Source organism: Epinephelus moara, chromosome 3 (assembly GCF_006386435.1).
Source record: "Epinephelus moara isolate mb chromosome 3, YSFRI_EMoa_1.0, whole genome shotgun sequence".
In the NCBI taxonomy this organism is placed as follows: domain Eukaryota; kingdom Metazoa; phylum Chordata; class Actinopteri; order Perciformes; family Serranidae; genus Epinephelus; species Epinephelus moara.
In genome coordinates, this window is record NC_065508.1 from 13,113,659 (window position 1) to 13,185,747 (window position 72,089).

The 72,089-nt window shown below is 41.1% G+C and overlaps 2 protein-coding genes across 2 annotated transcripts in view; one reads left to right on the plus strand and one right to left on the minus strand.

Moving 5' to 3' along the window:
• Positions 1-5,039: 5,039 nt before the first annotated feature.
• On the minus strand, positions 5,040-47,875 carry ubl3a (ubiquitin-like 3a). Its single transcript, XM_050040388.1, has 5 exons — positions 47,216-47,875; positions 13,638-13,746; positions 11,231-11,317; positions 8,535-8,612; positions 5,040-6,899 (listed from the first exon to the last, which is right to left on the minus strand). Exons 1-5 carry the CDS (start codon positions 47,240-47,242, stop codon positions 6,847-6,849), a joined length of 354 nt encoding a protein of 117 aa, XP_049896345.1. The 5' UTR covers positions 47,243-47,875; the 3' UTR covers positions 5,040-6,846.
• Positions 47,876-52,437: 4,562 nt separating this feature from the next.
• LOC126388110 (serine/threonine-protein kinase pim-1-like) overlaps positions 52,438-72,089 on the plus strand; it is a 24,345-nt gene continuing 4,693 nt past the window's right edge. The window contains exons 1-2 of the mRNA XM_050040999.1: positions 52,438-52,482; positions 68,349-68,577. Of these exons, the coding sequence (XP_049896956.1) occupies positions 52,438-52,482; positions 68,349-68,577 (274 nt within the window). The remainder of the gene's footprint in view (positions 52,483-68,348; positions 68,578-72,089) is intronic.

Consider the following 72,089-nt stretch of genomic DNA (forward strand, 5'->3'; position numbering starts at 1 on the left):
CACACATGCCCGGCCTGCCACTCTTATCCATTTCACACCCTGTAGTTGCAGCCAGACGCATAAATTCATGGCTGTTTTATTAATGTTTACAGTGGAGCTGTATACTTAAATATTACCGCTGTAAATGTCACATGTATTTAAATGATGCTGCAAAATGTTTACTCATGCAGAGTCACACTGCCTTTGAAACAATAATTTGTTTGTATAAAGAGACTGGTGTATTGTTCAGAGGCCGGGCAGCAGCAGCAGCAATACTGAGTGGTTTAATGTCACACAAACAGAATGTGCCGCTCTGAGTGGTACTACTGTAAGTGTGTGTGTGTGTGTGTGTGTGTGTGTGTGTGTGTGTGTGTGTGTGTGCGTACAACAGAAGAATAGTTGTATTCATGTCACTGTGTGGTCACAGCATGACTGCGAGGAGGAGAGGAGGGAGGGATGAAAACAGGGAGCAGGAGAGGGAAAAAACTACACAGGAGGCAACAGAGGTCCAGTCATCATCTTTTCACAGAACAATCTTTTTAAATAAACCAAAACACCCCTCATTCTATGCCTGCCCTGTTACACACACTCTAATCTTTTGTTTATTTAAACTGCCCCACATTATTGTAGCATCTCTTGTTTGTCATTAATAAAGTACGTGAGGTGAAACACATCTGACAAAGTGCTCTTGCGATGGCAGGCTGGTCTGTACAATATGTTCCACTCTGCTCTTCCTGCTGTACTTTGCCCTACTGACTGTTGTGCAAACCGGACAAGTGACTTAACGGCATCACATGGTTGCCACAGAAAAGCGATGCAGTTTTATTTTATTCTCTCTTGCTGTAAGACTTTATCAGTCTGTCATCTTTACTGATTGCTGGCTGAGCAGAAAGTCGACTCTGTCTCTGACGGATCACTGCTGATTCTCCTTCATGTGAGTCGACTGTCAACAAGCTTAAGAGACAAGTAACAATTTCAGCAACTAGCTGATGTTACAGTTGCGTCGCAAGTACTAATGAACAAGTCTTTATCAAGTGAAAATCTGTTGACTGTCAACTCGTAAGATTTACATTCCTACACAGAGTGCTGGAATCTGACTAAGTACATTTACTCAAGTGCTACTTAGGTACAGTTTGCTCTTTCTTCAGTGTTTTTATCTTATGCTACTTTATACTTCTATTCCACTACATTTCAAGTTTACTTTTGCTGTACTTTTTTACTTCACTACGTTTATTTAACGCTGGATTTACTTTGCAGATGAATATTTTACACACAACACATATTATAATCTTATACAGTGGTGGAGGCTGAGGGTTAGAGGGGAAATCTGTCTTCAGTGGGACTGCTAACAAGAAATGTGACAACCAGGCACTGCTTTTTAGCAATGGATCACAAGCCAAAAGGTTGGGAACCGCTAATCTGTCAGTAAGAAGCACTGTACTTCCCTCTGACATGTAGTGGAGTCAAGTTATAAAGTAGCCTAAAATGAAACATGTAAGAAAGGTACAAGCACCTCTAATGATATGCTCAAAAAGTATGTAGGGCCTACTTTGTTACATTAAAAGCATTTAAAGTGGGTAACGCTTTTAGCAAGTATGACAAAAAGTTATTTTCTTTAATACTTGTCACCATATCCTGACATCGGTACATGAGGCAAACAATCTGTGACTGTGCCTCCTCACAGTAGTGAGTAATGGCAAGGGATGCTACAATATTTAGTGTACTGTTAAGCTGTAAAAAGAGAAGGTTTGTGACCTGACTGCCATGTTAAAAAGAGTGGAGCCAAAATGAAGCACCGCCCACTGGCCAGAGCAAATGTTCTTATTTCACAGCTAAACAGTACACTGAAATACATCTCTACAAACATTTCAGGTGAGAAAAAGGTAACACAGTGAATCTTGATTCATATTTGATCAGCACTGCCTACTTTGACAGTTCGACCACACACAAAAAGTGATTAAAATGAGCTTGTGATTGGCCAAAATCCCCCCTTAAGGCTTAGATTCTCTAAAGCCTGAAAAGCCAAGGGAAGTGCAGAAGTCTAGTGTACTCAAAAACACTTAAATTAACATTGGGTCAAAGTTTATTTTGTAATTTTTGCCCAGTGATGCCAAGATTAAACTGCCTACCCCAGCTTTAACCACTGCCCAGCATCTATTATTCCCCTTGATCTGACAAAAGGAGGAACCAAAGTCATTGAGTAATCCAAGTTATCACATATAGTTTGGTTTGTAGCTACCCAATACTACATAATGCACTGATACGCTGCTTACATGATGTTGCATCATTGATAATACACACAATTGATTTTATTTTTTTGTGGTTAAAAGTCTGTAGGACATGTTGTTTATGCACTAAACTGGCCGCCCACAAACTATTACCCACAGGTGACTTAACTTTCCTGTAATGTTGCACAACATGGCAATCTATTGCTGTCAGTGTCGCACTATTCCAGTTTTACAGCATTTTGCCGTGTCAGCAAACAGATGTCCGCATGTTTTTTTGGAATGTGTCTAAGTAGGTATTTTCTGCAACATGACCAGGCTCTGAGTTTGGTTCAAAGTGTCTAAAAATATTATTTTTTCAGACTACATCATGTATGTATAATAATGTACCACTCTTAAATGGGACAGTCTGCTGAGTGCTCAACTTTTGACACTTTTAGTCCGTTTTACTCACTTTACTTTTACTTTGGTAAAATATTAAATGCAGTACTTTTACCTCTGATAGAATATTTTTATATTGCGGTACCACTTTGCAGTATGTTAAAGGAAATGGCCACTTTAGAATGAAAATACAGACAGTACTTACTGACCCTCATGCCGACAAGAAGTCCAAAGTAGTTTTTTAATCCACAAAACTCGTTCGGGGTATCGGAGGATAACAGACAGTTGGATTTTTCCATACACTTGAAGTGCATGGAACCCAACGCGAGACTAGCTGAGGACTAGTGGTGGTGCTAGTTCTCGAGTCTCACGCGAGTTGCCATGTAAACACAGCACGCCTACAGGGCAGGCTAACTGACCAAGGTGAGAAATGATGCTATAAAAGTGGAATAAATTTGGTCTTTTCAAGTCAATTTTGCATGCTGCGACTTCAAGACACTTGGATAACGACGGACGAGCCGTTCTGACGTTTTTCTGAAATGCATTAGCAGAGTTTTGTTACATTTTCAAAATTATTTTGGACTTGGGTTCCATGCACTTCAAGTGTATGGAAAAATCCGGCTGTCTGTTATCCTTCGATACCCCGAATGAGTTTTGTGGATTAAAAAACTACACCGGACTTCTTGTCAGCATGAGGGTCAGTAAGTACTGTCTGTATTTTTATTCTAAAGTGGCCATTGCCTTTAAGAAAGGAAATCACATACTTCATACATACCTTCAAATGAAATATGTAAACTGCATCACTGTTCAATAACTCGAACAGTAGCTAAGTGTCCTATGTGTGTTTAAAGTTAAACACAGCATCACCCTAAGTTTAAAGGAATATTTCACCCACAAAATGACTATATGACAGTAGGTCATCCTGTTTTACCTTGAATTTGTGAAGAAAACTTTGTTTTTCCCGTATGCCTCCATGGAAAACAGTAAACTTACTGATTTTTTTGATTGATTGGGGGACCATGTGGGGACCACAGCAGCAAAACTATATAAAAAAAAAATTGTTTTCAATAGGTTTTACACAACTCATGCAGTATAATCCAAGTCTAATGAGAGCATAGACAAGATTCACTTTCAGTTCGGTCGTAAATAGTAAGGTTTTAGCAAAATTGCATGTGTTTGGGAAGTACTAAGGTACGACTGGATAAATGAGACTTGGACTATACTGCATGAGGTGCGTGAGTTTGTTCACGGATGGTTTGATACAGTTTTGCTATTGTTAAACACGGTCCCCAGTCAATCAATACATTAATATGTCAGCTGTCTTTCCTGAAGGCATGCAAGAAAAAGTTTACTTCATGAACTCAAGGTGACACAGCATAACTACTGTAAAACGTCAATTAAAATCCTAGTCCCAAGTAAATGCCTGGTCTGGCTGCCAAGTGGTTCATTTTACAGAAATTCTTGGATGTGTAAATAAGGTTGTTGGCTACCTACTCAAGCTATTGTTAGTTAGCTGCTTCGGTCACGCATACAGATGTAATCATGGGCACCAAAGAAGACCGTAATTCCTTCAGATTTACCGGCACAGTAAACAAGAGAGACAAAAAAAAGGTGGTGACTCCCTGCCTCTGACGCTGTCATAAAATCAGAATATGTTTGTCCCTCGATTATTGTATGTTATTCACATTCCTTTAGTCGGTAAGGGTCCACTGAGCAAAACAATCAAGTGTTTTTCATAAAAATGAATCCGGGTGAATATTGTTTTAACAGGATAAATTGGTGTTGTGTTGGTATGCCGGGTGCCTAAACCCTCGAATGCTCAGTCTGTCGGAGCGAGATCAAATGACGGACTCATAATCAGTATGTTATCTGAAGCCTAATTTTCATACAAGTAATATTCATACTGGTTTAAATAAACAGTTTGATTGTAGTTCCCATCTTTGCTGAGCAACAGTTTTGTATGAAAGGAATTAAAGGCCTGTCCTAAATATAGGCCTGTTGAGTTCAGTGATAATAGCTCTGGCTATTAATTGAAGTTTTACAGTAACTGATGTATAAATGGTCATTTGGTGGGTGAAGTATTCCTGCTACATGTCTCTTTCCTGTCATACTGCATAACATGGCCCTTCATCGCTGTCACTGTCGTACTATTCCAGTTTTACAGCATTTTTTGCTGTTTCAGCGAACAGATGTCGGCATGTTTTCTTGCTGATGAGTGTTTAAATCTATCCTTTTATTTGTGTAAAGTCAAACACAGGCTCACTCCTAACTTTAAACTACTTCTTTCCCTGACTCATTCTGCTGACAGTGTCCCAGCATCAAGAATAAGTCAGCTAAAAATACTTTATACTGTCTGTTAAAATTCTTGTTGACAGTCAGGTGATGGTCATCAACAGGCCGTCAGACTCAGGTGATGCTGGAGAGTTTTATGATTCAAGTCATGACAACAGGCAGTGCACTTCAATAACCTTTATTTAGTTTACAGATGTATTCCATTTTGAAGTTTGGAGGGGGGGAGAGGGAGCATTAGTGCTATTTACAATTGGTTTGAAAACGTTTATCTCTGTACAGATTTGAACCCTGATCAATATAAACAATATTTTTTTTAAGACCTAGTGCTGTTACAAAGCGATTCTTTTAAAGCAAAAAACCACAAAGAAAAAAATAAAGGATTACATTAAATTATAAACAAATGAAAAAAATAATAAAAGAGCACAGAAGAAAGAAAATAAAAATACAGTCTGTCGATGATTAGGGAGGTTTTGCTGCTGTTAAGCACAAGACATTGTCAGCGAGTGACTGTGAACTGGCTAGAAGCTAACCGTATACACAATCATAGACTAAACACCAATATACTGTATATCAACAAGATCTAGAGTCATCATGTTCTATATAAGATTCATATTAAATATATTCTACACGTTACCTTAGTTGGAACATTACTTCCATTGGAAAAATATAAAATAAAACAATAGAACTTTTTATACATTTTTATTAATAATCTGATGAAGGAGCACATGCTTCAGTTGTGCAAAATGGACTTATTAATGCAGAGAGAGAATTAAGGAGAGTAAGAAGCGAATTAAGACAAATAAGGAACATTTTCATTCTGAGTTAATTTCCCTGCTTGGACAGCCATTTGTCAGAGATCCTTCACAACACTGTTAAAAAAAGGAGCACGACGAGCCTTTCCTCGGAGAGAGGGAGGGATGGTGCATCAGGGAGGGAGGAAAACTGACATGACGTTTTTCTTTTTTTTAATCACAACACTGGTCGGTCAGTAATATGCATGGACTGTCAAAACACAGTCACAAATGTCATGGACAAACAAATAACCAAAACAAAACCACCAACTCTGGTTGTTTGTCTATTTGTTTGTTTGTTAGGCTTTGTTTGGCTAAGAATGTGACGACTGAAAGAGTAGGATGTGTTCGGTCTCTACAGCGCTCCGCAGACAAAACGGGAATCATTTCTCTCCTGTGACCTTTAAGGGCACATGCAGAGAAGGGCAGTAGAAAGGACACAGGTGTGTGTGTATGTGTGTGTGTGTCCTGGTTTGAGTTCTCTGATCAGGCACGTCTAAGCTTCGTCTGCTGCACCGAGGGAGATCACACAAGCACATATGGTTGGATGTGTAGACAGGATGTCATAGCGTGTGTGTGTGTGTGTGTGTGTGTGTGTTGGTATGTTGGCGTGTTGTTAGTGGTTAAAATTCTCAGCGGTCTGTATGAGAAAACAAGGCCACACACACAAACTTGGGCACTGCATTACTATGACCACCAGCTAGAATGAGGAGCCAGTTAGAAATGAACTTTAAACAGACCAGCTGAGGATGGCTGGACAAGGTGTGTACGTGTCTTGTATTTGTATTTGTATGTGTGTGTGTGTGTGTGTGTGCGTGTGTCAGAAGGCTTAAAAAAGTGTGCATTAAGAAAAAAAGAAAAAAACATGCAAATCCAGTTCTTTCCACTAATTTTCAGTTATGACAACAAATCAAGTACAACAAAGGAATCAACTCTATCGTTAATCAATTTCCTGCTCCCAGCTCTGTGTCCTGGATCAGCCTGAGCCTGCTGTCTTTCTGTATGTGTGAGAGAGGGAACAAAAAAGAAAAAGAAGAAGTGTGTGTTTGTGTGTGTTCGTCTGTATGCATATCCGCATTGTGGACAGGCTCCAGGACAGGGGACAAGCTCATTAGGTCCAGGATGTTGAGGGCGAGAATGGATGAGAAGGATGGAGGGCCGGCGGCGGTGGTGTGTATTTACAGAATGACACAGCAGTTACTCTCCCCGGTCTTCTCTCTATTCCTCTGACCTGAAATCACACACACACAAACATCATCATCAAGACAAACACAGTCTGACAAGGACATCTTCCGACAAGGTGTAACGTTGGCCAGTTAATACGAGCACACGTTCCTGGTAGATTACTTTGAAACGTGAACTCTGTATTTCTACTGTTTACTTGGCGATTGTTGTGAGGGAAGATAAAATAGTGGTAAAATCCTGTCTGATAGTTTTATAAACCACTTGAAGCATTTTTGTGCCTGATAATCCTTCAAAGTCTTTGAACTTTCTGGATTGTATATGAATGATGTCTCACAGATACTTGAAGTAACACAGCCAGTTTTTTTTGTTGTGGACTAGTCTAACTTATACCAACCTTACACCAAACAACTTTTCAAGAGATTTGACTTGGCAGACAAGCTTCTGATGTCAGAATAAAATCATGAGAGAGCTCTCTCTGTTGGTCGTTGCTCCTATTATCTCACTTGTTAGGTGTACAGTGGTCATAAAACTCAGTCCAAGCCGTCTTAAGTCAGTCTTTTTTCTCCTCAACGTTACGACAAATCAAACATGTTTAATATTATCTCAAGTTTTTAATCATGGCTTGTGCGAATACCTAAGTTCAATGACAAAAGCGTTGTCAACGACCAATAGGAGCGCTCTCCAGCATAAAACAAGAAGCAGCAAACTGGGTAGCAAGTAAATATGGACGGGGCTCCAAGGAGGCGCAAGATCCACTTATTTGTCACCATCCCGCACTTATTTTAGTAGGAAATCTTAATTCATAAAACGATTCACGTCTCATTCCCACAGTCTCCTCACACTAAAATAGTGCAGCTAATCAATGGAGGCTAGTAGCAAGTTAAGGGGACGAAATCCAAATTGTAAAGCTGCACGCAAATATAGTTTATCTTTATAAATTATATTTGCGTGCAGCTTTAATTGACAAGAACGCTGGTGACATATAACGCCTTTTACCTTGTGTATATTTCATATTTTTTAAAGGGAGTTTGGAGTAATATTTTCCATTGGGAGCAGGATGGGAAACAATCTCAAAAGGTATCAAGTTGTTGTCTTGCAAAAATAACCAGTCTTTGTAAAATCCTAGTCTGTGACTAAATAAACTCACAATCTCTTTAGATGTGAGAAGGTGTCAGACTTTAGTCTTTAAAAGGTCTTTTCAGAGTCTCCTCGTGTATGGTAGGCATTAGATGCTTTGATTAAAGCAAAGACTGAACACAGGCAATCCAAGCATTAACAGCTTTGTAAACTGACGCCATTATTTATTTTACCTTACCTGGGTGTATTTTACCCAGAGTGCACGGCAAATTGAGGTTAGTCAATAGAGTGCTTTGTGCAACCTTCGATGTCCCTCTGAACTCTATTTGCGAGGTTAAAATCACCCACTGTCTCCTCATACAATCATTCTCTGCAACACATTTGAAAAGAGGAGACCTGTCCTCTGATATGATTTATATTAAGCTGTATGTTCTTCACATTGTTCTGTATCTTGGGGATACACTTAAGGGAGCCAATTATTTGCACCAGTGGCTGTTCCTAAAACAGGAGCCATGTGTAGAGATAAATAATGGCTGGGAGCAGAACGTTTAAAAGTTGTTCAGCGTGTGAAAAGGCCGACTGAAAGGAAAGAGGGGCTGGTTACCTTGGGAATTTGGCTCAGGCAAAGTCTCTCTGGCAACTAAATGCATCACTGTGGTCTTCCCCAAGGGCAGTTTGAGAGCTAGCGGAGAGAAGTGAGAGAGAGGGACAGACAGAGAGGGAGAGAGGATGCAAAGGTTATTCAGAGAGCTACAGCATGTGTGTCATTGCAAAGTCCTTCACCATCAGTATCATCTTAAACAGCTTTCTGAAATTGTAGAGTAAAGATTATGCTTCACTGGAAAGATGTGAGCTGCTCAGTAAAATAATAATCTCCAGCTGAAGGTGTCATGTTTGACTGTGAGGTAATTTTGCTGCAGAATTGTCATTACCATACTGTAAATACAGTATGTGTAGCCTTACAATGATCGGCCATAACATTCAAACCACTGACAGATGAGGTAAATAACATCGATCATCTTGTTACAATTCAGCTGGAAAACCTTTGGTCCTGGTATTTATGTGGATGCTACTCGACACTCTCCATCCACCTACACACTGTTGCAGACCAAGTACCCTCCCTCATGGCAATGGCATTCCACAATGGTAGTGTTAGTGGTAATGGTAGTGCCAAGCTGAAGTACCAACCTTGCCTCAAAATTCCCTAGATCAGTGGTTCTCAGTTGGTGGGTGGTGGTCCAAAAGTGGGTAGTCGTGATTTGTTAAAGTGTCAAGTTTGTAAAAAACACACTTTATTTTCAAGTACAGTGAATTTCCAGCCCAGAGTTTTTATTTTGAAGGGCTATTTCCTGCTGCTGAGCAAGTGACTAACAGACAGCTACTTCACAGAGACAGCAAACTAGCTTGACAACATGGCCAACCGCAAGTGTGACACTGACCTTGAACTAATGACTAAGCAGAATTCTGGACCCTGTGGCTGCACCAGTTGGGAACCACTACCCTAGATCCTAATTTGACCGAGTATTCGTTGGACGTGGCGGCACCCCAGAGGTACCCCTGTTCCATGGAGGGGCCTCCTTGGATCGCACTTGGCTCTGACCTGTGAGGCCTGAACACAGGACCTCTCAGGGTGTCCTGTGGTGTCTGGGACCAGGGCGTTGGCGGCAGATCCTTTGACTCCTGTGAGTTGTGAGGTGAGGTACCAGCATGTCCCACAGATGCTTGATCAGATTGGGATCTGAGGAATTTGGAGGCCAGGTTGACACCTTGAGCTCATTGTCTAATTTCTAGGGCCATTCCTGAGCTGTTTTTGCAGAGTGGCATGGCACATTTTCCTTCTTCTTTCCTTCTTCTTTCCTTCTTCTTTCCTTCTTTTCCTTCATTTTCCACTGCCATCAGGGAGTGCCGTTGCCATGATGTTGTGAGTTCTGAGTCCTCTTTGTCTTTGTCATTCATACACTGGTGGCCGAGGCTAACATACAGGGTGCAACCTGCTACTCAGTTTTTAACACACTCACACACCGACTGAACAGCCATCAGGAGCAATTTGGGGTTCAGTATCTTGCTCAAGGATACTTCGACATGCAGACTGGAGGAGCCGGGGATCGAACCACTGATCTTTCAATTGGTGGACGACCCACACTACCTCTCTAAAAAGATGTCTTGAATCCGCTCTTGAGACCAAGACCTATCTCGAGTATTACAACACTGCTTGAAAGTCAAATGTCTCTTTTTCTCCAAAGTAACTGATTTGTAAACTGCTCAATTCACTGATAAAATTACTCATAAACTCATTTGCTCGGAACATTGGTGATTTTATGTATTTGCCATAATGTGATTTACTGTCAATCATCAATATCAGAAAACACCTAGTTCTAACCATATCACCATGCTTTACTTTCAACACCATTACCACACAAAAATAATGTAATGTCCATGATGTTAACTGTGATTGGTTACCTGTTTAAAGCTATTAAGAAGTCAATTTTCAGACCGCAAATAATGGAAATCAATGGATGCCAGGAAGAAAGGCAGAATTCTTCCTGTTCATATTGATATGCTTTGTGATAAAACAAGTAACACTCGTCCTATGATATCTGGAAAAAGACCTATTTAATTAAAATCACACACTTAAGAGTAGTTAATATCTTAGTTACAGTATGTGTAACTCTGTAGCTCCCCAAAAACTGCCTCAATCACGTCATGTGTTCTTTCACACGTGCACAGTGTCTATGTTTGCATTTCAAAACCACTGAGAGTTTTGGCTCGATTTTAAGAGGATTCTGTGTCAGCATGCAAACACGTTAAACCAGCGATAAGGGAATTATCAGATAGATGACAGTAATGGGATGAGTGTAAAAGGGTTAGGGACGGCCATAACCCCATTAACCACACAAAACACCAGTCAAATCAAAATTGGGTTTAGTAGAGTAAAAAGCCTTAAAGCCAGGGGGAAGTGAAGTGGGCTGCCATCTTCTTTTACTCTCCACTTTTCATTTTCACGCCCCCCCTCCTCCCTTCCTGTCTCTTCTTTGTGCTGCTTGAGGTCTACTCTAACGCCAGTCTTGCCCCTTTCCTGACCAGTCTCTTTCCCCTCTTTTTCTGTATTTCCTCTCTCCTCCCTCTCTCCGTCAAAGCAGGCTTGTCCGGAGCACTGAGGTACCTCTGTTCTGCGGCTCAGGAAAGAGATGAGAACAGCAAAGAACTTTCCAGCAACACACTGCTGTGATTTTGTGTGCATGTCTATGAGTACATGAGGGGTTTTTTCTTTAGGGAGGTGTACACTCTGTGTTTTCTCACCTCCTAGTGTTACGTTGCCGTGTAGAAACCGGCCCTGGTAGATCAGCCTCAGGATGTTAGGACTGCTGACCTGCTCTTCCTCCCAGTCTGAAAGAAAAAAGGAGCAGAGGCAGATGGAAAGAGAGAGTTAAAGAGAGAGGCATGTGTTTTCCCTTCCCTGCTTTTCTCCTTTTTGTTTTGTTCCTGATTGTCATTAAAAGTTGTATTCTTTTGTAAATAACATTATTTTACCTTTCTTCAATAAAAGTCATGTTCAGCATCATTATATAATCTTCAAACTGAAAACATGCAGGTTCAATAATGACGTTTCACGACCACTTTACTGCTACCTGAAGTTGATTATACTTTAAAAACAATAAACAGCCAGTCTCTTATCGGACACTGCTAGTAAAGGTTCCCAAACTCCAGCAATTTAGAGAAGTACACAAAGAATTCAATTGTTAAGGGGCTCTGAATAAATTCAGTAAAGCAGATTAAATGAAAAAAGTTTGAATCTTAAAGGGACAGTTCACTCCAAAATCAAAAATACATATATCTCCTCTTATCTGTACGAACTAGATTGTTCTGGTGTGAGTTGCTGAATGTTAGAGATATCGGTCGTAGAGTTGGAGCTATTTTCTTCCTACCAAGCTACACTCGTCAACTGACTGTGCAATAAGCTAGCTAACGTTACAGCTTAGCCATGAAGGACGCCATTAGTGTTTACATTACACACTATAACAAGCACAAGCCTCTCGTTCATGAGTTGATGCACACTGCATCCTGCACTGCCAAATAGTTGGTGGGTGTAGTAGGGTAGAGTGAAAATAGTTCCTACATGAAACTGCTGTGGATCATCTTGAGCAACCAGGTCATGATTTCTGGAAAGAGACATTGCTGTTGAGTCTTTCAAATGTATTTTTATGGCGCTTTGAGCACTATAAGCCGAGTGCCATCCAGTCCCATTATATTTGAGAGAAGGCAGACATTTCTACAGCCGATATCTCCAACACTCGGCAACTCACACCAAAACAATCTTTGATAAATAGCACTCAAGGTAAAGGAATAATATGTATTTGTGATTTTGGGTTGCACTGTCCCTTTAAACTACAATGTTAGCCATGTCTTACAGTATGAAATACTGTAAACAGTGAAGCAAAAAGAAATGAGTCATTGCATGGTGAAAGACAAAGACCACCAACAACCGCACTGTGGATATTTTAAGACGTTTAGGGCCTTTATTTCAGATCATTATATGCAGAATGTATAATATGTGGGCTCTGCGGGATGCACTACAGAATGTGAGAAAGCAGGAAAGCAAGAGAAGAACACGAGGTGTGGCTTGGGAAGAACTGCAGACAAAAGTGAAGGCATTAAATGAGAGAGAAAACAGCGGGGGGAGTTGCACGGCAGCGGCGTCTGGCCACCAGATGTTTGTCTCCAGCTTAGCGGAGGGTGTTGGTGCTGACTGAGTGCCTGCTCTGGGTCTCACAGGGTTCAGATCTGTTGTCCGGGAGGAACACTGGGCGCTTCCAAAACTTGACAGGACTGAAAGGGAAACTGTTTTTGTCAAGGCGAATCTGAATCTGTCAGTAAAATTTATAGTTTCTCATGCACTGAGGGCTTCTCCAGAGCTGGACTGCACTGTGGGAAAGGTGTTCACATCTCAAGGTGTTGCAAGTTCGGCAGTGAATTCTGACACGGGTGTTGCAGCACTGAGGGAGTGGGTGTATTACAAAAAGGAGGTGGCTGCACTGCGATCCCACATTCCTGTACGCAATGATAATCAGGCTGAAAGGAGGGGTGCACTCTAATTACCCTACACCAAAGATTGGCACGTTCCCGCACTGCTATATAGACCTACATGTAAGTAATTAGCAGTGGGTTTAAATGTGATCTCAGCTCTCTGGGTACACACTGTGACTCCTCAGCTGCTTTTTATCTTTGTTATAGAAAATACAGCCAAGATAAGTCTGATCATATGGGTTTAAAGTGCATTAGCAGCTAAATTGTTAGCAATTACATCTTAAGCAAACACCCTGCAGCTGTGCTTATGCAATAACGTGATTTATCACAAAATATCACAATATGGCTCTGTAGCATATGTGCAGGAATGTGGGAAAATAGCAAATGCCCCAGTATGTTAACCTAAACCCCACATCCCAAAATCTGATCAGCAGTCAGTTGAAACAGCTTTGGAAAATCCAAATAGTGTGACAGTGAATTTGTAGATGGTGGTGCCAAAAAGTAGGCCTATGGGATTTGAGTAAAAATCAAGGAATAGTGAAAAAGTCACAAATGTCTGAGTGAAGAAAAAGAAATGTTTGGGTCACCTTGAGACTACAAATACTTATGTAGCCACTAGACGTAACTACATCTTCATCAACCACTGGTGCCAGGTCACTCAGGGATCAATGTAGCTACTCACCCATCGGCCAGTTGTCATAAACATGTTTGGCGATGTCCGCTGCCGAGTCGTTTGGAGAGAAGAGGAACTCTTTCGTCTTCCCGCTGACCAAAATAAGCCGCAGGTTTATCTGCAACACAGATTAAAAGAAAGACAGGGACATTAGGACTGTATGTAAGAAACATCACTGGACACATCAACACAAGCTTCAGTCCCATATGTCACATAAAACACAGTCAAATCAGGAAGCACACACGTTCGACTGAAGTACTTTAATAGGAAACAGGAGAAGGATGTGAGGACCCTGAGGAGCGTCCTTCCGCAGGATTAACTCCCATCTGTCTCTCCAACTTCCTTTTTCTCTCATCCCTTTTAACTCCCTGTGTCTTTGTCTTTGGTTCACGATTCTGTCACTTCTGGCAGTTTGTCACCTTCTCACCTTTTACCAAGCCAGATGTTTTGCTTTGACTTGTTCCTTTAGAGATGAAACCCATATATGATTGTTTGAACATATTTATTATTATATTGCATTCCTCAAGAGGGACCACTGCCTTTTTCCAAATACATTTCCACTGCAATTGCTATGTTACTGCTTTTTAAGTTTAATTTTCCTGGGTAAGGACTACACTATTAAAACCCACTGTCTTGCAGACACAAGATACATTTTTTTGTTATTATTTATGAATGAGACTGTGGGTATCTTTGTAATATCAATAAAACCAAACTTGTCTCTCTCTGTGTGAAACTGCCCACAAAAAACAAACAATTAGCTGGAATACAAAAGGCTGTTAAAACGTGCAACCTGCCCCGGATAGCTTATCCCACTAGTCGGTGGTGACAGCCAAGTATAGTAATAATCATAAATGACTAATAGTGTCAGACTCTTCTTAACAGTGTGCAAGTTCCCTTTCCTGTCAACTACTGAGCAACACCTCTACAGCAGGTAGAGAACTGTCATTAAAAGGTCTACTGTGTGATATCTAAGGTGGGGACAGACCTTAAAATTATTCACATAACTGAAACCTTATAATAATTATAGCCATAATATTTTCACCATTATACACACATTTCTTTTGCACAGAAAGTCAGAAAGAATCACGCACTAAACAGTAGGGAAAATACAGATGACAACAACCATATAGGCTATGAAATCCAGATAAAACAAATTGTCATACATTACTGTACCAAAACAGAAATTGAGATGCATCAAAAACTGTCTGCATTTCTACTTTATGCTACATTTTTGCACAGAAAACTTGCTCAAAAATGCTCATTTAAAATGACATACTGCATGCCGAGACAAGGCCAGTAAGGGCTATAAACTATTCAATAAGAGTTGGAGGTGAGTGAACTTCAGCTGAGCAGTGGCTGCATACTGAGAACTGTTTCTCTCTGTTTTCTGGCAGGTATTTTATTATTTCTAAAATACTGTGAATGAATGATGAGCAGAAACTTGATCAATAAAAAACAAACACTGCATGAGAATCAACACCATCTGACTATTTCAAAATTCACAATCACTTTTGACGTCCAAAATGTGCCCCCGCCTTTACTCACTGTGATTCCCTGCAAGTCTAAAATGTCATTTTAAACTTGCCAACCAGGGATATCAACTGTTAGCTGTTAATTGTTAGGGGCGCTGTCCCAACCCATGATGGCAGGATGGTGTTGCTGTGGATATGTTGTGCCCACTAGAGTGTGGATACCTGACCCGAGCCTGACGGGATAACAAATCAGAAACTTTGCTTAGGTTTAGTTCAGTATCGGCCAACTTGACATGCTGCTGTGTTGTGCTATGGCCTATTCAAGTACTGGAATTTGTTATTTACGTGACAACACCTGATCGCAACATAACGCAATAACTATGTCAGGGAACAAACTGCTTCTGGCTCGGGTCAGGTTCGGACTTAAAAATCAGAAAGTCTGTCAGGGTCGTGCCAGGCTTTTTTATATCTGACTCAGACTAGGGTTAGGGTTCGGTCAGGAAAATGCGGCACGAGCCAGCACGCAGCGTCAGCACAGCTAGTGGAGTTAACATAGTTGACAATGCTAACGGGGTTTTGAAGCTCAAAATGAGGCTTCTTAGTCACTGGGGCTACCTGCGGGGAGACCGGATAGGCACAATGTTTCGGCTGCAACACCATCCTGCCATCATGGGTCGTGATGGCACCGCTAACAATCAATGGTTAACCATCAATATCCCCAGTGGTAATTGCAGAATGAGCAGCGCTGCAAGCTAGCTCCTACTGTCCCGACAGGTGCGTAATGCAGAATGGTCGAGGCTAGTTAACCAGTGGAGACCGGAGAGTGGGCAGTGGGCACTATGTTTCTACTGCTAACCGGCTGTCTTGTCAGCAAAGCCAACAGAAGATTAAAAAAAGGCAAGACTTTTAAAATACAAAACATTAAAATTTAGTTAGTTGTCAGTTAATGGGTGTCGGGCTATCAAAGCAACATTAACTAAAATTGACATCCCTAATATTAACAAATAATAAGTGCAACTTCGCTGGAAATAATCACACTAAAAAAGAGAGGCCCAGATGTGTGTTGCTAAGCGTCACATCTCTTTGTGCATTTCTCACCTTAAATCACCCAAATATAGAAGTGAGCGCAGTGTGTAGTTTTGTATTTAAAACCATTAATTTGCACACCAATTGCCTGTCATTAGGGTGCAAATTAGAGGTTATCTCTTAAGTGGCATGGTGTGTGTTTAGCAGTGGTGCAGTGTGCCTTTAAGAGCCAGTGCAAAGGTCTGTGGTGTGTGTTTGACTTTGCTTTCTATATTTGTGTGTCTGGCCTGCAGTGCATGTATGGCACAAGCACGTGCGTGTCATTGTTAGTGTGTTTCCATGTGCCGAGCGTCTCTTAGCCCGCTATTTCCTCCCCACTGCCCACCAAACCCACTCCGCTGAGCCACACACACACACATAAGCATACACACATGCTCACACACAGAGCCGGCTGCAGTGATGTAACAGAGCTAACACCAACGGACTGAAACAGAGATCTCTGTAAGCACGTTATCAAATCAGCTCATAGGTTTAAGAATGAAAGAGCCATACAGAGACATACATCCTCACACACACACACACACACACACACACACACACACACACACACACACACACACACAAACAACAGCACATACAGCGATAATCAGAAAAAAAGTCACATTTGACCTCAATATTGACCCCACAAACATTCATATACACGAGTAAAGCTGTGTCTTGGAGACTGCATGAGCTTGATAGTTTTGCGCTTTGGGTCCACAGGGGAAAGTTGCAACTCTACAAATGGGACACAGATCATAAAGCAGGAACTGGCAGAATGCTGGTGAGTGATTGGCTGAATGGGAAATGTAACTTATGACAGTCTTTTACGAATAAACAACCCCGCACGACAAACAATACCTGAGAGTGACTCTGAATGCGACAGAGGAAGACAGAAATAATGAAGAGGAAACGCACAGAGGACGTCCCTTTATGTGAGCAAGGTCTCGCTCCATCCTGGTTTAACACCTGGTCGTTACCATGGTGTCACCATGGTGACAGCCAGTGGTGGGTGGCTTAACCTGATAACACCTACAAGATAGCTTCTCCCCCTCCTCCTGCCTGTTTCCTACAGTGTCACATCATATTGTCTTCCTCTCCATGCAGCAATCACTGCATCCCCCTCTCTCCATCTCCCTCCTTCGCTCTGTCTGTTTCCCTCTTGTCTTTCTCCCCCACTCTGTCAATCTCCCGCTCTGCACAGCGTACAGTGGAGGAATGTACAAGGCCCGAATAACAAGAGACAATGAGCTAGCTTCAATTAAACAACATAGAACCAGCCTTTCTCCTCTTATCATCAACCTGCACAACTTTCAGTCTCTTTATTTGCTGCTCTCTGCCGTCTTTTGCTTCCTCTATTCTTGCAGCTGATTTTTTTCCTAGAGACAGATGACAAATCGAAAGAATAACCTAAGTAGAAAAATATATAATAGATGCAGATGCTTCCATACAAAGGTCACTGTATGGCTTGACGAGGATTCAAGTGAAATGCTACGGCCTTTACAGTCACCAGATTGGACACCTCCGGGAGATAACCAGCATTCTCCCCCATCATCAAAACCTCTAGTGGAGCTAAGGGACATGAAGGATCAATGCCAAGTAACACTGAATCTGTTCTGGTAGCTCATAGTGGGGAAGTTTCCTTCCATTTATCACCTGTCTGTATCTCCACAGGTGAGCTTATGCCATCCTTTTTTCTTTTTCCACCTTTTATTTTGATCCAGATTTTAACTGAATCAAGGTCTCACCTCCTCCATCCTCTTTTCCCTCTCCCTACCCCCTCTCCCTGAGGGTCCCTGTGCCTTCTCTGTGGACTCTCCTCTACACAGGGGCTGATAATGAGGTTTCACAGCCAGCTCAGGGAAGTATATTCAATTACCATCTATTCTCTGGAACAAATACAACAGCTCCAGGTATGGGGGAGAGCTGTGTTTCATGTATTTATGCATAAACATAAATATACAGTACGTACACATATCTGCAGGCAGTCAGTTACTCATGCGTACAAACAGCTTGCAACCAGCCTCACTGTAAGCTCGTGATGCCAGAAATCAGCTGTATGAAGGCTTCACCAGCTCGCACAGCTCGTGGAGAACTGAAAGACAGCGAGTATTTCACTCCCCCAATGTGAGTATGTGAGAGTATTTGTAATGCTGAGGCATCCTGGTGCAGTCGCTTCTATTCCTGTCCACTTCTGGAAAGAAATAAAATAAAAAAACAGGCTACTTGTGCATGAAAGTGGTGACACAGCTCCCTGCTTGTCAAGTCTCCACTGCAGACATTTCAGACACAGTACAATAATGTGACTCTGCTGCCAAGTAGTGCCATGGTGTAAACATGTGAAGTAAGCAAAGCCTCTTGGCTAAACACTGTTTGCACACGGTGGAGAGCAGGAAATTCAATGCCATCTATAATTATTCCTCCCTGAGTACCGCTCTCAACTCTTTCTCAAGGCAATGGTCTATGCATGTGTGTATGTGTGTGCTTGTGTTTATAAGTGCATTAAAGAGTATTGCTGCTCTTTAGACCCTCTGCAGCAGTAAACAAATTACAGAGTGGGAAGCCTTCCTGTGGGAATATATTAGAGCAGCTTTATATGAGCAGTAAGGTTAGCCGCCGCTGTCAGTGTGGATTCCTAACTGTATGAATGAGTTTAAGAGAGGAGGTGGGTGATTAGCCCGACCGGGGTCCGTTTAAAACGAGCCAGCTGGATCCAGAAGCCAGCCTGCTTTAACTTGCCCATTAAATCTGGAGAAAATTTGACTGTAAGCTCAAGAATGTAGCTACGCAGCACTTTGAGAACACAAATCCCACATGAATTATCAGTCGCTGATTTTATTGCTAATTACTTATAGGCGCTTTTCTTTCTGGCACGGCTGTCAGAAAATTTAAATAAATATTAGCAGCTACAAGAAAGGAGACATAAACGGTTATGTTGCGGCTTGTTGGACAAATTGTGAACAAACCTAGAGAAAAAAGCAGCCTGAAAGACGTTTGGCCCATTTTTTTTTTAATGAGACAAAACTGAGTAAATAAAACAGCTTTGCAAGCTCTGAGTGATTTTACAAACACATAAAGAGCTACAGCAATTATTAGCCGCCATTAGCACACAAATTCTATCATGAAGCCATTGTTTTCTTTAATTAAAAACACACTGGAAAGGGTGTTTTTTAGAGAATCACTGTGTGTGATGGAACGGCAGGCTGAATGCAGCTTCACTTCCTCAGATGTTACCGTAGCGAGAGAGCTAGCGAGCTCACAGGAAAATAAACTCTTTTGATTTGTCGAAAAGCCTCATTCTGACTTTGACATATTTAATACAATATTATAAATAGTTTTTTTTCTTTGTGAGCTTCTTCCTTTGTGCACACATACACACAGACAGAGCGGTTATGTAACAGCGGCTGACTGATAATAGTGTGATACGAGAAACAAAGCCTAAGGCGAGGATTTGTAATCTCAGTGTGTCTGTGACTATGTGCGTCTGACAGTGCTCTGGGTAGTGCATTACTGCAATCACTTTATAAGGTACTTTTTCAAATTCATTTTCTTTCTTCCCCTTCCTTAAAATATGGACTTTTAAATATTTATTTCAAGACCTAACACATAACTAACTGGAGATAAACGTACCAGCTGGCAGAAATATGTCACATTATATGCAGAGGAAAGCATTTTCAAAGTTACAAAGCAACCTCAGAAAGACAAAGAAACATAATTGTCTTGTTTAAGAGGATACCAAGAAATTTATGACACTTTAAATACTCACTTTGGAAACATTTGGGTGAGGCTGCTCATCCGTTTGGGCAGTAATGTGTGAGTTCATCCTGTTCTGTCTACTCATTTATGCTACTGCCCTTAACAAGCTTCAGTAAGAATTACATGTAGAAGTAAGTTCTTTATGAGCTGTCAAGTCACACTACGGCCCTTTCATGCATTTCATTTATTTTCCAGTCCAATTGTTTTCACCTTGTCAGTCTGTGTAAGTGTGTCATCATGGCAAAACGTGGTCCTGGTGACACCTGTTGTAGCAGGAACTACCATAGAAGTCGTTTTGAGTGCTTGGTTAGTTGGGTCTGTCTGTCTGTGAACATTTTTGTCAAGGTAACATTGTAAGTCTGCAAAATTCAGTCAAAAATTTTTACAGGGGTGTAACTGTAATCACAATGAATGCTGGGTTCGTAGATGGATGTGGTCCGAGCCAAGCCCCACCCGCCCACATACACATACTTTACGCCCCTGGCTGACATTCAATTTAAGTCGTGGATTGCTGTAACGTGGCTGGAGTGACCCTCTGGAGTTTCCTCTTTCATGTGCCAAGCGTGTAGGATAAATACAGTGGCTGAGGTGAAAACGTGAATGCCCCTATCTAGAGCCAATGTTTGATTTGTCCGTTCTGGGCTACTGTAGAAACAACATGGCAGACTCCTTAGAGGAGGACCTACTCCGTGTGTACATAAAAAACACTCATTTTAAACTAACAAAATCATAGTTATGAACATTATATACCATTTCTGCCAAAACATCCCCTTAAAACCAACACATTGGACCTTTAATGTAAAGTCAGGATGAGCTTGTAGCTTTTATGTCAAGGCACACGACCAAATGTGCATAGCACAAACATCTGCGTCACTGTAGTCAGCTGAAGGATGCAACAGATCTTTTCACTGCAGTAAAGATCTACAAATAAACAGCAGGACAGTGACCCAGCTTAACTTCGTTTATTATTAACTTTACCATCTTTATAAGGCACTTATCTATCATGGCTAGTGTGTCATAGTTTGTTTAACCTGCTTAACCAGCAGCTTGCATTACACAACGCGCACTGTATGCAAAATATTCGGTATTTGTATTTTCCATGACGTAGAGAGAAAACAAAAGGTTAAAGAAAGACGATTTAACAAATGCATAAACTGTAAAACAGAGCCAGGCAACAAGTGAGGTATTCCTATGTGTATACTGTGCATCCACCACATGACGAGTCAAACAAACTGACAGAAAGCAGCACGGTGAGAATCTGTCCAACAGGTGCCTGACTGAGAGGAGGAAAAGCTCGCTTCTTAAGACAAAAAGAAAGCTCCAGTGAGGCAACCTGACTGGTCAAGATTTATTGCAACAATCACTACCGATTATGCCTACAGTCATGCTCTGCTGGTTGCCATGCCAACACTTGAAATAACCAGGGAGCTAGTTAGTCATCGGTGCTGTTTTGTCCTGGTTTTCTGTCTTTTGCATCTACACTATGTGGACAGTGCTCATGTCTTTAAAATAATAACGCACTGTAATATTAAACAACTCAAGCTGGTCTTTAGCGTGATTACAGGTGCGTTGGTACTTTTGTAAAGGCTGAACGAGCGTAATTTCAGCAGTATGTCTACTATCATATGCACAATTGTAGTGGAACAGATTTTTCTGTGATGCTTCAGTGTGGTTAAGATTTAACAGTTTTAAGCTGATTAGTAACTTATAACTTTTTTCCATTACCACTTTTCAAACCATGCCACTCCTATTTGTCTTTCCATTACCAGTTAAGACGTGCCAAACCACGCCGAGCTGCACCAGAGATAGACCTTCTCGGGAGCAAGGCCAAAAGTGCGCCCTCCTGCCTCCAAGCCAGAAGCAGTGATGTCTTGCCTCCCATAGCCAACCCCCATTGACCCCTCTTCTCCTCATGAAACAAGTGTGTATGTTGAGAGACTCAACTCGCCTCTGACTGTGCAGGAGACCAGAGAGAAAGGTGTTTCTAAAGTCTCAGTGTGTTCAGCTCACAGTGCTTTTGTAACTTCTTACTGAATCTCTGTGGTCTGGAGTTTAGTTTCGCTCCTGCTTCCTGTTTTTACTTTAAATATCTGCTTTATTAACTGGTTCATGTTCGCTATCAGTTGTATGGAGTCATGTTAAGTTACAGCTGATGAAATCTCAACATTTTCTTGTTTTGCTGCTTCACAATAAAAACTTTCACATAACAAAACAATATGGGACTTTTATTATAAAGAATTGCAATTAGCAGAACTTTGTTAGCGGCTTTTATTGAACGAAAGCAAGTCTACTAATACCACAGGGAGGAAGAGTGAAAGCAGAAGCAGCCACAGTGAGATGTTGATGAAGATCTGCAGACAATAGGCTCTTGCTGAACATCTGCAAAGAGGTCACTTCCAACCTGCTGTGCTATATGACGGATAAACGTTTGCAGCAAAACAGCAAAAGACTTTTTAACTGTGGATCTGCCCACTGCTTTAAAAATTCATCAGTCGAGACAAGCCATCATCAGTTAAAGACACCTTCAAGCAGGAAGCCCTGCTGTAATGGAGATGCAAATCTTTGCCGCGCTTGCCTGACATGCCAAGTCAAACCAATCCAAGCCAAGCCAGCACGAGTGAGGGGTATTAGAATCAGCAGGAAATAATATATCAGGAAAACACTTTCAATTGAAGAGGTTGCTCAAAGACAAGAGCATTTCATCTGTCAGGTAGAGAAATGTATGTTACTCTGTGTCCTTGCACTCTCAAAAGCTCGAGGTTAAATGTGACGCACACGCTGAACTTACTGCGGTTTTCTTCTATTGTTTTAAATCAGCCGAAGTCCATTCATCTATTGTTCTTGCAACATCAGCCCAGAGATGATTTAACAACCATTTCAGCCTAATCAGATTGCCCTTGCGCAGATATTGCTCCACGGCAGTAAATTCAACAGATTTCATGGATTCCACAGCCAAAACTGTGTTAATCAAAGGCAGAGCTTTTTTTTTTTAAGTAGTTGGACTACACAATGCCACATGCTGTACTTCTGCACTTCCAGGAAAAGTTAGCAGAGGTTTGCACATTGTCTCTCAAGCCATGTGTGCATTTTTGGTCCATCATTGCACAAAATGAACAGTGTTTGCTAAAAGGCAAACAGAGCTCACACTACAGTGCATTGCTCAGCAAAGCATTCACAGACTTCCCGTTTTAGCGACAGACATGACCACTCAGCATGAACAGCACTGAAAATGTATGAGCTGCATTAATATTTCAGTCGACATAGAATTTTATATCTTTTTTTTATTAGATCTTTCACAGCTAATGTTTTATAAAGCTGTTGACTTTGACAAAATGTGCACATCTTTAAATTTCTAATTCTCATAATTCCTTTTACACACTGATGCTGTCGCCGCAGAGCTCAAGTGTGAAATCTTTAATTTGAGAGTGATTAAGTCTCATCATGTGCCTAGCAAGCGAACAACTGGTCTTTTCTTTAACAGCAAATACAATGCTGTGTTTTTGTGTCTGTCGAAGGAAATGCAAATAACCCTAGGCGTGTGCTGCTGCTGCATTCATTCAGGTGTCACAGCCATGCCTGAATAACCACTACTGTACAATAATAAGGACCTTAGCATCATGCTGAAAGCAATCATTTGATTCTTGTACAGCATAACCTGGAGTATTACTTTTTAACAGAGGCTGGAGGATGAGGGGCTGTAACCAAAAATACAAACAGCAAAACCATAAAGGCATTTTTATAACACAGGATGAGACTGACAGAATCTTTAAAGTTTTCTGTAAAGTTTTCGCTACCTGCTCAGCACCAAACTGGAAACAAAGTTCACAACTAGCTGGTGAACACAGTGCAGCATTTAGCAGCGAAAGGAGCCAAATATTTCCGTTATGAATTGGGACCAAAAACAGAGCTAAAACAGAGTGAACATCGGACTTAAATTCATCCGGTGACCACAAGCACGACTTAAAATGAACGCTTATGTTGATCTGTAACTGCTGGATGTGCAAATAAGCAACTGTTGGTTAATACATCAACATTAAAAGGTGTTGATGTCTCAGTGTTCTGTCCACAACTTGTTTCAGCTGCCCCTAAGTGGCAAAAAAAGTCTGTTATTCCAGGTTTAATGTCTATAAAGGGGATTTTTGGTCCCAGGATTTTGCTGTGGAGTGAGTGCTCTTCACTTTCACGCTACTCTTTAGTACAGGGAGCTGCGGGCACACAGGCAGCGGCACAGGAAGTGAGTCTCTGCACCATACGTTTCCGAGATAACATTATCTTCTCTCCTCTGCTGGTAAATGTTGAATTAACAGCTCACAGCAACTTAATACGACACAGTCTCTGGCTTTTGTTTGTTTGTTGTGTCGGTAAAAAATGTCATTGCACATTTCCGACCCATTGTTAGTTTGTTTACTGTGTTACGTGAATGCCACTGTCACACAGAACGTCCTGCAAACTTTATATGGAAATAAATGAATCATCGAATATCTGCATTGAATGGCTGAATGTGATTTGATGGGCAGAACTCTGAGTCAGGTACAGACCTTTTTTAGTTGCATCTAGCAGCTGAGGCTGCAGACCGCAACCAACTGAAAACTGTTGCGTGTGCCAAGCGTGTAGGAGAACTACAGTGGCCAACATGAAGACACGACTGGACCTATCTAGAGCCAATGTTTTGTTTTCTGTTCTTGGCAGCTATACATACATGGCAGTGCAATATGGCAGACTCTGTGGAAGAGGACCTGCTTGGTATGTGGATATAAATGGCTTATTCCAAGGTAACACACAACAATTCAGGCGATAATACGCTCAAGAAAACAAGACTAATTCCCACTATTTCTTCCAGTGTCCCTGTTTGTCTATAAAGTGAGCAGCCTGGGCATAAAACACAGACCTTCTTCCTGTTGGACTCTATTACGGCCATTAATCATTAAAGAGAGGACATACTGTAAGAGAGCTTGTAAGAGCCAACACCACAAACCTTCATCAGATGCACTTTCTGGTGTCTCACGCTAACTTCCTGTGGCAGAGCCAGCTAATGGCTACATTACAGTTCTAATAGTGTTGTTAAATTAAGGTTTCTTTCCTTTGTTGTAGCATCAAACATCCGGTGGCGGTTTAATTGCACAAAGCAAAGAAGCCCTCCTCTTACAGCTCCTCTGCGAAGACTAAAAATACATAATCTAAGCTTGGGAAAACTTATTATTTGACATTGAGGCTTTTTGTATTTTAATGTCTTCTTTTTCAGACTTAAACTCTGACCCACACAGAGTTGTGCTTGCAGCGATGAACATCATTATCCCACTGCTGCAGTTGTATGTCTGGGTTTTAGATCCAGGAGAAAATGAGCGACAAAACTCCCTTCCTCCTTCAGTTGCTCTCACTACTTTCAGTAACACGTCTCATTACTTAGTTGCCCCATCATACCTCATATATCTCTCCAAGCCCTTGTCCTTTTGTACTGTCATTCATACAGACCTATCCTTTGATACGCTGACGTCCTTATCACAACCATAAAACCACTCTGCTCCTCTTCTCCCTCCCTCTCCTTCCTGTCATCAGCGTGATAGGCGGTTTCCTGCGCTCCAGCCGGCACTGTACCTGACAGCTCTCCGCACTCTGTCCTCTCTCTTCATCACTCCCTTCTCCCGTTTACAAACAGATAACCCTTTAATCCATCGACTGCCTCTCCTCTCACCAGAAACAGGTAGAGCTTCCTTTCATACTGTCATCTCCCCTCTTGGTATCTTCTCTGAAAACTTGCCTCGCTTAACTGGCACACACACACACACCCAGGGCTGCATTCCTCTCTCCTGACAGGCGCCAGGTAGGTGCCTTTGATCACACGTTCCTCCTATCGCTTCCTCTCTGTGATCAGAGCTGTCACAAAGAGGTTGACGCAGGTTTACTTTGCATGGCTGCCTCCTGTCTCTCCCTCAACTCTATGTCTTGCTTCTTCACATTTCAAAATGGCTGTTTGACACCCGAGGGCCAAATGAATTAACATGCCAAATGTGAGCCAAAACTTAAGTAGACGACAGTGCATTACCTAATGGAAACCCACACGCTGACAGGACAGTGTGTGTGGAAGGTGTGATGAAGATGGTGCAGGGACTGATGGACCGTACCACACACTGCAGTGTTAGCTAACCTGATTAGTTGTTAAGGTTCAAGCCCAGCTAAACATTTACACAAAAGCATGTTTACCAGCTGTCACTACGTCTCTGGCTGCCCTCATTTTGATGCTACCTTCTTTGTTCACCGCAAAAGTCACAATAACAGGATAACCATGCAAGCCACAGTAAAGATTAACCACTTACGTATGCATTAAAGGGAAAATTGAGTGTCAAGCCTCTTCTTGTCGCAAGAATGTGATTTGAAATAAAGTGTATATGCAAATTGCTAAACTATTCCTTTACATAAAACACATGTGGATTAAGTATCTCAAACCATGTCACTGAATTCATTAATAAACATGAAAAACACGATGTTAACTCTGTTTTAGGCCAGACTGAACAGGCTTAACTTTTAAGAAATTAACATCTGATAAGTCTATGTTGTCTGACATTTGAGGTCACAACACCACAAGATGTGATAGCATTTGCAGAAGAAAATGACACATATAGTCCATGATACAATCTGATACTTGAGTATTTTCCACTGTTCAGCCCTAAAAACTTATGAGAGATCAGACTCTACAGTTTCTTATGTTGTTTATAAATATATACATTTAAACTGTATATTTGTCTTATTAGTTTGTCTTTAGTTTTCATTAGAAGAAGAAGAAATGTTTTTTAGGGATGCACTGATTGTGAAATTTTGGGCCACAACTGCTGTTTAAAATAACAACAGCTAATACTAGCATTTTTCTGTTACTGTTGCTTGTTCTGTTTTTGTTGTTATTTATTCCTAAAACTAAATTTTACAAGATCACATTTGAACACATCACGATAATGTTATAATTCGCTTTCGCACAACACTCATTTTTATTGAGTAGAGTTTGAATGCATCATGATAGAACTTAATGCAACCTTCATTAGCTGTTTGCTCCATCCACCAGCTGCTAACCGCTAACAGCTAACGTTAGCTAGCTCTCCTCCTGCCCATGTCAACACGGGTTTGTGGTTCACAATGTGAAATGATCAGGGAACAAATAGGGTGCGTCCCCTGACACGTCAATAGTGAGTTTACTGCGTCCTTCTGCCCTGAAGACATCCAGGGGCGTCTCTGTTCATCGTCTCTGTTCATCTCAAACAACTTATCTATCGATCCACAGCAAGACAGGACGCCGATAATCTCGAGCCCTGCTTTTTAGCCTGCACAAAATTAATGTGATATCATAGGAAAACATCAGCTATTGCCATCAGTGAATGTCATTTCATTTGCCGATGGCAGTCAATAATGCGACTATCAGCCAGTACTGATGTTTGGCCGATAAACTGGTGCAACCCTGCTGTTTTTCACTCTGAAGCATGAATGGCAATTACAAAGGACGGCAAACTAGCAATGTCATTGTAGCATCCATTGTAGTGTTTCTTTGTGAAAATGATAATAAAGCTGTTGCTTTTAAGTCTGCAATATCAACTTAGAAGGTGATTCGTTAATATTGTGTTTACATCTTGTTTCAGCTGGCCCAGAATGGCCCAAAAAAACAAGCTTTTGCAGTTTTATGTTCTCTTTTGACATCCTTAACATCTGCAAACCCCTCAACACCAACCAGAGACCTGAGACCAATAAACCACCTCCACCACAACATCTCTCCACAGAGGTCACATGGCACAAGCCACCATTCACCCAGACACACACAAACATATGCCAGCTTGACTCTTTCCTTCCTCTGTTGGATGAACGTCCTGAGCTTTTCCACATCTCAACAGAGTCAACACATGGCCCAAAGATACTTTATTAAATTACCAGAGAAAATAAAAGGAAGATGGAAATGTGGTAAAGTTAGAAAGACTGTCACTTAGCAAAAACAGATGACGGTTTCACTTGAATATTTTCACTGAGCCCCATCCCCAAAGCAGACTTCAGCCAGGGGTGGATCCACTGTCATGTCATCGGGGAGAACAAAACTCCAATAAATACTTTCAGAGAGGGAAAGGAAACATAAAACAGGCAAAGACAGAGAGACATAACAACACAAAAGACAAAAAACCTACCCACAGAAAGATTTAACATTTAGAGAAGAGAAAAAGACAGATATTCGCAGAGTCCTCTATCACACATCACCTCCAAAGTGTTGATGCTGTACAGGCGGCATGATAGTGATGACCAGGTCTGATGCTTTAGGGAGACAGAGGAAACGCTGACACTTTTGGAGGCGAGCCCGTGGGACCAAAGGAGGAAATGAGAGAGGGAACTCAAAGAGGATTCAAGGAGGGAACAGCGAAGGTCAGAGCAACAGCCAAAAAGAGGAAGCGTGGAGGTGAAATCCACTTAGTTCCTCTGCTCATCCACTTCACTATTTGGTGTTTTAAATTAACACGCATTTGCTCATGTATGAACACACCAACACTGTGTGTGCACGCTCGAACATGCCTGCTGGGGCTGGCTGCTGAGGCCCTGCTTTTGAAGCTGTGGGCCGAGACGTGAAATTGCTCTTGTATACTTTAATCGATTCTCCTCTCATCCCTCTGTCAGCGTCTATGGACCGTCTGTCCTTCTCTCCCAAACACGAAGCAAGAGATGAGAGAGAGAAGCGGGGGAACAGTGACATGAAGATGTGTCTGTGGTTGACAATGTGATACAGGTAGTGAAATGATGTTTCCCTGGTCGACCAAGAAATATGAAGTTCTGCAGGAAACAGCAGCTATGAGGCTGATAAGGACTGCAGCGAGGCGGACTTTTGCCAACAGTTTAGAGGCGATTTATCAACTGATAACATCACCCTGCTTCTCCAGATACAAACTGTGTGAAAGCAAAGGAAAGCAACAGCTGTTCTGAAACTTTTCTAAACACATTCCTGACTGTATCGATGGTAGCACACCTTGTACAGCCCAAGAATCGCTCTAACAATAATCCAACATTCACACCCAGTTCATGTGGCGACTGGCCAGCTGCCAAGTATTTTCATTCTTTACAATATTAAGTCTTTCACTTGTCTTGTGCGTACAGCTGAGTGCAACACTGAATGTGATATGCGCCCTGTTATCCCCATATATAAACGATATTGCATCAGAGCTATAACTTTTGTAGCATGTCTCTTTAACTCACTTTCTTCTAACATCAACACCCAATTTTCACTTTGGAACTCACTCTTGTTCAACAGCACAATGCAGAGTTACATGATGTCCTCTGTATTCAAAATGTACCCTGCTCTGACTTCTAAGCACAATGAAAAGTGACATCAGGTCTATGTGGTGGTACAACTGATTGAATGAACTTCCTGTCTATCTATTACACAAATTAGGTTGATAAAATATTATTTTGAGTTACATGTGAGTACAAAACCGCCTTAGAAACTGGGTTGAACATTATCATTAAGATATCAAGGTCTTAATTTAACAAAACAACTATATAAGTCAATTTGACTTCAATTTTTTGTGTTTCAAGCAAAATACTGAAAATACAATAACATACTGTTGAACTAAAAGCTTGTAAATCCATATAACACGTCCGAATGAGCACTGGATTCTGTTCTGTCTTAATTTCTGGGCATTTCTGTTTCCCAAAATAGACAGTATTTGTCCAGCTTTCTCGTCTGTGTTCCGCCTCTTCGGGCACTTGGAAAAGAACAGCCACCACCAGAGACACAAACCCAAAGGCCAACATGCCACATGTCGGTATGCTGCTGGTGTGAAGGGACCACACAGAGGGTTGATGATCCCTGATGATGGCTGTGATGAAAGGACCTCCTGTCCTTTACCTCCTTCGTCTTACCATTTGCTCTGCAGCAGCCCTGTCTGCTCCCTCCTCCTCCTCCTCTTCCTCCTCCTCCTCCTCTCACTCTCCCTCACTTCCATCACAGGGTGTCTCACCAATGTGACTTCCTCCCTCATGTTTTCCTGACCCCCCGCTATGTGAAAGCCCTGGAGTCAAGTACAGCATCCCCACACTGCTCTGCCCCTCCCAAGAGAACTACACACTCTGTGCTGACCCCTGCCTTCCCCTGCCTTCCTCCTCCCTCTGTCTCCACACACCCACCCCCCACCCCAGCCTCTTTCCTAGGTGGTCTCCCCAGCGGTGTGTAGCAGATGCCCTGCAGTCAAGATTAACTTGATTTGTAACCTTTCAGGTTGTCCTTTCTAAGTACTTTTCCTTGTTTTTCATGCATGCCTCTAAGATTAAGGTTTAGAATATTGCTTCTTTACATAGTATTTAGTTTTATGCATTTTTTACATTCTGGCCCCAAGTAAATAAAAATAACTCATGTGAAAACATTAAATGATTCGTCTGTAATCAAGGTCAATTGACAGAAAGCTATTCCATTCATTATTATTTATAGTAGACTAAACGGTTCAGCCATTTACGAATCAAAAATGCGGATCACTCACTATTTCCAGACTCTAAAGTGTGACATTTTGTTGCTTTACTCGGCTTAATGTCATTTTATATTGAATGCCTTTGGGATTTGGATTGTTGGTCAGAGAAAATAAGCAATCTTGTGCTCCAGATAATTGCAATGGACATTTTTCATTGTTTGACATCTTATATTAAGATGGATTAATCAGAATTTATTTACAGATTTATGATAATTAAGAAAATCTCTGATATAGAATAACGTGCCCGAGGTTAGTGACTTGCGGCGTCAGAAACCAACGAAAAAAGGCGACTTTAACGTCAGCATGATATGCAGCCAGTTGCCCTTATAGTTTAATGGTGCCTGGCGGTGTCAGGGGGAAACGCAGCGGGACAAGGATGAAAGTTAAGATGGCAAAAGTCAGAGTAGTGGACGGTAGTGGATGGGTCCAACAAACACCGACTTCCACCCGAGAGAGCGGTGTTTGTGCCCCACAAGATTCTAAAGCCAAACCCTGTTGTTTTTTACTAAACCCAACCATGTGTATTAGTTGTTGAAGGAAAAAAAACGTCAATTTGTGGTGTTGAGACTGTATGAAAATGCTGAATTTCCAGTGAAAACAAAGTCTTTTTTGAAAGCAGACAATGCATCTAACAGGCAGACTTGACACAGTGTCCCAGAACGTCAACAACCAACGCACCAGGATACTTTGCACGTCATATGTGGATGTGGAAAGTCCATGACCAAATGTCAATATGTGACGAGGTTGGAATGAGAACGTGTTGAATTAACAAACGTTTGCTGGCTTTCCTCTTTGTTGACACAGGCATTATTACTGATAAGGAGTTTGATGGTGACAGATAAATGTAACACAAAATATGTGCTATCATCCCCTGTCATGATCCGGAGTGCAATACTGCTGCTGCTGGCAGGTGAAAATTTTGTGTTGTGTTTTCAGCCCGAAATGAAGGGCTGTGATTTGAGAAAACCTTTTAAGACAAATTCCATTATTTCAAAGTGAATAGCTGGCAGGTAAATCCAATTCTGTGTCTCAAATCCTGACAAGTTGTTGTTTTTGTAGATGTTTTTCACCCAATTGACGAAGCACAGCACACTGCTGCACACATCTAAAACTCATTCCCTTTCTATTACCGTCTTTGTCCCTCTCCACAGATACTATAAAGGCTTAGCAGACATTTAAAGGAGAGACTGATGTAACATGTGAGAGAGAGAGGAAGAGCACTGACATCAGAGCAGAGAGGAGAAACGGCAGGGAGACATCCACAATGCTGCATTTTCTTTTTCTCCCCCAGAAAAGAGTACTGCCCTGCAGTCACAACTCACGTGACGCCATGTGTGTGTGTGTGTAGCAGAGAAAATGTGTGTCTACATGTGAGTGTGTGTGAGAGGGAGGGAGAGAGACTGCTGGCAAGCTAAAATGCCCTCTGTGCTGGAATTTACCAGATGGCACTGGACAGAAACAACCAGGGGTATTACACCCCCACCCCCCAACCACCCCACCCACACACACTGCATTTTCTAAGCCTGTTCAGGAACGAAGAAGCATGCAGTGACAGAAATAGATGCAGGTTTACATGATGTAATGCAAGCCATTTATAAAATCTTCAAGACATACTATGCAGAATTTTCCTAAAAAACAAGACTCATACTGTATTTTCCTGCAGAGACTCCGCCCTTCGCCTGTTTTTTCTTATTTTCTTCTTATTTTCTGTATTCAGGATGTTTATGGGCGTGTACCTTAAAAGCACATAGGTGAGTTTGGAGATTTATCAAAAAAGTACCGACTAGGGACATCCCCAATCTGATCTCAAAGATCAGGATCGGGGCCGATTAAGCCATTTTTTAACTGATCTGGATCAGGTACACTGGGCTATATAAAGAAGCCAAACCTTTATTTAACGTCAGCTGTCACAGTTTTTACCCGCAATGGACATGTCTCCAACTCTCCGGTCTCCCAGTTGCTGAACACTCTTCTTGGGATGCCTTCATTTTCCTCATTTATCGCCATAAACTCAGTCATGTTGCAGTGAAGATGCAGTCAGAAGTACCTTTTGTTATTTTCCTTACTTTGGTTGCTAGGGTCCTCTGTGCAAGGGTTTAACAAACTTAAAGCAGTTCCTGAAGTGTAAGACCAAGAGCAGGAGGAAACCTCAAGAAGAAGACTTCAAGATGTTTTGTGCAACCTTTGTTTTTTTAAAGGGAACCGTAACTCGGATTTAAAGGAAAATCTTCAAGTACGGTGCTTTGTGCAACTGCTCCCAGGTGCCAGACCATAAGCAGCACACATCTAAAAGACACAGCGCCCGAAAAACGCAAATATAGCGAAGCGAAACACTAAAACAGAAGTGAATCTAGGTTTGGCTTTTAATTTTACTTTCATTGGCAAATGTGTTTTCACACAGAAATGGACAATCCTGCATAGCATACCTTTATAGTGAGCATATATGATAAGAAATCTAAAACCTATTAGATGTATTTAGACATTTTGTAGGGATTTAACATGCACACAAATAATTATAACAATAATAGCTGTAATAAAGAGATTACAGGGTGAAAGGTGTATATTCAATACTAAGATCATTTTTGAGACTGCTTGTGATATTGTATTAGATCTCATTAGATCTCATAGCCATTATACCCACACCAAAGCAATATAATGCATCTGTTGCAACACAAACTGTGGCCTCAATGCCTAGCAGAGTTACTCAACAGAGAATCCACTCACAATCCCACAGGAAGCCCCGGCGCTTCAGTAAAAACTGAAGTGAAATTAATTGAATAAATTATCATGACAAACACAAAGTTAGTGTGCAACTGTTTGTGTTTACAGTGTGTAAGACACGCATCTTCAGGGGTTTCCCTTTTGTTTGTTTTTTACATTGTTGTCTGGTTTGAGATCTGAGCCGTCGCTTATGTTTGTGTTGTGCGCAACAGGAAGAAGGCAGCGTCAGTGGGGAGACAGTGGAGGCAACCGCTTACAGAAGCAACAACAGGAAGGAATGCGGCAGCAAGGAGGAGAGGGAGGGGAGGGGGGGTGGCAGCTGGGGACCCAATCAAGATCTTTGACAAACATTGTTCCACCCAAAGGCAGAAAAAAATATGAATACAGATGACATAATCTGCAAAGGGGTGCCGTTTACAGTATGTTGCGCTTCCTGTTACGTGACCATGAGGTGTTCACAGCCATAATATAGTATTTGCTCCTTGTATATCCACCTGAGTTCACCACAAAATGCATGCAGAGGTAGCTTAAAGATTGACACACTTTAGCTTCACAGATACAGCCCTGTTTATTCAACACTGTGACATTTAGATTAAAAATTAAACAGGATGACTTTACCTGCCATCTCTGAGCCTTAATGGTTCTGGTGAGCCTTAAACCACACTGCCCTATGAACTGTAACTGCACCAAGATCAGCTGACTGAGCTATTCTGTGCCGAGCTAAATGGAAGTCAGCTAAACTTAGCTAAAACGTGCCAGCCTTTCTCACGCACAAACATCTGAGCCTCAAACCCACGAGCCTAGAATATGGATTTAAGAGACAGTGAGCGCTGCTGTTTCGCCCGTAACTGTATGTTTAGCTGAATGGTCTCTGCCACAGTGAAGCCACTTCACAAAAATGTGTAATTAAACTATACAAAAGGTCGATATCTGATGTCCTCTCTGTGAGTCAAAGTTCTGCTGCTTCCCTAAAGATAAACCGATGCTTCCTCATTACAAGAAACAATGAAAAAAAATAGATGAAAAGCCCCCAATCATTCTAGTCCAAGGTCCAATGCTTCATTACTGCTAGCTCGTTCAGATAACACACACTCACATGAAACATACACACATGAAACACACACACATACACACAAGCCCTGCTGGGATCATTAGAGATATTCATAGTCAGAGTGCTCCATAGCATCCAACATGCAATGACAAATTTGTGCAAGACAGCATGAAGGCCAAATATACCCTCTCTCCATGCTCGCTCTTTCTCTCAATCATTCACATTCACACACACACACACACACACACACACACACACACACACACACACACACACACACACACACACACACACACACACACACGCTCCTTCCTTCCTGTCTCTGGCTGTCTCCTCTATCTTAAACTCTTCCGCGACTATTTCCCACCAACATATCTCTGTCTCTGTGTGGGTCTGTGTGAATAACATAAAATCAAAAAAGATGCAAAAAAAATAAAAAAAAGTTTCCACCTCCCTATTGTTTCCTCTGACGTCACACGACCTTTGAGCTACAAGCCAAAAGCATTTCCTTCCTATTGTCTTTGACTATGGCCTTTACAGCTCACAAATTCAAATACGCAAGTACCCAAATTATGCACTGTTACATCCTGTTCAACATAAACTATGCAGGTTACTGTCTTTGTAAGTTGTAGTACAATGACACCAGAAGCAGTGTTTTTACATTGAAGTTGTAGAAGACGATTTCAGTGGTTGAGACAAACAAAGGTTTGGGTTAATAATAAGAAAAATAGCAGGATTATTGGTGTTTACACGGACTGTTCACATAGTGGCAAACCACTGAAAGCTTCAGCAGCTGGCTCACATTCTTAGCTGAGGATTAAGACTCTAGTTTAGTTAGTGTTTGGTATAGTACACTTACTAAGGAATCAAATTTTGTCTGTCATGAGTATATATGGAGTCGTATGCTGTCGCCAGGGCAATGCTTTGATGTTGCTCCTGTGAAACGACTACAGCACCCCTAAAAAAGCTGATGACCCATAAGCAGAGGTGGACACCTATATGAGAGACAAACCCCCCAACCCTTAGTGGATACTAATCCTCTTCACTGGTAGTGGAAAGTTTCAGCAAACTTTCTGTTGCTGCCATAACACACTAACAATCAGTTCAATGTCTAAATGGTTAGCACAAGCTAACATCCAACACTGTGCCATTTAACAGTCGCAACAAACTCACACTGACACCAAAACAGCTCAACTCTGTTGTTAAAACCATTAGGTGACATTCGTCGGTGATGCTAACAGTTGGCCCTGTCACTGTGTGCAGGGTGGGCAGACTCCAAACATCCCCAGCGCAGAGCTCACACTCATGACAAACACAGCGACAGAGTGGGACAAGGAGGCCCTAAGCAAAGCAATACACTACATGCAGGTCTTAATAAACAAGATTTATTCCCATTTGAAATGATAACACCTCTGCCACAACTTGTCGCTTAACATTTAATGATCGGAGAAGGAGGGGTGGCTATCAGTCACAAATAACATTCTAAATTAGCACACCTATACGATACCCATGAACCTCTTCAGGTGTTACTGTGGCGAAGTGGCCTGTTTTTGTTCAATTTATATCACACAAAACTAAATATTTTTGGGTTTAGGACTGTTGATCGACCGAAACAGCCCATCTGGGGGTATTGACCTGTACTCTTTTATTTGCTAGTGTTTAAAAGACTGAACAATTAGGCTAATCAATTCACCACAAAAATGAACAGATGGATTGATAATGAAAACAATCATAGTTGCAGCCCCTAGACACTATAATATCATTAACAGTCAAATGTGCTACATTGCTGAGTTGGGTTCCAGTACAAAAGCTTGTCAGACCATCTTGTTTTGAAAGCATATGAAAGTTATTCATTAAGTCATAACCACAACAGAGTAGAAGTCTGGGTTAAAGGCATATGTGTGAGGACTGGAGGCCAGCTGATCCTGTTGGAACATCCAGTCGATGAGGCTTGACCTCTGGATGACTGCTCCGTGGCTAATGTCTGCCCTGTCTGGGACCCAAAGAGTCTCAGCACTGACCCTCTAATTCCCTCAGTGCGTATTGTCTGTCTGACTGCGCTGGCACAGGACGTTCGAATATCTGGACAGATTTAAACACTGATTCAGAGATGGCAGCCTGTCCCGAAATGTATCAGAAAGAGGGACAGTTGACTCTTGCTAGCGAGCTGCTCTGACGCACACACACACACACACACACACACGAACAGCCTGTGCTGGCAAAGGCGAAGCTTTAATATAAATGTCCCCTCAGCTGGAAATTGTTTCCAGTGCAGCTGAAAGGCTCCTTTTATTGAGCTACTCAAACACTACCCCTCCCATCCCTTATTTCTCCTACACACACACACACACACACACACGCTCTCTCTTTCTACTCAACATTTAGACTTACAGAGAGATGCAGTGTCTTTTTTTACTTGAGAGCTTTTGTTTTACATAAATTCAAATTATATGTAGGAAAATTACAGCGTATGGAAAGTCCCCCTTCTGTAACATCACTTGAATGACAATAACGTTAAAACAAAGACTGCATCACGATCCTGAGTGTGTCAACAATTAATGCCTGGTGTAAAACTGAAATCAATAGAGTATGTGCACCAAGAACATTGATTGAGCAGGTTATTTGTGCAGAATCTCCATTAGAAACGTATTATCTAAAAAGGAACACGAACGCTAGCAACTGCTAGTCTCCATTAATGAGTCACATTAGTTCACATTACTGATTGGCAAAAAAATCTCTGTGAGTAGAATATTCAATGAGGCTAATGTGCCACTTCACAGAACTGACTCAGTGGATATGAGAAATGACAAATGACAAATGAGCAAAGTGTTTTTCACACTGTTTACTGCTTTAAGTAAAAAAAAGATCTTTTTAAATCCGGTTAAATTAGCTTTTGTTTCACCACTCGTCTTCCTCTTTGCGCGTCACTCTGTAACCCTTCGCAATTCAAGTTTCTCTTCCTTCATTTAGTTTCTCAATTCGGCCAGCCCACGGCATCCTATGAATCTCATTTCTGTAATATAAGGAGGCAGTAAATGTGTTTTCTTTTCACCATAACATAGCTGTTGTTTTGCTGATTTGGTTTAACCTGGAGTCAGGATCATAGCTACCATGGAGGGCGTCAGGTTGTGTTCGTGGTATTGTTTGAAAAGAAAAATGTGTTTTGATTTAGCTTTATATTCCTGCCCAAGAATTTCAATGACTTGGTGGTGGCTAGTCAGACTTACCAGAGAGATATAAGGCACCAAATGGCACAGTGCCACAACACCACCATATGCAAACAATGGCCTTTAGATGCAGCTCTAGTTAGCGCTGTTCTTTGGAGCAAATGTGTGGGTGTTACTCAGCAGCAAACAGGTCACACTTAACAGGAAGAACAGGTTGTGCTTTAGCCGGTTTCTCTATGCAAATGTGCGCAGGCATTAACAAAATACAAACACACATACTTCAAAAGTGGCTGCAGGCATACAGATTCTTGTTAAGACTTTGTCGTCTTGGCGGCATCTGAGTGCTCGCATATTACTCACACTCACACCCACTCATTTATGTCATGCTCTGACTCTGTAACACTTGGCATAAAAGCTGAACGCTGTCCTCATTTTACTTCTGTCCTGAGGTGTCCAGCATGTACTGTAGAGAGCTGTTTTGCAAGAGCTCAGAGCTCAGGAATCAACAATTAGCGCTGTGAGTTTGGTGTAAATTACACTGCTAAAACAGCTCCTATAAAATAAATTTTCAAGGACATAAAGACATGCAGCAAACAAGTGCCTATTCACTGTCCAGAGAGATCAGGACCGGAATCAATAGACCAGTAGTTTCCTCTTGAACCGAGACCCGGGAGCCCCTAAAACGGTGAAGTAGTTCAACACATTCCTCAGCCTGAGCAAAGCCATACCTGCCAACAGTGACTGCTGAAAAGAGGTGGATTTTCCAGCAGAATAAGCCCTTATCCCAACACGCACACACTGACTTTATTTTTTTTCTTAGAAACCCTCTGGGTTACTCACAGAACTATTCAGTCCTCTGGCTGGGCTGATCCGAAATACAAACCGACAACAAAGGAGATGGGGTCTCACTTTCAAGCCTGGTGAGTGAAATCTAATAACTAGCTTCATCCTGAAGATTCAATCTCAGTGGTTATTAAAGTTTGCTTTGTGAAATGTGCCTCCAGCCTGAATTAGCAAAAGCATTAGAGTCAACAAAAACATTCTCACTCCAGTTTTCACTTGGTTACCCAATGCAAACGTCCACATGAAGAAAGCAATTTGATTAATGCGTCCAATGACTCTAGTTTAATTGAGTTGTTTGATAGTGGAGTTAATGTTGGGGAGTGTGTGTGGTAGCCTCCAGTGTGCAGGGAAATAGGAATGGAGTGTCTTTGGTAATGTTAATGTACAAAATAGCAAAACTAATCAGGTTAGTAAAGTAACCTAGCTCTACTATGATTACAACCCTAAGGACCCACAGACATGCTGCATTTTTTGCACCCTTAAATCCATTGTTTTCAATACAGACACACAGTAGCGGTGCTCTCACTGTGGCGTGCAAGTGTCCCCAGGTGCCCTGAGATGAACAAAGTTCAACTTTTGGAACACAGCAACACACACCGCACATTATTTGACAAGAAACAACTGAACACAGCCTGCAGATACCTCTGCTTTCTTCTGTAAATATCTGTCTATGGTGAATAGACGTTGATCATTTTATTGCAGTTCTATCCAGAGCTTTATGATCTCTCCCACAGATAACATTTTAATACTCTACATCGTTACTGTCTTGTTTTTAGTCAGATGAGGACTGCAGAGAGAAGTGGAAGTACTTGTGGGACACGGACATTAAGGAAAGGAAAGTTAATTGAAAGAAGTGGTTCAGAGGGAGGCAGGGAGAGGAACTGACGCTTCATGCTTGCTCTTAGGGTTTTTTAGAGCATTTCGTACCTCAAACATGCCGCAATCAAGTCAGTCAGGCCCTCAATCCACAGATCTCGAATCCAACCAGGTAAAAAACTCTAACACATTGTCTCTATTAGCTACGTTCTGCCCACCTGGAAATACCGTGGTCTTGTTTGTATGTAGATTTTATTTCTTGAAACCTCTCTGGTTGCCAAGTAACCTTTAAAAATGTATGGCACCAATTGTGGTGCTGCACTAAAGTCCCAGTCAGCGTATCGTTGGGTTGAGCTGTAATTGCTTAAAGTGATGTTAATGGTTAGTGTGCAACTCAGTAGAAGTCTTTGTATAACCCCTACAGGAGGGCCAAAGTGGGAGTGATCGCAGCATAACCCTCAACCTGGTTCCAATGGAGCAAGGCACCAAATGAGCAGGCAGCAGCTGACGTGTGACTCCCTTCACCCTTGTGCATACTATCCATGTTTAAACTGGACATCCCACAGTCAGAGAGTGATAAGGGACTGCAGACCTGGACCTCTCAGACTTGCAGGGATGCATCATGTCTACTCCAGAAAAGCAAGATTATAATGAGCTTTATTATCTGAGGCTTTTTAGAGACGAATAAAAGGTTGTCTCTGCAGGAAAAGGCACAGGTCCAAATAAATATTGACACACACACACACACACACACACACACACACACACACACACACACACAGTCATTATCTCTTAATGTTTCATGCACTGAGTTGTTTGAAAGCTTTTTCTGTTTTGTGATTTACAGTTCATGAATTGTAGTTTCGAATAAAAGACTGATGCATGTTTTAATGTTTTTGTACCTCACTCCTGTTTATTGGGGACATCTTGTTTTTCTTCTCCTGGCCACATAGTACTTTTTTTCTGTTTTCTCAATGACCTCTAACTCAGTTTACTGTGGCATTGTTGCAATAACAAAATAAATCCAATGAAATGTGTTGCCAGAATGGCAAAAGTGCCCTGGATAGTCGGTAATTGAAGATTTGCCTCTCTCTGTCCAGGTTCTGCCCAGGGTACAGTTCCATCATGAGAAGCTGCAGAGGAAATGCCTCATCAGTGACAGAGACATGTGGCACAGTCCCCAGATGTTCAGCACCAGGGAGAGTTGCGTCCCTTGGGATGTCAAGACCACCTTGGTGCAGAGCTCTTCCAAATGGAGAGGTAGCCACCATTTCTACTTCGGCTATAAGCTCCAACATCCATCACACGGAAACAGTAGCGGGCATTTACCACTGCCAGGAGGATGATGGAGAATGTTCTTTTACAATTGTGGAAAAGGGAGCCACTGGAGGCAGAGGCCTGGATCACTACATGCTCTCTATCAACAGCCCAAATGCAGTTTGGGAAATCCCACAGCTGCTAGAAATCAGCTGGGATTGCTCTCCAGCTTTAATTCTCTGGTAGTGGCATGTTTTCCCCCAACAGGTTTTTCCAGATGGCCTCACAACTGCACAAACTGTGGAGTGACCCGCCCGGTAACTGAACGCAATCCACCTGACTGAATCACCAGTAGCTAGATACCTGTTTTAAGACAGTGGGAGGTTTGGAGGATTACAGGGTATGACTGAATTAAGACACCTACAGTTTGATTAAAAAAGCTTCAACTAATTTAGTATCCCAACCACTGAATAAGATGCTTTAATGTAAAAATACAAAACTAGCAATCACTTAATCTGAGCAAGACAGTTATTGGGATTTTTTTTTTGTACTTTTGACTGAAGTTATTACTACAGATTCTTATTTGATGTAGCTAGGCGACTTTAATTTACAAAATTGTAACTACATGTAGCAATATTTAACTTTCTTATCTTTTCTAAGCATTGGTCAGTCATAAACGAGACAAGTTGGAGGTTTAAGCACACTATCGCATCACTATTTAGATACCTGAGACAAATGCAAAGCTATTCAGCAGAAGTTGTGTCACGGCTGCAGCTGTGTTTAGAGATTGGTGGTCCAATCTTTGACAGGAGCAGATCAAATTGCTTCCTACTGAGCCTGAAAGGTGGCTTAAATCTTGCCCCATCCAAACACAGCCCCTGAATCAAACAGTTTTTTTTGGAGAGGCCTGTAAGGCAGAATGCTCCGACAAATAGTGATTTTTTCCCCCCACGCTTCCTTTCAACATCGAAAAGTAAGACTACTGCAAGAGTTTGCTCTGATGGGAATCAAGAACTTTGCTAAATGCTACCATTTCCAACAATACAAATATATCTAGCTAAGCTTTTGGACTGAGATGTTAGATGTTAATGATACAGTTAGCTGGTCGCTTGGCAACATCAGGCACAACCTGCCTCTGTGCCCTTGAAAGTTGGCACAAGAGTAAGCACCTATCACCTCACCAATGCACCTTGTGTTTTTCAGGTGGTAAAGGACGCAGCATGAAACTCAGGCCTAACACAAGCAGAACATACATGGCATGTGTCTGCACTGTGCAAGTTCTGGAAATCCAAAACTTCTGGCTGCCAAGCTACAAAAAAAAGTTATATTTATTGCCTCCTGAAAATATGATATTCTAGGTATTTTTCACCACCACGAGCAGTATGATTCCCATAGAGGAAACATGCAGCTATAGAGAATACCATGAATAACTGATCAGCTGAGACAGACATGAAAGATGGAAAAGGGGGGGGGGGGGCAGGAGTGCTGGCAGGTACAGTAGGTGTCATTATTCATAGAGGGCATCACACAGGATGCACATGCCCAGACACATGCCACATTGAAAAATACACAGACAAACATAAGCAAACAAACAGTTACATAAGCAATCAATGGATGAGAGGTTCTCAATAGGACTTCCTGTTGGTGTTGCAGACATGCATCAATACAATTGAATTAATTCTACACAATCGCAGGATGTACACACTGACAGAAGCTCTGCTAATTCCAGCAACTGTCAATACAAATACAAAATGCTTTACAATCCTTCTACAGAGACAAAGCACGGGCTCACAGCCAATTAAAATATGATGTTAAACAACCATTAATTTCTATTGTTGCTTACCAGCTCAGTGTACAGTAATACCATTAACAACTGAGTATCTGGTCATTTGTTTTTCGTGGAACAGATCTTTTCGCTGCTGCACTTGACAATCTGTAAGTGTTCTGACTCTGAGTCATCAATTTCCTGAAATGCCTAAAATTAATATGAATAAAGCACAACTCCTGCACCTACAGAACTGCTGTCAGAACTTTCTGTGTCGCTCCGAGGCCTGCATGTGACAATGTCAGAGTCGATATATCAACTCCTGCACCCGGGCGGGATGACGTAATCCTGATCTGTGACTCAGGCTCACAACACATGGCATCGGCAACCGCGCACATATTCAGTGACATGCTTCATCCAACTGTCAGGATCCAATAGTGTTCGTTTCTCCCTCTGAATGTGTCGATCAAAGCCCTGCAGGCAGCTCTCTCTGCCCGAGGCTGCAAACCGCCTGCGGACTTCTCTCTCCGTCTCTAGCTACTCGGTGTCAGTGCTGAGCTAAGCTCGAGTGGGAAGAGGGACGGGGAGTACTGTTTTCAGCAGCAAGGATTCCCCACCCATTGTTTTTTGATCCGCGACCGACACACCGCTGACCTCCGACCCTAACCTTTGACTCCTTTGTGTGTGTGCGTTTGTGGGTGTGTCTCTGTGTTTCTGTGTGTCCCACTGGGACTTTTAAACAATGTGGGAATGAACTATAAACCACTTTCAAAGCATCCAAATTATAATGAGCCACACAGAGAGTAACACTGGCTACTAACTAGCTTTTAGCCACATACTGATACAGTGACACAAAAATCAACTCTTCTTAGTTTATATATAAATATATATCGACAAATTTATGGTACCATCAATGGTTATAGCTTCTGAGCGTGAATTCTTGCTGGTTTCTTCTCGTCTTTTATAATACTAAACTAAATATTTTAGGGTTTGGACTACTTGTCAGAGAAAACAACACATTTATGACATTACGATGGGCTTTAGGAATCTGTGACAGGCATTTTTTACTATTGTCTGACATTTTATAGACTTAATAATTGTCGAGAAAATAATAATCGATAATAAAAACAGGTGTTAGTCGCAGCCCGAAATGACAACCTACAAACTTCCGATATTTATTGCAACTAACTTTAGTCGTACTAACTTTATAAACACTATTCCCATCAAAGGACACCAGCAGCATTTCCTGACAATTTTAGAAGACCTCACAGACCTAAAGAGCTCACAGGGTGCAGTTGCCGTTTGACCAATTTGATGAATGATGAAGGTCTAACAACTGAAACAGCATTGACAAAGTGAGTGTACATGATTCTCCGGTTCCTTCACAGTCCAGAGTTTGATCCTCCACACTTGACAGTAAGACATTTGAAGGGTTAATACGCTCTATCGTACCTCCTGGTCTGGCTGAGTACAAGGGCTGCTATTGCCACCTCCAACACAAATTAACACATACTCACCACTGCACAAATGACAGGGTGTTTGAGCACTACCCATGTATAGTACGTACGTGTGGTAACAGTGTTTATTTCTTCATCTCATATCGAGATCAGATGTGTGCCAGCGCAACTTCCGACCAGGAGGAGAAGCCACACAGTCATGTTGTAACCACTTCAGCCAGCGGCTTTATTAACGGCTGATGAATAATTTACTTGTGCTTTGTATGTCAATTAGAAGAACAAACAAGACTGTTTCTTGTTTCTGAAGCTTGAAAGGAGAAGGGTTTAAGAAAAAAAGGCTGCATAAGAATGATAAGAATGAAATGTGATTTTGGAAAACACTTGAAACAAATTCAATTGTTAAAATATGTCCATGACAAATTCCTAGAGTCCAAGGGAGCGTCTTCAGGTTACTTGTTTTGTCTGACTGACAGTCCAAAACCTCAAAAGTAATCAGTTTACAATTTTAAAAAAGACAAAACATGTGATAATTCACATCTGAGAAGCTGGAGCCATTTAATTTCTGGCATTTTTGCTTCAAAATAGTTGCTAATGAATAAATTGACTCGTGTTTTAAAACAATCTGAGACATGGGCAGTGATTTAAAGGTCGGGAATCGGGCTAATTTCTGAATTACTCTTATGATAAAGTGGAGCCGTCACGTACATCTCCCTGTATGTGTGTGTGTGTGTGTACCTGAATCTCCCTATCTCGTCTGCCGTGCTGGGACATATCGAAAGCAGTGATGTTTGAAATTCACTCTGCTCTGTGGGATTCTCAGTCTTTTTTGTGGAGTGTATTTATTCAGCAGGTCTTATCAGAGCTGAGGTGCTTTATTCATCTCCTGCTTCTCTCTTTCTTGTCTGCTCGCTGTTGAAAACACACACATACCTGCAGTGCACCCCGACCCAATCCCTCCACATACTCACACGGGCAGACCTCACATCCAAGCGTCCCACTGTTGCCATGGGGACCATTTCAACCCTGTCAGCACTTCTGAGGTTTTGCCTGGAGCGAAGGCAATTTGCTCCCCTCCCCATCCTTCACTCTTCCCATTCCTCCACCCCTCCTCCTTTTCTCTTTTCCAAGACAGGACAAAAAAAAAAAATCCCATCCTTCATTCTCAAGAGGCACGACTATTTCTTCTCCTATTCTTTCTCTCAGATTCATTCACCCACAATGTTTGGCACCAGCAATCTCCTCTCCTCCTACTCTCACTCCCACTCTACACAGGAGGGGGGGGTGAAGAGTGCATCTGCTGCTGATTTCAACCACACAGGATGCGTTAAAAGCATAAATTTCCTCGGAGGGGCTAGTCTGATGTATAGATTGAGCTAAACCACGAAAGGAAGCAATTGCTCTGAAGATTGTCTCTGGCAGAAATCTGGAAATGTCTTGCTCCTGTGCAGAATTTGACTTTAATATTTCTGCTGCAGGCATGTTCATAACATGAGCCCGAAGATGGTATCTCTGGCTGAAATAAAACCCATTTAAAAACAATGCTCGAGAGTTGGCAGCTTGAAAAATATTATTATTTTTCCGTTGAACTTTATGCCCAACGCTGGCGATAAATGATGCGATAATAATGCGATACTTCCCCCACAGGGAAATTCTCACAGCACAAATCGGGCTGAGCTATAAACCAGCTGGCAGGGATTCAGTGTATTGCTTAAAGACACTTCAGCAGGGCAGCTGAAGGCTTGAACCAAAGTTCTCTGGCTGAATGATCATCTTATAATACACAAGAAAAACAATATCAGGACTGTTAAATGACACATAACACTACGACTGAAACTCATATGAAGCCTCACACATCTACACACATGGTGATGTAACAAGACTTTCTATGAACACTATTTAGATTTAACCACCAGCTATAAGAGATCAGAAAATGACACATTCGGCTCATGATTATGTCCATAATCCATGAAAATTCCTTGCGATGTGCTATACTTAGACGCTTTAGCTTTGCCTGGACATATACATAGAGGCCAGCTCACCTCTAACTTCCTCGTAGTATTATCCCAACAACATAATGGACCTGCTGTTCAGGGGATCAGCTGAACTTGGACACAGGAGACAGGCACAGCTGGGATAGCTGAGGGGCACATTACGTGGTTTATCCTGTCTATACATAGACCTGGAAGTATTCTTAAAGCCACCACGCACAAGCGGCAAAGATGACAGACATAAACCTGCCAGACAGAGAGGAAATATCATGTCTCAGACTGGGTGAGCCCAACTAAACACATTTTATACGCCTTTTAATTTGTGGAGTAGCTTACCCATGAGATGCTGACATAAATCTTTATGATGGGAGTTCATAACACACACCACAGTCTGTAAGCTGGGGCGAAATAAGTCATAAGAGGATAGCGTCTTGAGAGGGTGGGGGTAAGCTGATAAAGTCACCTGACGATGACCACAGACTTAAGGTTATAGTTTAGCCTCCTGTTAAAGCACCACTACATCAGTAGGTGTGACATAATGGGGTTGTAGCAGCAATGCAATTACTGCTCACTGTGCACTCCAAGGCAGCAGCAAGCCTTCTCCTCAACTGCTTTCTTGTATGGCAGAAAGACGAACAAAATATCAAACATAGAGCACACCGTAGACACCAGGAAAGGTGGGAAAAACTGGGAATTCCTGTGTAACACCAATACAAACAAATCTAACAAACATAACACTTAATATATCTCTTCCTGTAGGTCCTGTAGCACATTTACTACCAATCAATTACACCTCAAATAACAGCTAATCATATTACAAACCATGTTGCTATGTTTTAGATATTTGGATGTGTTTTGACTACTTGTCTTTATCTCCCATTAATCTCCAAATGATATGAAAATCAATTACTCGGCTCTTGAAACTTGCTTGAGTCGTGCAATCCCTCAGAGTGAACATCAGGGCTGCTATTTTTTCATTACTGATCATACTATGTGATATTTTTCCATTTACTTCAATTTATAGTTTAAATAAAAGTCTGAAAAATACACATACATCGTCAGAAACTCAGACATACTCCATTTTATAGCAATATAAAACGGAAAAGAAGCATTTAAAAAGCTAAAACCAGCTAAATGTTTGCTTGATAAATGACTACTCAACTATCAAAACTGGCAACTGATCAACAAATCAATATAATGTTTAATCTGTTTATCCCTAGTGAACATCAGCGGCAATTCAGTGCAAACTTTTCAAATCTATGTGAGCACAAAATACCTTGATGTTCACTGTGATCGATCACAGGAAATGAAGAGATGTCAGAAGCGTGCTTATAGGGTTTCATAGTAGAGAGAAATCAATGGGAGCCAATGGCTGCCTGAAACTAGGGGAAAAATACACGAGAAAGAAAATCTATAACTGCACAAAGTGTGTGTAAAAATGGTCAGCAAAAGTGTATAGGTGTACAGGAGTTAAAATGAGGAGGTAAAACTTGCACATGCAGATGAGAGTTAAGTTAAACTGCCACAGCTTCCTGCACTGGAGATCCTCAAACCCAACTTGGGTAGGACAGTGTACAGTCCATCAAAATGTCACACTGGGACTATACAGTGATGTTCTCTACTCAAATTAATGATACCAGGAGTAGCAGCCTTGAAGACAACTCCAAAGCTGCTCTTTTTTGGTGACAACCTTGAGGAAATAAATGGCTGTAAATGGTTAAGTGTGAAAAACTGACAGTGAATTCTCTCACCATGTCTGCTGGGGTGCTGCCCGTCATCGTGAAGGTTCTCCCGGTCCTCGGAGGGGTTCACACACACTCACAACACAAGACAAGGACACAGATATCCCCTCTTTTCGTCTCCCCTGTGAGCGCTCACACACACGTCGTTGTTGGGGTTTTAAAGCCGGAAACAAAAAAGCACAATGTATTTCCCGGTGTCTTGCTCTCCACAGTCACAACACTGAGGTAGTCGAGACGTGTTAACGACGCTGCTTCCTCTCTATTGCACAATCATGTCGTTGATCATTTTCCACACAAATTGGGAGATTCGGAGGTGTCGTTAATGATAGCGGGATGAGCTGTGGACCCGAGGGCCTCCTCCGACCCTCCACACATCAAGAGTACCCTGCTTTAGAAAAGGTGCCTACGCCATGCGAAAAAGCCAACACTGCTGGCACATCCGAACACGGATCTTTTTCTCTCTTGCAGAAGAAGAACAAAAAATATCCGCACGGTTACCGTCCTGTGATAAACTCAATCACTTCCGGTTGTCGGTACACAAACGCGTCTCACGGTGAAAGCTGTCGGCGCTTCTCTTTACACCGGGAATTACTGATGATTGTTGTTAACGTTACGGACTGAGCTGCTGTACCTTTGCGACCCGTTCAGCTGTCACCCTGCCTCTGAACACTGACGTCAAGCTAGTAGCGGAAACCGACATGGAACTTCCGGTTTGGCTTTTCCAAATAAAACCACTTTAATATTTAGAGTACGCAGTATGCGCATTTATTTCTTTTTCTTTTTGGTATGAATAAATTAAATAAGATATTAATTACTACTATTTTGGTTGTTATCCAGCCCATTTCTACAGAAGTAAAATTTAAAACTGAATTTAGCACTAAAAAATCCATAAAATTAAGACATACTATTTTTTCACTGAAAATTCAATTTACTCCAAAATGTTTAACATATTATGATAAATGGCATTTATTAATTAATTAATTTATTTTTATTAAATTTTCTCAAAGATTTGGTTGTGTGTTTTTTTCCTCATTGTAATTATTATGTTTTTATTTATTGCAAGTGGCTTTGGTTTCAAAAGTGTGTGTGGTGGCCAACCAACCATTTTAAAATTAACAATGTAAACAAATTACTAAGATTTATTTATGTACTTATTTTGAACTTTGAATCTACAACCCCAATTCCCACGAAGTTGTGCTGTGACGCAATGTAAAAATATATTTGTGAATATAAATATAAATAAAAACAGAATGCAATGATTCCTTTTTCAACTATATCCGATTGAATACAGTCCAAAGACAAGATATTTAATGTTCGAACTGATAAACTATATTGGTTTTTGCAAATATACACTAAATATACATTCTAAATTTGATGCCTTCAACATGTTCCAGAAAAAGTTGGGACAGGGGCATGTTTACCACTGTGTTAGCCTTTTTTTCTTTCTTTTTTTAACAATAAAAGTAGTAGTAGTAGTGGTACTAGTATCAGTAAGTGTTTGGGAGATGAGGACACTCATTGTTGAAGTTTTGAAAGTGAAATTTTTTCTCATTTTTGCTTGATATACAACTTCAGTTGCTCAGCAGTCCAGGGGCTCTGTTGTTGTATTTTGCACTTCATGATGCACCACACAAATGAGAGAAAGAGACAGGGGTGGACTGCATGCAGGCCAGTCTGGTATCTGCACTTATTTACTGCAAAGCCAAGATGCTGTAACACGTGCAGAATGTCTTGTCTTGTCTTGTCATTGTCTTGTTGGAATTAAGCAGGGGCATCCCTGAAAAGATGTTGGCTGGATAGTAGCGTACCTAGTTTCAAAACCTGTATGTACCTTTCAGCATTCATGGTGCCTTCACAGATGTGCAAGTTAATCATAAGGCCATGGGTAACACACCCCAACACCATCACAGATACTGGCTTTGAACTTGCGCTGGTATCAGTCTGAATGGTCTTTCTCCTCTTTATCACGGAGGACATGACCTCAATAATTTCCAAGAACAATTTGAAATGTGGACTCTTCAGACCACAGCACACCTTTCCACTTTGTGTCAGTCCATCTCAGATGATGAGCCCAGAGAAGTCGGCGGTTGACATATTGTTGATATATTCAGAATGAGTTCATATTTACAAAATAAAAAATCCATTTAAAAAATATATCAAAAAATATCTTGTCTTTGTACTGTATTCAATTAAATGTAGATCAAAAACATTTGCATATCATTGCATTCTCAATTTATTTACATTTTACACAGTGCCTCCTTTATATATTGACTTAACACATAGATATACGCTATGTGAGTATGTACACAGCAAAGGGGGAAACTGGAGAAAATAATTTGAGAATAATTTGTCCAGTTCCTCATCCTCAACATTAAAAGCTACTATTCAGCTGTTAAATTCCTCAAACAAAATCTTAAATCACCATTTTTTGGGTCTTTTTTAGTATTTTGTATTTATGAATCCTGGCAAAACAAGAGTTTCTTACACGCAAAGTGAGAACTAATAGACCTACTAATATTTGATCAGTTCCTGAACTTAATCATAATTTTGTTAAGACTTTTTTATCTAGGCAATATTCTTGCAACCGAAAGACAAAACAAAAATAAATGTATTTAAGAGCTTCGACTTATTTTGTTAAATTAAAGAGGTTTTGAAGTAAATAGTGATATCACTTAGTAAAGTAAGATATAGGGGAAAAGTAGGATTTTATTGTTATTCTAATTTTTATGTAGTATTATTTTGGCACCCTCATCAAATATTTTGGTAGTTATCTAGCCAAATTCAATAGAAGTAACAGATTTTTTTAAAACTCAATTCAGCACTAAACTTCAGTCATTGTTATGTTTTATTTTGAAGTCGAAATGACTCTATATCCGGGTTTAATGTTTCCCAACGCACTGCTTGATGCAGTCCCTTTAAGAACATGGCGGCAGTCCTCAGATTGGGGGGGTTGAACCTTTGGATTGAACAGGGAAGAGTGCTGGAAGTAGTGACAGCATGAGTGGGAGACAGTCCAGCCTGGGTGGAGGAACACACCTCTCTGAGAAACCAGCATGGATGGGGATTCCTTGGAAAAAGAGGCACAACACTGAGGAGAAGGAATACTCAGTGTGTCCTTTCTGGGAAAATAGAAAATAACAGGCTGCTGCTAATGTTCATATGCTACACTGCATCAGAATACAAGATTCAGGCGTTTAGTGTTTGTTACAAATAAGAACCTGTCACATCTGTAAAGGTCAAAGGTCATAAAACTGTCAGTTATATTTGCATTCATGCACGGTGATGGTTCATTAAAGTGATCAGTGACTTAGAGGATAAGACAGGGCTTCTGCAGTGACTTACTGTAATCAATAAATTAGCCAATCAGTATCCAGGATGGCATGGGCTGTCATGGAGAGTGAACAATGTCTTACAGAGCGGAAACGATACAATAATGGCCTTTGTTAAGCAGCCTGAGAGACTTCTGGAGTCAAAGTAACATTACAAATAGGAAATAATACATATATTATGCACAGTATATAAGTATTGTCATAGAGAGTTGGAAAAAACCTGACATACTATTAGTTCAATATGGCCGTGGGGTTATTTATAGCATGCATCTAATACATATGTAATATAATATCCTGTCCTTGATGAAGTGTTCTGCCTTGTGTATGTGCCTCTGTGTGTGTGTGTGTGTGTGTGTGTGTGTGTGTGTGTGTGTGTGTGTGTGTGTGTGTGTGTGGGCCCTGTTTCCGTCAGAGGTCGAGATGCGTATCGGCAGCAGGTCTGTCCCCTCTCTGGTGGACTGAGTGAAATCCATTGTGGCATCAGGAGTGGCTTTTTCTCTGAGATCTACAGGATTAACCACCTAATCTCCCCACCATAAAGGGAGAGTGGAGAGGGGGTAGTGAGTCTGACACACACTCACACACACACACACATACACACAAAAGCATAAGCATGCCTGCACAAACACAAGTGAGGTGTGAATGTGTTTTTGTTGTCTGTGTTTTCAAAATAAAAATCAGTGTATGACTTTCAGCTGGTGAGCCAAGTAGGGCAGCGACTACTATATAATGACTATTGTTATTATTAAATCATCTCTTGATTATTTTCTCATTGAATTGTTTAATATATAAAATTATGAATTGTCAGAAAATACTGGAAAATGTTGTCAATCAATCTGTCAGTCGATTAATTTGTCACATAACATCATAAAATATGATTTTAGTTAATGCAGTTGTCAGCTCCATCAATTTCTACAGTCAAAATAGTGTAGTGATAATAAATTAAAGTAAATGTTTGGGATTAGGGTCTTCATTTAGGATCCTTGTGGCCTGACAGTAGAAATAAATCGCTTGTTTTGTCTGACCAACAGCCTTAAACCAAAAGTATTCAATAATAAAGGCAGAAAACAGAAATGAAAATCAAACTGTCACATTTGAGAAGCTTGGCGTTAATGCCATAAATGATTAATTGGTTGTTGAAATTGCTATTGATTTATTTTATGTAGATAGACCAAACGTCTAATCTACTTATCGTTTCAGTACTAAACTCTAAACTAAAGTGTGTGTGTGTGTGTGTGTGTGTGTGTATGTGCATCCATCACAAAAATACACGTATGCCCAAGTAATTAATTAGTTCATATAGCTTAATATAACTGCATTTAGCATATAAAACACGTCTTAAGGTGCCACAAGAATGACAGGTCTACATTATATTCTGTATGTGTGTAACCGGTGGACTCTAGTGATGTCTGCGTTGTGTTGATATGAAGAAGCCGGGACCGTGGATACCTTTGGAGGCGCTGGTTACAGTCTAGATGGTCCTTTTGCTCTTTTATTCCTGACAATTCTGATAGCAAGAGGTACAAACAAAATCCTCCGTCAAATACGACCATATAAACTCAAGCCCCTACACAAATTAAGTGACACAGGAATATGTTAGCATATTATACAATACGTTTACACACTAAGAAATCAAGGCACAGGAATGGACCTACAAATGCTTTGTCACTGCAGCTGTACCCAAGCAGGGTAGCTTTGAAATTGGCACATTTTTGTACCTCTAAAAGAACATTTCTGGACCCTTACTGACAAAAATATACTTTTAGGTGAGGGAATAAAAACGTACCCATTGGTAAGGTACAGAATTGGTCCCTACAGCTGGGGCGACAAGCTTTTTTGTACTCTTATAGGCTGAAAAACCTATCTTAACAGCTCTAAAACACGGAAATAACAACAGGAGCAATGTCTCTTACCTCTCCCATGGAGTACAACAGCGAAAGGGGAGAGGTAAGGTGGGAGACACCCCTGTATAGGTGGGGTACCCCCAAAGGTAAACGTAGGGGTACAAATGTTCCACATATTGACTATGGAGGCCTAAGCGTGTCAGGTAATAACAACTGAAACAAATTTTGTGTACTTTATATTAAAAATGTAAATTTGACTTTGTTACACATATTACTGCTGCACAATTGACCCTGTTACATATGGTATAACTGTATCACACCGTATATGAAATGACTACAGAAACACAGTCATGTTCCACCACTTTCAAACAAGACTGACTTGTCTGTGCTTATGAGTAGTGAATAAACCTTGTACCACCCACAGTTCCACCCGCGAGCACTCTGTTTATCTTTCACTGGTGACTAGTTCTATAATAGGTTACATGAATATGAACATGTGTTGCTATGTAAGACTGTCGCTCCTATTTCAGTCGTTGTGGTCTTTTAAAAAAAAAAAAAAAAAAAAAGAATAGTTTATGTAAGAAATAACCCAGGTACAATGTTCAGCAGGGTATACAACTTTAATCTTAAAAACATTTTTCAAGGTTCCAACAATGTCAACTTAATGGAAACTTAATGCCCAATGCAAAGGTCTCGGACATAACAGTACATGTAGATTACGTCAATATCTGACTCCTTGGCTGTCTCATATCTTTCAACCCAAGCCAACATCAAACCAAAGTGTATCAAGATCAAATACAAGTGTGTATGTGTACAGAGTGTGTGTGTGTGCACTGGCTTGTACTTGTTCGACAGTGCAGGTCTGTGTAATATGAACCACCAGGTCACCTTTACAGTCCCTCAGTACCTCTCTGTAAGGTCTGCTGATCAAACATAAACGTTACATTTTGTGTAAAGACAATACAACTCTGTAATCCTCTAAGCCTCTTGACTCGGCTCTCATTCAGGTTTTCATCTGAGCACCTGCCGTCTCACTCAGACCACACACACGGACATATAGTACACATGAAACACTTACATAGAGTACCGGTCATGTAAAGGAATCAGCATGAATGAGTTTTCAATGTTTGAAAGGTCAAAGGGTGTGATTAGAGTTTAACCAGTATATTGTGTTCACATGCATGCTGTCAGAGAGGAAAATAAACTTTGATCTATTTCTGTTTGCAGTGTCACTACAAAACAGTTGCTGCATTTTGGCTTTGAAGGGCAGCGTGCAGGACACACTTGGTGGTTACCACTGCTCCATATATAAACACTGACGCTCAGCATAGCAGCACTCCAACATCCCACTGCTTTGCTTCCACTGCCTCCCCATGTTTCCCACAGATTATTAACATGCACTGTGTGCCATCAGCTATTCTGAGAGATCCTGCAGCAGACTTTGAGCTCAGACTGCGGCGCAAAGGTTGGTGCTGGGAGCCACCAACGCAACGCAACGCCCAGCATGACGTTTCACACCCCCTGACTGAGAGGACGATTCAGCACAGCTCTCCCAGAGGAGGTGTAAGCAATTATTTCCCCACCATAACCACAGTAGGCCGACTGTTTTATGTCCCCTTCCTGCTTGTCTACACTTTCCCTCATTCCCATCAGTCCCTGACTGAGAGAGAGATCAATGACAGGAACACTGGCAGTCTTATTCTGAAAGGATAAGGTCACCCAAATAATAAACAAAATCTCCTTGTCCTCTAGTGGTATACAACCATGCAGATACTTTTGGTGTTATGTGTGAAATATCATCCTCAGTACGATGGGAGTCAATGAAATTTTGTCTTTGGCACTCATAACAATTCTGTATAACTTACACACCTCAGGGACTATTTCTTCTACAAAGAGATTGAAATATCTTGACGGCCATTGGATGGATTGTCATGACATTCTTGCCCCCCTTGAGGATGAATTATGAGGCAATAACTTTGGTGATATTTAATCTTTGTGTCATCATGACATCAAACTTTAATTTGTGTCATACTTTGGCTTATACTTATTGGCTTATGGCTACCTACCTCCAAAACTAATAAAATTTCAGATCAGCCATAGCTGTACTTTGTGTTTAGTGCTAATTCGCAAATGTTAGCATGCTAGCAAACTTAACTAAGATAGTGAACATGCTAAACGTGTTAGCATTGTCATTTTCAGCATGTTAGCATGCTAACATTAACATTTACCTGAAAGCAATGTTGTTCCTATGTAAAGGATGACAGAGCGTGATGTAGACTACTCTTGTTTTTACCTATACAAACCCAGGTTTTAACCACATGATTTTACTTCCTGGTCGTGTATATTGTGTTGCAATGGGGATGCATTTGTTATCTTTCACCCTTACATTAATATGAATTAGGTCCAAATACTAACCAGTGGTAGCCAAAAGGTTAGAGAATCAAGCTTGTGACTGGGACGTTGTTGGTTCAGTCTATGAATGTATAAAGAGAACTGGATACAGCTTTGCAGGTGGGGCTCTCTTCATTCTTATGGAAGTTGCTCAAAGGTGCATGAAGGCAAACATTTTTGATTTCTGGGTATAAGATTATCTATATTTTTTGCGTCCATGGGCCTGTAGAGCAAGCATACCAGAAACACCAGAGCCAACCAAACTGGCCAGCCTCCGCTTTAGACCTTCACAAACTTGAATGGTGATAAAATGATGTAATTATGTGGCTTGTGGATCAAATTTCTGATAGTGAAACAAGTCATTTCGCAGGAGTTGTGATGCTCAAAAAAGTGAATCCACAGATTTTCACGTCTAATATAAGTCCTTGTGAAAAAGTATTTTTGGGCCCATGGATGTATAAAGAGAAATGGATGTTGTGGAAACAGGACCCTGTTCATTCCTACTAAAGTTGCTCAGTGGCACATGAAGCCAAAAAAGCTAAATTTCCACCACATGAAAATACCTGGATCTTCTGCATTGTGAGGCCCATAGAGGAAGTGCACCAGAAATTTTTGGAAGTTAGCCACTTGACCGGCTAACTCCACCGGTGAAGTGGCTAATGTCCGGTTCAGCGCTTTGCTAACTTAAATGGGGATAAAGTGATTCAATCATGCGGCTCCTCTAGACTTTCGCAATGTTAGCGGACTGAGTGGATCAAATCTTGATAGTGAAACAAGTCATTTGAGATGCTCAAAAAAAATGTATCCACTGGTTTACAGACATCTTTTTCACAATGTAAGTCTATGAGAAAAAGTCTGGATCCAGGAAGCCAAAAAAGCTAAATTTCCGACATATGAAAATACCTGGATCTTCTGCATCGAGGAAGTGCACCAGAGACTTTTGGCAGCCTCTACCAGTCAAGCATCTAACTTCAGCATTTAGCACTTTGCTAATTTGCTAAATGATTAATCATGCGGCTCTTCCAGACTTCTGCAATGTTATTGGACTGAATGGATCAAATCCTAATAGTGAAACGAGTCATTTGTTGTGAGGCTCAAAAAAAAAGTGTCAACTGATTTACACATGTCTCTTTCATAATGCAAGCCTTTGACAAAAAGTGTTTTTGGATCCCATGGCATCACACGATGGACCCCGAAGTTGTAATCCAGTGTTTTGTCACTATTTAAAATTGATAAAACTATGTCAAATTGGCTTCAAAGCCCAGTGCTGTTCTTGGGGCCCTTGTTCAATCCCCAGACCAGCAGGACAGATCTGGCTGGAGAAAGGGGAAAAGAAGCACCTGCCCCTCCCTCATTATCACCACTGATGTGCCCTTGAGCAAAGCCCTTAACTGCTCTGTGGCCAGTACATCAGACTGGGGTTGTACTGGGCAGCCTTCAGGTGTATGTGTGTAACTGAATGTGATCAGGGTGTTCCTGCAATGAAATATCTCAGTGAAGCCTCCCTGAATAAACAAAGGTTAAAAATAACTCTAGCTAGCATGAGTTTATCTCAAAGCTATCATGAGTGAATAACGACTGAATGATATTCTTATTCACATGATATTGCTAATCTACCTTCATCAGCTAAAGTAGGTTACTTTCACTTTCACTGAACTGTAAATGAGCTGCAGCATTCGTCTACAGCCTGCATTTGAAATACTCTCTCCTGTCATTGTCATGAACAGCTCTCATGAACCCATTCTTTTCTGTGACTGACAGCTCCGGTACAATGTCACCAATCCCCAAAGAGCCGCATTTATTACTCAGGATCACATCCTTCTCAAAAGCAACAGTCTAAACCTGAGTTGGATTTGGCTCAGACTTACCAGGAGACTGAGCTTATCTGCAACAAACTGTTGTTGTGGGGATCAGGAGGAGGTGGGTGCTCCTCTAATCTGCCCACCTGTCGAATACACTCGGTGGTAAATATACACAGGGATTTATCCCGAGATCCCGCTGATAGACTTTTCTGCCGGAGGCTAAATCTGAGATACAGGTTGTATCTCAGGTTGGTTTCAAGCAACTGCGTTTGAGTGTTTGTGTTTTGAATCTGTGTCGAGTTCAGTTGGTGGTATGTTGAGTGATATACGAGGAGGGAAACAACACTCGTAGTCGTAGTTAAAAGCCTCCTCCTCTGCTGCGAAAACAATTTGTCATCATCTCACGTTTTTACCATCTGTCTGCCACAGAAGGGGAATAAAGTACATGCTCAGTGCTTGTATTTTGTTCTCTGTGCACCTGCCTCTGAGAGTCTAGATGCTCCTCTGTTCTGTTCCTGTTTACCTGAGTGGGACTTACTTAGCATTTTATGTGTCTCTCTGTTTGCGTTTATTCAATATGTTCCAGAGAGGCTCTGTTCAGCCAACATTAACCAGCTCTTTACAACGTCTTGCCTGTAAAAGCTGTAAGGCTGTCTCTATAGGCAGTATGAAAAGGTATGTTAGGTGTATGTGTGTGTGTCTCAGCAATTTTTAGAAAAACTGACAGATATTTGGTACAGGCATCAATGCTCCCCACAGGATGAACTTTGTGTAAGAATAACATCTTACAAAATCTGACTAATGCTGGCACCATCCTCACCAGGGGGGTAAATATAGAGAGTGGAGGCAGTGTGTTTGCACTTGGGCCTGTGGGGTGGGGGCAACCATGGAGGGAGCAGGCCCTTCCACAATGTTTTGGGCGGAGAACGGGCCGTTATGACTGAAGCAGGATTTATACTTGAGCATCAGCTCTATGCAGACCCGATGCACGTGGCCTACGCCGTTGTGAGCTTTTATACTTGTGCGGTGGTGTGTCTGTGTCACTCTGCAGTTACACCTCTAAAACACTGGTCAGCGGCGGGGTTTCTGTGAAGTGCTGTGTGGTTTTGTTGATTCAAAACACGCCCAAAACACACATTAAACATGGCTTAATTACGAAAATTTCAAACACGAGTACACAAATAAGTTTCACTATAACTCACAGCATTCACAGACAAAGCACTCGTCTTTATCTGGACACATTTTCCCCATAAATACAACATGCTAATGTTTTTAGCACAAGCCTATGGCATTTTACATTGTATAAATTAGCCTAGCAGCTAGCTGACTCTCATATGAATCCAGAGACAACAGCAACATTTAACGAAGGTAACATTACAAATTTCAGCTCCATTACAACTCACAAGGTTCACCGACAAAACAACTGTCTTATACTAAACACGTTTTCCAAACAAATATAACATGCTAACGTTATTAGCACAAGCCTATGGCATTTTACATTGTATAAATTGGCATAGCAACAAGCAGAGATTTCCTCTACTCATATGAAGCCAGGATAAATCACACACAAGACTTAAAATGCTATTTTTGTTGAGGCCTTATTGTCTTTACAATTTATTGTTTTTTATCTGTGAAATTAAAATAAATAAAAGCTTTGTTTCTACTGAGGGAAATGGTTTCAGCTTACAAAAATAGACAGGAGGTCTGCGTCACTGTGATCCGTAGTTACATTTCTGGGGAGGTTCATGCCAGGCTACGTCATAGGCTCTATGTCAACACAGAGCCTACGAAGAAGAGCTTTTTTGTAAATCATATAACAATCTAAATCTTGTTTTAAACTATAAAAACTATAAAACTATTTTTAAAAAAACTATAAATAAACCATTCAATTAAATTAATAGTTCACTCTGAAATCTGAAAAGTAGATCTAGGAAATTGATTGCCGAGAATAAGTTTAGTAAATGTAACTATTACTCCTAAGTTATGTTTACTTATCAGTAACATAACTTAAGACAAGTAGTTACCTTTTTTAAGGCAATCGATTTCCTAGATTTTTTCTAAGTAAGATCAACTTGTCAGATTCCCTGTGATATTTTTCTCATGTACAGATATGCATTGATGATTGCTAGGTAACATGTTTGTTGATGTTGTCAAGTCTCTGTTTGATCATGTGTGGAGACCAGACAATATGATCGCGGGTTTAGGCGGAAAATCTGTCAAGCCTGAGAAGCTGAGCACGTCAAGCGAGCAGTCATGCCTTCAAGCATAAAAGCGGCAGTAAGACAGATTGTTGGTGAAATATATATCCGTCTAATGGTGCGTGTGTGAATTTCATAACTAGTAATAGTGTGCACTAAGGCACGTAATCATATTGTGCAATGGGGCCTGACGTAACCACCTTACGCTACTGATCCTGACACAAGAAGCTATGTGACGTGTAACTGTGTCTCACACATTACTTTTATGTATAAATTCTTTAAATAGGCTACCAAAGACCTTTATTCTGACATAACCCTCCAACCAATGTGGCTTGCTGTTGCCAAGTCTGTTGGCAAGACAGCAAATATTCTTCTGACTTATGCTGTGCACTTTTATTTTAATTTTGTCTTCTATATAAAAAAAAGGTCTCTTACTATATCAAAAAAGTTCAGACTTTGTCTTTCTTTCTGCAGGGACAAACAGATTTTTAGAGGAGTCATATGACACCAGGAAACCACTAAACCTGTAAAATGATATCATAAAAGAAAAATCCAGTTGTCACTATGACACTGTTGAGCCTGTATGCACCTGCAATGAATATTATCGCCCTACCTTCCTTCTAGGCAAACTCCCAGTGTCTGTTGTGATTGTGTGTCAGTGTTTTTCTCTGGTTATAGTCAGACATTATTGGCACAAACATACATTTTTTAAGTAAACCGCAGGCAGCTCCAACTTCTGTGTACCTGAGTCAGCCTCCACTTCCTTCTTCACCTTCCCCACTTTTGTTCTTCCTTTTTCCATTCCTCTCTCACGGTGACTAGGCAGGTATAAGTAGAGGGTGAGGCGATGTTATCAGCACTACATGGCCGGCATTATAGCTACTATGCAGATGTCAGGCAGTTATTATGGCACAAAATAGCTGTGATTAGATGAGCTGCTGTCTTCCCTATAGAGCTCAAAACAAAAACAAGAGGCTGTTTCTCTTCCGTGCTTATCTTTGTGATACAACAGAGAAGTAGATTCTCACCTTCAATAAAACAAAAGGACCGTGTCATCTGCTCCATTTGGCATTCATTCAATGAGCATGTGCAGGGTTATTCTTGCTGGGCTCAGTCCTTTGTTGTTCTTCAGGTGGTCACTTGATTGGTGTTTGTTCCAGGATGTCGCTTTGAGTCACCTGGGGTAAACAAATCCAAACGTGACTCACCAGCAATGACAAGAACAGAATCTGAAGGGTGATACAAGGTAAGTTGTCAAGTAAGTCAACAAACTCCTGGTCCCAGTAAACATTTCACACTTTGAAAAACTTCAGACGGTGTTGACAAGTCAAATGATACACACCTGTGATTTCAGGAGCAGCTTTTCACATTTCATACATTCTTTTAGTTTTCCTTATTCTATCCGCATGTATGTGCTGTATACTACATAAAAACAGCAGTATAATAGAAATATACTAAAATACACAGAAACAAACCTTATTCTCATGTTATATTAACTTGGCCTCAATAAGTAGTCAATAAAGTGGTGAAGGAATGAGTCCTTAAACCCAGAATTTAATTAGCATTTTTATATTTTCAGTTCCCTCATCTCAAAGTCAGTGGGGTTTTTGAATGGGATTTAGATACCTGAAATAAGGTCTGTGGTTAACACAAGCTGAAGATATTTTCACTTTTTGTTCTACGACATCAAATGCATCAATAAATACTCCATGTGTTAATTTTGAAGTTTTAACGTGTCTTAAGAAAGCGGTTGTTAACAAGAGGCTAAATTAAACTAAAGGGTTTGTAGAGGACATTAAGCATCATCACACTGAATGACAAGCTTAATGTAATTACTCAGAACCAAGGAACCCAAAAGCACAAACTCAGAGATTGGAGCAGAGTCCAATATTCTTTAATCAGTCCAAGGCCAGGCAGGCAGATCAGGCAGACAAAACCAAGGGACTAGGCAAAATCTTCACACCGGGAAACAGGCATGGTAACAGGTAACAGGCGAGCCGACAGATAGACAAAGAATTCTGGAAAGCTAGGCAAACACACTAGACAATCTGACAAGGAGCATGAGAATCGGGGCCAGTATATGAGGAGTGACTGATGAGCATAATGGGATCCAGGTGAGGAGATGGGCGGGGAAAACTCAGGTGAGGGGAATGAGAGGCTGTTTATACTGTGACGTCGGCTGCCTATCACTCCGTTTATCTCCGTTTATCTCAGTTTACATGCAAACGCGCAACCGGAGTTTTCCAAAATCTCTGGCCGGAGTTTTTAGAAAGACTCGTTTTCAGAGGAGAAATCTCCGTTTGCGTGTAAACGAAGGGCACAAACGAAGGAAGATGTCTCCGTTTATCAAAATCACCGTGTACGTGTAAACGGCCTCTGAGGTGATTGCAGGGCAGATGGGTGTGGCAGGATCTGCAATGACAGGAGAGTTCGTGATCAGGCAGGTGAACAGCATGAAAAATATAAGACGGTGAACCCGTGACACTTAGTGTTGGTAGTGGTGAAGTCATGTGACCGTGGTGTAGTTTGTTTGTAGCCTAAAGTTAGTTTTTAACCTCTGCGGACTGCACTTATATTTTAGAAATCAAGAACTTGGTGTTCATTCGTGAACAAAAAGTGTTAGTATCATAAACTTTTGTTTGCCACAGAGCTTATTTTCTGCAATAATCCAGAAGTCAATCAGAAATGACTGACAATGGTAAAATACAACAGGCTTTTTGTTGAGGGAACCAGAACATCATATACAGATACGCGATCATGATTGCTGGGTAATGTGTATGTTGATGTTGTCCAATGTTAAGTCTCTGTTTGATGGTGAATGGTCGCTGGTTTAAGTGCAAATCTGTCAAGATTGACAAGCTGAGTGCCTCTGTAAGCCAAGCAAGCCTTTGAAACATTAAGGTAGGTTGTTAGTAAAATACATATTTGTCTAATGGTGTGTATGTGATCTTCATAACTAGTAATAGCGTGCACTAGGGTCCATCATCATATCATGCACTGGAGTCTGCCGTAACTACCTTATGCTTTTGATCCTACTGTCTCACACATGTCTATATACTTTCATGCACAAATCCTCTACATACAGGTTACCAAAGACTTTTACTCCGACACAACCATCTGACCAATGTCTACACTTATTTAACAGAGCTGCAGCAAGGCTGTAGATTTTAGTTTTCTTTTGAGACAACAGTCATTTTCTTGACTTGTTATGTTGTGCACCTTTATTTTAGTTTTGTCCTACATGTTCATTAAAAAAGTCCAGACTTTCTCTGTCTGTCTGTCTGTCTATCCTTCTGCAGGGACAAACAGATTTTTAGAGGAGTCATATGACACCAGGAAACCACTAAACCTGTAAAATGATATCATAAAAGAAAAATCCAGCTGTCACTATGACGCTGTCTGTATGCGTTTGCAGTAAATATGCGCACATTTCTTAGCTTTGTTTCATATAAACATCGTTGACCTTTTGTTGAGGAAACCAGAATGATGTTAACTTCCAGGATGGCCTACAAAAAAACTGTAATCCCAGCAGCACTCTATGGGGAGGGATGTTTGTGTCTGCTGTCAGCACCTCACTTCCTGCATTGTTTTCCATCAGCTGAAATTCACTGGCTTACAGTCAAGGGAGGATGTGTGTGTGCGTACTAGCACAGTGACACACACACACACACACACACACACACACACACACACACACACACAAAGTTGATTAGGCACTGATGGCCTAAAATGACATGAGTGATTCAGGGTTTTTAACAGAGGAACTCTTTTCTCCAAGTTGACCCAGTAAAACAAATCCCAAATTAAATGATCACTGCCTCATGACCAAAGACTGTAAAAATAATAGATGTAGCTACCATGCCATCACCCATTGGTTTGTGGACTCCCATTTTGAAGCCTCGGGTTCAGCATTTCTGCCTTCGCCTTCTTGTTTTTTGGAGCCAGAGGTGACTGTATTTGGGTGAGAGGTTGACGCTGTGGAAGAGTGAGGGCTGGATCTAAGGAGCTGAGGACACTATCAGCAGACAGCCTGTCATCTGTTCATCTTATTGTATTCACTCCTATGGTGAAGCTACATTGCCAGTGGGTCCTTAACATGAATGTACTGTAATAATAATGGCTTTCTACTAATTTCCAATCAAGTGTAAATTTTAATCAGTATGATGGTTTTAGCTGATAACAATTCCATTAATGAATGTGCCAAAAATCTGCCTCCTAATCCTACAAAGAAGACATCGGTTTATGAAAGTCCCATAATAAAAACCCACTGGCACGCATTTACTCATAATACCCATTTCAAAGTCCATGCTTTGATTTTGTGAGAGTGCCCAAATCCTCCATCTTCCCTCCAGCTCACTTTGAAGGGTTCAACATTAAACTGTGAAGTGTGTTAAGTTTCAAAACATCATCACTGAGCTGGGAGGAAAGCTGGGTTTCCTTGGGGCACTACAACAAAATCAGTTACTGCATCTTTAAAGAGCAACTTAACAGATGCTTGTTGGGCTCAGAGGTACTAAGACTTTCAGACTTTCAACCAGAGAAGGCAGTGAAATGCTGTTTCTCAGCATGGAGGCGTGAAGTTAGTAGACCAAAAACAGCCAAAGAAAGAGAGAAAGAAAGAAAGAAAGAGGTTGGCTTGGTGGGAGCTTGTTGTTTCACATAGTGGTGAAACAATAAAAAATGATCCATGTTGGTTTGAGGAGTAGATCTAGGAGTTTGAAGGCTTATCAGACACTAAAAGACTGCACTGTGGTTTATAATAGAGATGATTTTACAACTCTGAAAGGTTAACATCGTGACAGTAACTCAGTCTTTCATTATGACAGTCACAAGGTCAGCAGGATAAAGTGTGAGTGTAAAGAGTGACTCAGTTCAAATAAATGACGGGGCTATGTTTTTTCACACAGGGTTAGAGCTGGTCTGAATGTGGGCTTTCCCAGCTGACATTTGGCAAGAAGGTACACTGTGGACAGGCCACCAGACTTTCGCAGGACTGACACATAGAGACAGCCAATCACGCTCACATTCACACCTATGGCCAATTAACATAGTGAAAAAAACCCACTATTTGGGGCGTCGGTAGCGTAGTGGATAGTGCCGGCGCCCCATGTACAGAGGCATTGCCTCGCTGCAGTGGTCGCGGGTTCAAGTCCGACCTGCGACCCTTTGCTGCGTGTCAGTCCCCACTCACTCTCTCTGTCTCCCCATTTCACACAGTGTCCTATCCATTAAAGGCAAAAGCCCAGAAAAATAATCTTCAAAAAAACAACACTATTTTCTAGGTAATGGCCTGAAGAAAACATGAAGACACACTCCCTCTGTGTGTGTTGTAATCAGAGCTCCTCTGTTCTTCATTATGGTAGGTGGTCCGGTCCGTGTGTGCATGTCAGTGCATGTGAGTTCCTGTCTGTATCCCACTGGCTAGCTAATCACCCATAAATACAACATGCTAATGTTATAAGCACAAGCCTATGGCATTTTCCATTGTATAAATTAGCCTAGCAGCTAGCGATCTTTTTGTCTTCTTATATAAAGCCAGGGACAACAGCAACATTTAACAAAGGTAACATTACATAATTTGGCTCTATTACAACTCACAAGGTTCACCAACAGAACAACTGTCATACTAAACATGTTTTCCAAACAAATACAACACGCTAACATTATTAGCACATGCATATGGTATTTTACATTGTATAAATTAGCCTAGAGACGAGCAGAGATTTCCTCTACTCATATGAAGCCAGGATAAATCCCGAAGTATAAATCACACACAAGACTTAAAATGTTATTTTTGTGGAGGTTTTATTGTCTTCATAATTTATTGTTTCTTATCGGTGAAATAAAAGTAGATAAAAGCTTCCTTTCCACTGAGGGAAATGGTTTCAGCTTACAATAATAGACAGAAGGTCTGCATTGCCGTCATGTGTAGTTACATTTCTGGGGAGGTGCACGTCTGGCTACGGTGTAGGCTCCACGTTGACACGGAGCCTACACCGTAGCTACGGCATCCATTCAATGCAGAAGTATATACCACATTCGCACTCCTCATGCTTTTAGCACCATTAGTTGCCAGCCGCGTGCTTAGCTACCTCCATGTTGAGAGCCGTGTGCAGACAATCACGGCTCAGACTCTAAATCATAATTATGCACCAAATGTCGTATACAGCGCCTTTTAGGCTAAAATGTTAGGTAACAGCAGGCGTGGAGGCCGTTTTCACTGAAGACATTTTGACATGTAGGAAGAGCACAGCTGTAAGCAATAGAAAGAATGATAGCTGAATTCAATTTAGCTGCTTCAGTTTCTGGATTGTGCATGCTGGCTTACTGTCACATTGTCTTGGCTCACTGGGACACTTGAATATAACAGAGACTGTTAATGTTATTAGTAACACCTGTGCTTTACCTCTACGACAGGACAAAATGTCTGCTTTGATAAGGGCCTGTATTTGCAGTCATAATAATTTTCTACAACAGCTCATCGCTAATTTTATCCGCCTCCTGTTTGGTGCTGCAGGTAGCGTACAGTGTGTTTATCAGAGCTAAAAGCTTCAAAGCTATGCAGAGCTGCAAAGCTTGGAGTTAATTCTCTGTGGGTTTGTTAGGATGAGTTTCCTCTTCCATATTATATGTTGTCATTCAGTGTTAGTATCCGTAATTTGGAGTAATGTAGGTTTAACGTCTGTAAAATCTTTGCAATATTTCATTTGTAATGTTGTTATTCAACCAATCAGTGATGTAGTGTCGTGTACACTTTGTACAGTGCTGTAAATGGTTTAACTGCTTGGTTTAAATATACTGTCCGTATCAAAGAGTGACATGTTTCTGTTTATCTTGTCATGCAAACAATCCCAGCCATCTCAAGCTGTTTTCTCATGTAAACTGGGGACAATGTTCAGAGAATCTGGTTCAGGCATTGTCTGGAGATTATCTTCACACATGTAGCACACAACAGGAGATTGCCTGTGTCAGAAGCATTCTCACCTAGGCAGGAAAAAATCTTTTTGTTTATGAATAAAAAGTGCTGCGTGCAGAAGTTTAGTAGTATACAGATTACACCCTGGTCACGTAGCCATTTCATAATTTGGTCATAAACAACACAATCTCTTGATGTGCCTTGTTTTTGTCTGACGATTTCGGCTTCAGTCCTTTTCAACAGAAGTTCCCTAATCTTGTCATCTCTCCAGCTCAACATTTTTGCTGCCATCGTTGTGTGAATGACCCTTCTTCGCCCTCAGATGTTTGTTTTCTGCCGTTTCGAGCAAGCCGTATGATAGAAACATCATCGACAAGCCCACTCGCTTGCTGTGAATTCTCCAGACAATTACCTGCTTTATTTACACATGGGCTCAGCAGGACATTACGTAGACCTTCTGTTAGGGAGCTGACAGGGTAAAGTGCGTTTAATATCAATCAAATGGATTTGCGCACTCACATACAGCTCCTCCGGGTAAGGTCGAGATAATTTTAGGCTTGCTGTGCACGTATGAAAAGGGTTTAAAGGCCTTGACAGCCAACAGCCAGCCATCTGTCAATGTTGGGCCGTTGGTGAGTGTCTGTCACCCTAGTTGCCCTAGTGTGTCCTGCACCATTGGCACTCATCCTTTGTCGGCTATTTTTGGCTGATTCAACATGTTGAATTGTGGAAGCGTCAGAGCCGGCAGAGCCCTTCAGTGAATGAATTCACTCTGATTGGCAGTTCAACTCAGCGCAACAGAAGAGAAATGGAAGTGAGGAACGTAAACAAACAGCTAAAGTCAAAAGGGAGTGACATCAAAACATACTTGCTACATAAGTTAGATTATTTTTCATCAGCAATTGAGCTCTTCAGCAGAAACGTTTTGTGATGGTTTGTGTTGTTCAACATGGTAAATATGCTTTGTTCTTTCAACACTGGATTGTGTTGTCAATTTGTTAATTTTCGTACGTGCTGGTTAACCATCGGCTGTAGTCTTTGTGGTGCGTTCATGTGTTTGGCCAAGACACAGGCGACATGAGGCAATGCATCAGTCAGCCTTCATTGCTATTAGCTCTTTGAAGCCAGTTTGGTGTGTCTAGGCTTTAAGAAAGAAATGATAAGGTTACCAAAAGATGAAAACATCTTGTTTGTTCAGTCTGTTAAAGCCAAGCCAGTCTTCTAAGTGCTGAGCAAGAGCAATGCCTCATTTGCAATTCCCAACTGAGAAATATTTTTACATTGGCTCTTTGATTACAGTATAATCAGTGTAGATCAAACCTGTAAAGTGCCGATGACCTGATTACCTTTGTCAGTCTCTCCAGTCTCAATATGCTCCACACGCTGAGGCAGCAGCATACCAAAGCTCATTCCACTCATACTTGTTCTGCAGTTTTGTTTCCTCATCCTGTTTCTCTTCTCCCTTCCCATCTCTTTCTCTTAATATAATCTTCTCTCAATATTAAATGGAAACAATAGTCAGCAGCTCCTTTGACATCTCCAGCTTGATTTGTTTGTCTGAATAATGAAACAGCAGCACTGATACACTCACAAAATACAAACGGATGGAGAGACTCAGTGAGGAATGTAAAAGACAAAGGTATTGATTCCAGATCAATAAACGGATGTTTGACACTGCTAAGAGCACATTTCTGTGTTTTTCAATACTTCTAATCTGCTTCCCTCCAGTTTGTCAGCGCTAATCTCAACTATCCCATTTAATACACAGCGTTTATCATCATCATAATAAAGCATCGCAGTTGAGCTTTTTTTTGTCGCTATTGTTCTTGTCAACCTACACAACCTAAACACAAATACCACCCAGTCAGTAAATATTATGATTTGTTTTCTCCTTTGACAGCTATGAAGCTCGAGGCTGTTCTGTGCATATTTGATCCTGGAAGCAAAGCTTGACATGTCTGTCAACATTTTACTGTGCAGATGTTTAATTAGATGTTTTATTGTTTGCCTGTCATCAAAACTTCAAAGTCAGCTTTTGAGGAATGTAATTATTTTCCCTGTACACATTTAAACCTATCAGTCCAGGCCTTGTATTCCTCCATGTCTGCATGAAGGTTGCTAACTTGAGGTTCAATTCATTCATGGTAAATGGAGTACAACCTTGGTCAGAGCTTAGACACACACTGAGGAACAGATTCATAAAGGCTGGTGCACGGAACTGATGGTAACTGTTTTTATTTCATCTCCTGAATGGAGATTGCAGAGAATTTGTGTCTTGCTGGTCTGACGTCACATTTGCACTGCTGTATAACTACACCATAACAACAAGATATATAAAGAAATACAGAGTGAAACAAACCTTTGTTCATTATATACCTTGGAGTCATTTTTGACAACAACCTCTCTCATGTCAATCAAATCACAAGTACTGCCTTCTTCCCCCTAAAAAACATAGCTCATCTCCAGCCATCACTCTCCCCCTCTGCTGCTGAAACTCTCATCCATGCCTACATCACATCCAGATTTGACTACTGTAACAGCATTCTTCATGGTATTTTATCCAAAGTCCTAAATAAACTCCAATACATCCAGAACTCTGCTGCCGTCTGCGATCACATCACCCCTGTCCTTCAGAATCCTCCACTGGCTCCCTGTCCCACAGTGCATCCAATTCAAAGTCCTCCTCCTCACTTGCAAAGCCCTCCACTGCCAGGCCCCCTCTTACCTCACTGACCTGCTCCACCAACACACTCCTTCCCGCAGCCTCCGCTCCTCTGATGCCAACTTCCTGACTCCACCACTCAGGACCAAGCACCAAACCTTGGGCAACAGAGCCTTCTCCATAGCTGCCCCCTCCCCAAACACATTTGAGACTGCACTGACCTCTCTCAGTTCAAATCACTCATCCAAGACGGTTTGAAATGTGTGAATGATGTTATATGAATTTTACTGTATTCTATTTTATGATCATTTTTAACTGATGTCAAGTGTCTTTGAGTACCACAGACAGTGCTCCATAAATAAAATGTATTAATATTACTATTATTATTATTATACCATCATATGTAGCAAAGAATCAGCATCATATCACTTAAAAATACCAACAAGTGGTAGATCATATGCTCCCACCATTTTAATATGACCCACCGGAGTATTAGGACCCCTACTGATAGACAGCAGAAGAGCTCATTTATGACCGTTAACGGTTGCAGTGTTAAACTCCTGGTCAGCGTTGTGAAACGGTTGCAGTTACACCAAAACTATGTGGTTAGGTTTATTGTTCATTGTTTGGCTTAAAATAAATACATTTGTTCCTAAGGTAATGTCCCATGACATGATGTCTCATACATCACATATTACGTTGTTGAAATAAGTCAAAGTTGACTTTTTTTTCACACAAGACACAAACGCTGGTCTCTTGAATGAAAGTCCTGTGCTTGTTTGACCCATCCAATCCTTCACAATAGTTCCCTAATAAGACTGCTGTCTGGGAAAATAACATAAGTAATTTCTGCTTGTAAAAGTTGCCTACATGTAGTCATGTTTTGGAGGAGGATCGTCAAAAAAAGACATGAAACAATGGACAGATTTTTAAATGAATTTGTTGATCAAATAAACCCCATAAATATTAATCAACAGAAATTCTGTAGTGCAGGTCAGTTCAAGTTACTTTACAAAAATAAAATATCTATACAAGAAGAAGAAGAAGAAGATATACCTTATCAATCCCTGTGGGGAAATTCAAATTTTTTCACTGTTGTCACATACACACAAGCCCGAAATACACACACACACACACACACACACACACACAAGCAGGACCTATACATGCATTAAATGGAGAGATGTCAGAGTGAGGGGGTTGCCCATCGACAGGCGCTCTGAGCAGTTGGGGGTTGGATGCCTTGCTCAGAGCACCTCGGCAGTGCCTAGGAGGCGAACTGGCACCTCTCCAGCAGCCAGTCCACGCTCCATATTTGGTCCTGGTGGGGACTGGAGCCGGTGACCCTCCGCTTCCCAAGCTAAGTCCCTATGGACGAAGTTACTGCCGCCTATGTATGTCTGTATGTCTGTATGTCTGTATGTATGTCTGTATGTCTGTATGTATGTCTGTATGTCTGTATGTATGTCTGTATGTCTGTATGTCTGTTTGTATGTATTCCATGTCACATCCAGGTACTGAATATGTTTAGTCATAAAGAATGAGCTTGTACACCTGTATTAGTTTATTCTTTGTACCTTGTAGGATTTGTAGTTTTTTAAGAAATATGTTGTTCACCAGTTTATCCTTCAGTGTTAATAAAGACTAATCCAGTTTTTCAGTACCAGAGTCTTTTCATGTTTTGTTTTTTCTTAACGTAAGTCTCTGTGTGTTATTTGACTGTACTTCAACAGAAGTCACATCATGATTAGTGCTGTTCCATGTGGCATTAGTCACTTTCTTTGTCTTTCTGCCTACGCCTGTCTTTCTTTTTCTACAGCACACATCTCTCTCTCCTGTATAACCGGCTGCAAGTCAACATACAGTTCGCACACACAGTTCATATAAACATGTATAAACACAAGCACGTACACTTGTGCATTCACTGCCAAAACACAAATACTGTCTCATACAAAAGACACACAAGCACACACACAGAAAAGAGGCGTATTATGACTCAACCATGAGTGCAGGATGACAAATCTGATTTCACAAGAACTCAACATTTGTGTGGCCGCCTACTCAAGCGTTGCAACACGGTATCTGCTTAAAAACACAAGAACATGCAATCACGCTCTACCACTGTCTATCACGTCTATCACAGACAAGCTTAGATGCACTTTAACTTGTCAACACCTTCTTTGTTAAACGTTCTGTCTCTTTAAAAGCAATGAAGTGACTGAATAAACTTATTTGTTATGCCTGTTGTACGATATAAATATGATCATTACAAAGGACTGTTACCTGAAACTTCTCTACTTTCCGCTGCTTCTGAGAGAAAAGAAAAAAACACAGAAGATTTACATAATATGAGTGAGACTTTTATATTCCTCTAATGAGTTGGTTGTAGAAATCACAGAAGGGCTATGATTATAATGAGATGCATGTTGACACAGGCTAACCTTTTCCTCTGCAGCAGCATCACCCAGTGGAGTTAAGGGTTTATTACAGTATACTAATGTGAAATTATGTTTCAGAACCATCTTTGAAAGGCTGCTTTGTTCAGATCATGTCAGCATGTATGTCCCATAAAATAAATTCCTCATGCATGGGTCTTTCAAATATAAACTGTTGTTTCTCTTTAAAGCCACTCAGCTCAGACACAGTGTTTACCCTCATGCTCCAGGCCAGAGGGAAACAGCCCTCACGTGATTGGTGCAGAGGTGGGCTGGTACTCAGAAGATGCATCCGATTGGTCCCTCGCTGTGAATCACATTGACTTTCAGAGGCAAAATGCAGAATGACTGCAGTGCCTTTTAATTGAAGACACTGATGATATATAAACACACACACACATACCCACACACACACACACATCACATATAGTACAGTGACAGACAAAATCCCCTATCACATGTTAGAGTTAATCATTAGCAGTGTATCAGTGTTCGCATCTTTGGGTGTCAACAAGCCATTTCTTAGCATTGACAATTTAAATGGAGACTCTCTAATTGTTTGAGTTTTGTTGTTACATTTGCACATTACCAAGACAAAGAAACATGTGCATGAAAAATAAACAAAAGTTTCAGCAGCAAAGTAAAACTCCAGGTAACAAACACGTCCACAACCATTCTAGTGTCGTCGTCTGTTTGTGACAAGGAAAATATTAAGCGCACATAGGCCTATGGCGGATGTGATGCAAGGCCCTTATGTTCCCTGTGGTCATGGATCCTAACCATAGACTGTATAAAATAATGGACAACAGCACCAGGGCCTCCCATTGGTTTGTGGACTTCCATTTTAAAGCCACTAGTTTGCCACTTTAGCCGACACCAAAGATATTTCTAGGTATAGTTAACTGTGATAATGCTAATGCTAATTTTTGCTACCAAACAGGCTTAAAAATGTACTTACCAGAAAACAGGGGGTCTTTGTAGAGGGTCTTTTTCTCTGAACAACAACTTTTTAGATGACCAAAACATTACAATTACTTTCCTGAACTGAAATAGCAAAAGCTACGGCTACACCCATAGTCCAAATCACTGTGATGTTTTTCTAACACTTCCTGGTAGATGACTGACAATTGTTTTGCATTGTGTATATATCAATTTGACAAACTTGTTTATTTCTTTTGTCATTTTCAGCCATAACTGTAATGTTCTAAGATATATATAATTAAACATGTGGTCTGACTGATCTTACATTTCTGCTGTGCCTAGTTTATGTAGGCTACTGTGTTGCTTTGCTATCATCTTTGATAAA

Coding starts and splice junctions, on each gene's coding strand:
- ubl3a (XM_050040388.1), bottom strand. CDS start 47,242: ATGACGGGCAGCACCCCAGCAGACATG. Junction 11,318..13,637: donor TTATGACAACTGGCCGATGG/GTGAGTAGCTAC, acceptor TTTTTCTTTCAG/ACTGGGAGGAAGAGCAGGTC. Junction 8,613..11,230: donor CGGCAACGTAACACTAGGAG/GTGAGAAAACAC, acceptor TCTCTCCGCTAG/CTCTCAAACTGCCCTTGGGG.